The following is a 72089-nucleotide window of genomic DNA, read 5'->3' as shown; positions in this document are numbered from 1 at the left end:
GCCCTTCAAAGATTACAATAAATTCTCACTCCTTTGAAGCAAAATATAAAGAAGTTTGGTGTGACTTAAGACTTTTGTACACTACTGTAGAGTTCAAAGAAACAAAACTTAATGAACCAGCTGATCTTAATGCATGCCTAAGGCTTTAACCTGTCACCATACATCACTGATTTGACTTATCGCTTCATGTCTGTTGCAGTGGCTTTTTCAGACATATAATTTTCTTTTAATAAGGAACTAATGTTGAACTAATGATTTGTTCAGTCACATATGTCATTAAGTACAGTCAGTCCAGTTTGACTGATATGCTCCAAAAATCTTGACATTTACTTGGTAGAAAAATAGGAGCTCCCCTATACATTAGTCATTTTATTTTATTTTTCTTAAATAAAAATGTGAAAGCTAATCTTGCCGTCTGCATTTGAGTAAGGAATAAGAAACATGGGGAAAAGACAACGCAGATTAGCAGTTTTTGCTGTCAAAAAAAGACAAAATATTAAGAAATATTTCTACATATTATCTGTTTTTAACAAGTAAAAAAAATAAAATGTAAAAAACATAAAATAAAACTGCAAGTTCATAGCATCTGCTACTTTCACTGCAGACGTCATTATATTACCGTCAACTGGCTGGACAAACATTCTGTGTCCTCCTAGAGACACACAAGCATGGAGGGTTTTAAAACCTTAAGAAGAGGAGATATAAATAACCTTCTCCTTCAAAGGCAGCGTGATTACAGTTTCGCTCTTTAAACCCTCACCCCTTGGGGTCCTAATCAAGAGGATGAAATAGCCTTGAACCTATAGTGATGTATGGCTACAGTCCTCGGTCCAATCAATCGATTGAGATTCTGCAGTTTTGTACTTGTGATTGTGAACAATAACAACAATAAAATCTCTCACTCTCTCTTTATTTGTTTTTGTTTTTTTACTTTACCCACTTCAATCGATACCGCTTCTTCCCCCCCTTGATGCCGCTGCTCCATTTTCTGTTTTTTAGGAACCAAAATGGAACATTCCCCCAAAACAATTTTCTTCTTGCACTCTCTCAGCAAGTACTATAGTACTCTGTGCTTTTATCTTCTTTTTTTGTGTATGTTACCCTTCAAGTCTCATTGAAGTTAAACGTGTAATTGTTTCTCTTTTCAATTCAAATCTGCATTTACTCATTTGGTTTCTGCTCTAAAATAAGATCTGCTATTTGAATCAAGTGACATCCTCACATAGTCATTTATATGCCTAAAAATATATTTTAAATTATTCATGAACTCTAAATAAAGACATAAGAATGAGGGAGAAACTTTAAATTTATTTTGAGAAAGACAGGAGGCACAGGGCAGACAGTTTTTCAATATCAGAAATACCATCTTCCGCTCATTAAAAACTAACACCCAGCCTGAGTCATCAAGTTGAAGACTGAACTCGAAACTACACAGCCTTCAGATATCATTGGCAGGCAGTGAGTTTTTATATTCTTGCACGTTTTTTACCATTTGCCAGGTTTCATTTTAAATAAGAGAAATCAAACACATTTTAGTTTCAGGGCCACATACACAATTTGATCTTAAATAAGCCAAACCACTAAAACTGTAGCTACATTTGTAGATGAAGTACACTGGGAAAATGTTCACATTTAGTAAATTTTCCATTTAGAAAATTCATCTTCACAAAATTAGGTGCAACAACACATGACAGTTTTTTACAATGAAATACCAAATGTAGAAAAAACCCCACCAGAATTGATACTTACACAATTGATGCAGGCTTTGTTTTGCAATTAGAGATAATTTCTGTTGGTTAAAAACAGGACATTTTTCTATGAACTAAGGACACGCAGTAAAAATAGGAAAAATGGAAAGCCGTAAAATTAGAAAAATTACTGCCAGCTCATGACTACGACCTCTATAATTTTAAAAAGTTTTCTTTCATTAGAAAACAGAAAATGTTCTGTTAATTTACAGAAAGTGTCCTGCTTTCCACTAAAGACCAACAGTAGAAATAAAAAAAAAAAAAGACAAAACAACAAAAACAAACAAACAGCAATAACAAAACAAGCAGGAAATCTGTACAATGAAATATTGGAACCAAAGTTTCATAAAAGAAAGAATATATATTTTTAATAGAATATTTTTTCAGTAGAATACTAATAGTATAATGGGTAGTGTCTTTGTCAATGCAAAGGCCCTATAACTAATCTTGATTCATGAAATTAACAGTTTGGATTCTGATGATGCGGCCTGATTGTACCTTTTGGCGACCTGGTTCTGGCTCTCACACCGTGTGTTTAACACACCTTTTTTTAAAACACCACTGTTTACAGTGTGACAGGGATTGTTTCACGCACATTTCAATGAGAATAGCATAAGTGTCTGTGGTACAGTGCGGAGGAGGAGCGGCTGGCAGGAAGAAAAGAGAAAAAAAAGGGGACACCAGCATTAGCACCAGAGAGATGAGGGTATTGTTTTTCCCCCTAAATATACAGAATTCAGCTTCCTGTGCTGAACGCAGACACTCAGAAAGAGGAAAAAAGAGAGAGAATGACATAACCAGGCCTTAGAGAGGCTTTTTTTCCTCTGCTAGTGTTACAAGCATTTAATGCCCTCTTGCTGTCAGTGGGTAAACTACAGTGACTGCACACGTGACCACAGACATTATTGCTCTATTATATGGAGGAGTAATTTGGTGGCTACTCTAAACAGGTATTTAGTTGAGTATTTGAGAATAAATTACTTAATCTTGTGGATATGTTTGCTTTTTTGATGGTGATGCATCCTGAGACAGGATTAAGGATCTTCTTCATTTAGCAATTTCAATTTTTTGACATATCCCCTTTTATGGAGGGATACCTTGCCATGTCCTAGCCAATAAAATGTATTCACACACAGAGCTTCACAGTTTAAAATGCCTTTTTTAAATATATATTTTAATTGTGTTGTTTGAACATGTGATATAAAGGGTACCCCTTAATATATATTATTGTTACTTATTATAAAAGTCTATTGACCTAATTTTCCAGCAGAAATCCTTTCTGTGTGACTTCCTTATTCATTTAATCAAATTCCTTTTGACATATTCTGTTCAAGCTTTAAAAAGGTGAAACTGCAAAAAACAAACAAACAATAATGTAATTGCGAGTCACCCTGTGTCAAAAATCGCTTCACAGTTGCTTCCAGTGCACTTTATTTATAGTCATTTTTCTGCTTTAGTCCCTTAAATACTACATTTGCATAATGTAGTGCTCTCAAAAGTTGTTGCAACAGAATGAAATTAAATGTTGTCCTCATAGCATGCTCTCTGCTCCCATAATGCAATGCCTCAACTTTGACGTTGTGAAAATTACAAATGTGTTGCACAGCACCTGTCAGCGGCGTAAAGCAATGATAAATCATAATTGTAGTTTGGTTTATTACCCAGTTCGGAAATTCTCATTGTCAAAGACAGACAATAAAAGACATTCCAATGATAAAATTAATTTAGCAATGCTGTGGTCTGAATAGAGATTGAAAATATGACGTCATTTCCAGGGTAAAACCGCAAAGGATTGTAGGTATGAGTGGCAAGTGGTAGTAGCACACGCAGGCTTTCACATGAAAACAGTCACACAACAATAAAAAGAAACACAAAGAATGGCAAGAAGCTGTTGTATTATTAACTGCAATAGCCGGTCGCATGACAGCCACGGGAAGCTGACGGGTAAAGAGATCAGTTTTTATCGGATTACGTCGTGGAAGAAAAATTGTTCAAGTCATGTTTCCGAAGTAACAAAGAGCCGATGGATGGCCTGGATTGTAGCCATTCTAAGACCAAATATAACGTTCCAGAACACTCCAGCTCACATGTTAGTCTGCTCCAAGCATTCCCACAAAGGTAAGTCTTCTGTTGTAGTTATTACGTAATTTATCATAACATAATTGTTGATGTAGGTAACAAATAAGTCTTATATTGATTTGAATTGAATTCGTTGTGCTATGCTGCTTTGTTCACTGTGGCTTTGCGGGCTAATATTTGTTGTGTTTTGTAGGAAAACCAGCCTACAAAATGCTGGAATGCGATCCAGACTGGGCGCCCTCTATCAACCTGGGTCACACCGAGTTTAAAGCTGCTACCACAGCGAAATTTGATCGGTTAAGAGAGAGAGCGAGATCAAAACAGCCACGAAAAGTCCCGCATATATGTGCCCAAGTGTTGTACTGAAGCAATCAAGTGATGAATAACTGTTTTCCAGTATGATGTTTTGAAATGTTTTGGGGGGGTTTTGCATTGTTGATTTGTTTTTCACCGAAGCAGCTAATAAAGCATAATGGAATATAATTTTGCCTCTTTCTTGTAAGATTCTATAATAGAATGAAACAATAATGCCAGTTATAAATAAAGACAATAAATTGAGTGAATTATGAAACACTTATTTTATTTCTATTAGATCTGAAAATGTTGTGTAATACTACAACCTGAAAAGACAAATAGATTGTGTTGGCCTGTACATGAGATAAAGAAATAAAATGTAATAACAGCTGTGAAATGGAATCGTCCAAATCACCAAAGTAAACTGGACCTGGGCTTGTTGCAGGGATCTGAAGTTACTAAACATTTTGTGAGTGTATGCACTTACACTGATGCAGGGCTGGACTGGGACAAAAAATCGGCCCGGGCATTTTGACTAGAGACCAGCCCACCAGGTATTACAGGAAAAGCCATAAAGCCTTTGAATGAAAGCAGACACTGTTGTGACAATACACCTTATTGTTGGTATATGTATGATTTCTATACATTTACATCAGATAAAAACTTTGGTTGTAAGATTCAGATAATTATTTAATGAAAGCGAGACATTTTAAATGAGAATAAGAAAGAAAAGTATTTCTTTGTGCCCCCCTCTCCCAGTTAATGCCCCACCTGCCCCCTGGCAAAACTTTGCTAGACCCACCCCTGCACAGTTACCAGCTGTCAGATACTTAGAAAAGGATCCTGGTGTTATTTCTCAGAAACAGTTTATAACTTCCCTTCACCTGAAAAGTAAACTTGTTTCTTCATCACCTGTTCAGCCCTGATGATTCTCCTGGTTTCATCTCCATGTTTCCCTCTCCCCAGATAACCAAACCGACATCAGGACCAGCAGCTTTTACAGCTGTGGCTCCAGCAAACATCAGTTGATAATAGAAATTAATATTAAATAAATTCTAACAACAGCTGATCAAGCTTAAACGTGCTGCTGTTGTTTAGCGCGCACGGGTTTCCTCTTTCTGGCGCAAAGAGGGCGATAAACAAACAAAAGAGAAAAGCCGATCAGCTGATCATTGATCAGTTTCAGGATTGAAGTAGCAACAGGAGAGGGAGGGGGAGAGAATGAGAGAAGAAGAGGCAGCTGTGCAGCGTAAACACACACAATAAATCCAGCTTTGTGTCTTTTTCCATTGTAGCTGAAGTACGGGACAAACTGCGTTCCTTCTCAGCTCAATACGAAACGCATAGTTTTCTCTGAATGAGGGACCATTCCATTTTTTAAGGAGCGGTTGGCAACTCTACTAACTAACCTTATGAATAAAGTACAGTTCACTATCAGTAACATCATAGCACCCACCCAGCTGTATAGAAACTCCGTCATGCTAGCTAGTACACAGTACGAGTTATTGTAACTGACTGTGAAAAGTTAGCACAACAAAAATAAACTACACCTAAACTTGGTTTATATCTGACCCAGACAGACTGCAGGTCATAACTTCTTACCTGAAGTTCAGTTCACCTGACACTCGGACCGACAGCCGCCTCGGGTATCTCCTCCTCCTGCCTCTCCTACCCTCATCCACCCGCTGGCCTCTGTGGAAGCTTCGCCATAGCCACCACCAAACAACTGAGTTATTTTATACATTGGCCAGCATCTGGCCAATCCACCACCTCTCATTGTTCATGCCGTTACAAAAAAATAAAATAAAAAATCATCGGCCCATAAAAACAAAAAATCACCATCGGCGGGCCGATGGCCAGTCCAGCTGTGCACTGATGCCAAGTAAACATCAGCCGTGCTACACTGAGAAATTAGAGATGAAAGTGTAGCATGTCCAAACAATATCTACATATTTTATGTACAGTACATTCCTAACTTGCGTATCTGTAAAAGCTAATTTAATACAGGTGTTGGAGCAGTATATCTTGCAAATTAGTGTGGGGGTTTTTTGTTCCAGAGAAAGCCTTTTTTTTTTTTCCAATAACAAAATGCATGTATGTGGCCCTATAGAATGAAACAGTTTAAAAGAGCAACATTTTTTAATTTAACTAATAGTTACAGAGGTAAGATAACTTTTGTAAAAAAAATCATTTATTCTGAAGCCTGTTGTGGTTGTTGTTTTTTAATATCAACTGAAAAATAACACCATCAGCATTTAGATTGGTTACCTATAAATCTTTCCTTGAGTCCTGGCACAAGCTTGCCACCAGGTTGGAATTTTCCTGCTAAATCTGATTTTCTTTTTATGAAAACAGGAAGTATGTCAGCACACCATTAGGCAAATGGTTAGCCTTTTTATAAATTAATATGACAGCAGCTTTCTCTGCATAAAAGTTTTCTCTATATAAACATGTACACAAAACAGAGATGTGTCCATAGGATTTGCCTTACCAAATGCTGGCTGCAGTGCCCAATTAGCTATAGCCATATAGCTGCTTGCTGCTAATGGCTAGCCACCGTTAGTCACCAACAGTTAGCTGTTACAGATTTGTCTTCAGAGATACCAGTGGATATCTTTAGTTAGCTGGCATAATGGATAACAAACAGCTTTGGAAACGTGACTAGCCCAAAGAAAAGAACTGCTGTATCACAGGAATCAAGGAAAGCATTGAGAAAGGCAGAGAAGACAGGATAAAGCAGGAGTTAGCCTGAGAGAAGCATTTACACAATGGAGAGAGCTTCAGGATTTAAGGGGCTTCAAAGCAGACAGCCAGCTGGCGCTGAGTAACAAAACCTGTGTGCCTGTTATCCAACTTAGTATTTTCATATGATCCTAGCTTATTACCGACATGTCATTTTGTGTTGTTTTATAAGCCACCGGTGCCAATAAATAGCATCAAGAAACAAGAAACAGCCATACAGATAAACAGATAAACACTGACCTGTGATTTATGTTTCTCGGAAAAGAAGTAGTGGGCATCCAATTAATGTGAATATGTGTATTTGCAACCCCAATAGATACTACTTGGTATGCATACTTACTTAGGGATACTCCACCCTCATCTTTGTAAAACATCAGAATATAATATTCTCCTGAGAACCAGCCAATTCATTTATGTTCTCTGTATTTAACATTCATTTTTGGTCTATATCTTTTGACTTATTTGAGCTACTAAGTCCTGATGTACTAAATAGAGGACATCTTGGGCTTTCCACTGTTATATCTCATGTGTTTGGGTGGCCACTTATAGCTCCTAAGATGCAGGAAATCAGAAAAAAGGTTCAATGGGACGATTATTTTTTCCTCATTTCTATGTAAAATAAGTGCATATAGCACTTAACTTTTAAAAATACCTTTAGATTTTGAACATAGGTTTAAATTCAGTGTGCCTATATATAGGCTTTGAGCTTTAAATGCGAAACCAACCCAATTTTCTGCCTTACACCATTAAATGATGTATTATCCAGTACCTGGAAAACTAACGGCATTACTGCCATACTCATCTCTACTTTCCATTTAGTACCACTTAGTTAATTCCGGTGTGCTACATTTCCATCTAGGTCACATAAAAGTTAAAAGTTTGATAAAAGCATGCTGTGTATTGAGCCTTACAGTAATCTAATGTGGTTTAATTTTGCTATATTGGCATGATTGTACCAACATGGACTATCAAATTGAAGTCACAAGTCACTGTCTCAGTAATAATTTTATATGTGACTCATCTGCAAATCATATAAGAAGCCATGTAGACACAGAAAGTATCATGGAGGAAATTAAGTTAATAAAAATGGCATTTTGGTTTCCTCAAGGCCCTGTCTGTAATAAGTGACTCATAATGCTACATGGTCGGCTTTGTAAAGAATAGGATTCAGGAGCTTGATCGCACGCTGTCCCTGCTGATAAGGCTGTGAGATGCAGTGTGCAGCCTCTGTAAAGACTGGTGTCGTGTTCACTCTGTGACTGGCCACATGTGTTAGTTGTAGCTGATTTCGTGGGGGTGAACTCTGGTTGATAGTTATGGTGTAGTTTGTTTTTTTGTACTGTACTGTACTATGTGTGATCAGAGATTCTCAAATAACATCTGCATCCTAAACATAGTTTCCTTCGGGCAGAGGGATTGAATGACTCACCCAAGACAAGGTGTAACCAATCCCTCTTCCCCCGCTACTTCTCTCACCAAAGCTTAGGATCATTTGCTCCGTATCTCAGCACAGTGTCGATGATTTTTCAATTTTCATTTTCCCTCTGGGTTTGTCCTGAAATATACAGAGACTTCTGCCCTGAGTAATGGCTCTTTTTTTTTTCCGACTGTCGAGGTGGCTTCTAGATACAATTTACAACCTCTGCTATCTTCGGGAAGCACTATGGCATACACGGGTGTCAATAGCTGTATCAAAAATGGTGACAGGGAAGGCTCTAACAAAACACATAGTCGAGGTTTTGATGCTGAGAGACAGTGAGAAGAAAAAAAAGTGCTAGATCACACTGTGTGTGTTTTTTTTTTTCCTTTTGACTGCAAATGCTGTTTTGAAGCAAATGCATTAAGGAACAGACCTGAATTTGACATTTTTTAAATATTTAAACTAAGTTTTACACCATTCTCCAGTCTAAGCTTCTCTAGTTGTTGGTATCAATAATTTACTGTGTAATTTCTTACAAAAATGACCTGCGGGCCTCCAGGTGTCATTACAAACATTTCGTGGTATGTATTTTATCACCGCTGTTAATTTTATGAGGGCCGTTAAGTTAAGTGGAGGTGCATGCTGCCAGCAATCGTGCTGCTTGAATCAGCAGTTTACTAAAAATAACCTACACCCTCCCTAAAAAGAAACAGAAGTAAAAGTAGATCCAGTTAGGGTTTGAGAATGCCAGTCATGCCGGGAGTTTTTTTGGAATGACACATCCCGGGGCTGAATTGAAATGCAGCGATCATCGTCTGTATCGATGTTTCGCACTAAACTTCCTTCACTGACTCCATTTAAAAAGGCAATGAGTGAGATTTATACGGCCCCATAACACAAAATGACCATAACATATTAACGGTAGAGTTATTGATCAATGCCAGTGACCCAAAAAATACTTAAGCAGGTGTTTGGGGTTTCCTGGCTTTCCGGACTCACTGTCCTGGACAATTTCGAAACAGCTAAGCACTGGGAGACATTAGCAAAAAGTCAGCGTTAGTACAAAAGTTTGAATAAGTTTTGAGATATGGATTTTTGGTGGGTTTTATTTCAGTGTTACAGTCAATGTAGGCCACCTACCTCACACAATAGAGTCGGTAGTGCTAATTAACCTTTGATCATCTGGTGAAACTCTTGGAAAAAGGCAGACAATAGAGAACTCCAGAGCAAGACATGCACAGATGTGTTTTTTGTACGCTGTACTGCCTTATTAGTGCGAGTGGATGAACACGCAGGAAATAGGAAAAACTATTTTAATGGGCACTCAGAGTTTATTAGAACACATCTAAAAAAGCTGTAACAGTATGAAAAATGTGCCCCCCCCCCTTTCTTTTTTACCGAAAAATAATTTTATGCCAGCAGCACAAAATGTTTGTTTGGACTAATCACAATTCCTCGCTGACCTGTAAAAAATTTGGGACACCGGTGATAGTCTTAAAGTGTCCGACGAGTCAATCGTTGACGCAAGGTGGAGATAGAGAAGCAGTGGTAAGATAAAAGACACTTTTATCTAAAGTGAATTAAAAGAGACAAGCTGCACAAAAACAAAAAGAAATTCCACAAAACAAAATACAGAAGACCAGAGGGACATGACTTGACAGCCCAACAAAGAAAGAAGACAAACCAACTAAATACACACTAGAGAGAGAAGGGTAATAAGGTGCAGGCAAACTCAATCAGACACCAAAAGGGGCGGGAAGATAACAAAGGAGGGAATTAAAAATCGCAGAGATCCACAAGTGAAAACAGACTTCTAAATACAAGAGAAGAGGCATAAATTCACAATGACAAACAGAGGCAACACAGGGGATGACACAATTGAAAAAAAAAAACACATAACTCGAAACCAAGGATAGTGAAGTACTAAAAAAAATCTGAAAAAAGCGATACAACTTTTCTAAAATACTCCAAAAAAATGTCTTGGGGGGGGGGTTATTTTGCAGGGCAGGATATTTGCTTTGTGCAGAGGATGTGGTTCTTCTGGCTTCATCCACAGATTAGTGCTGGATCTATAGTAATGCAGATGTAAACCAGGAAGGCATTTACATCCCTACTCTTGCCTATAGCCAAGAGTTTGGGTATAAACCAGAAGAATCGCAGACACAAGTTCAGATATAAGCTCCTAACGAAGGCTATAGGAACTCTATAGATGGGTTTAGAAATTCAGTCATCAGGATGCTCAGAACAGAGCAGCTGTTACTTTGCAAGTTGAAATGGTTATCTTGCAGGTAAAGACACCAGAACAGACTGCAGAGACTGTGTCTTGGTTGGCTTTGGTGCATCTTACAGGTTCCAAAGGAGCTAGAGGGCCTGACCAGAGAGAGTCTGAAAATCCCCGCTCAGACTTCTGCCTTTAAAATGGATGGATAGGTGTAAAGACAATGGCTTTCTTGGAGATAGTCCCCCATCGCTAAAACCACTTCCTCTACCAGAAACTCCAGAAAACCTAATATGATTGTTTGTACACTCTGCCAGTCACTTTAGATTAAGGTGACATGCACCATTTAACCCCTTCCTCTAGATATAAGGATTAAACATGCCAATCCCTTGCCAGCAGTACTTTTTCACTGAATGAATTTGGCTGGCGTTTGCTTATAGCTCTCAGAAATGCTGAGCATTAACACATGCCTCTGGCACATGATCAATAAAGCTTCATGGGTAGACAGGAGTGAACACATAAACAGGAAGTCATATTTTCCATCACTGAAACTATTAGGTCAACGCCAAGATCTTGATTGATCTGTCACCCTTGCATCCCCACTTTGCCATGAAGGTTATGTGGCATCCATGTGCACGAAAGGAAATGCCAGACACACTTGTGTGATAATACATGCAAACTTGTTGAATACTTGTGCTTTACTGTACCACTGTACCTTCTGATTTCCCTTCACTTTATTTATCTCACTCGACAGCTGACATCGTTTTATATTAGAGAAAAATACCTACTGGGAGACTAAACCAAACAGTTGATAAAATGCATGATATGAATGATATGAAAAAAAAAATGCAAAGCAACCAGATTATGTATATATATATATATATATATATATATATATATATATATATATACATATATATATATATATATATATATATATATATATATATATATATAGATATAGATATAGATATATATGAAGAGTTGACCTTTTGCAGAGAGGAGATTTCTGCAGCACTCAGATGGCAAGAACTCAACTGCAGGTTCACAGTGTAGCGCTCAGCAGCCATCTCCTCCCCAGCGGTGCCATTAATAATGGGAGGCAATCTGCCTCACTGAGATGTGGGAAATGTAGTCATCTGTAGCACAGTGGTGTGACCGGCTAAATGCTGCTAATTGATATGGACAGCAGGAGCCTCTCAGTGTGTGGGATTAGAAGATGGCAGGGCGGAGAGAGCCCAACTTGTTTTCTGGCTGTGATGAGTCCCTCTGAATATGAACCAAAAAAAAAAAAAAAAGGCAGAGAGAGTTCCAAAATAAATCTCTTTTTCTACTTTTCTTTTACTGTCTTTTTCCCCTTTTCACAGACAAATGTATTCAGAGTTAAGAGACACATTTGTATTCGAGCAAGCCTATCTATTTTTACCCGCTGTCCAATGATTGATGTATCCTTTCAGCATGTACACCCTTGCTATCCACAGGGATGAATAAACCACAGATGAGCAGCAATCTGCAGGGAGTGTACACACACACACACACACACACACACTCGCAGCTAAAATACACATACAGATGTCCACATAGGCAGGGACACAAATGGGCTAAGAGCAACGCATACGCTCAATATAAAGACTCAAAATATGTAATGTGTTCAGTCTTTGAGTGCACTTCTTAGTCCTTCCCATCATTCACTCTGTTGCATCTGTCACAGATGCTGACTCTTTTGGCACTTTTTGTGCATGTGTCTGCACGTGAGCGAACGCTCCCGCTTTCATCTCGTCGCCCTGTGAATCGGCGCACGGCGGCACCACGTCTATTCATCAGACATGCTTTGCGGAACGCAACGGATACGAGACGGACAGCCGTGACCGACGAGATGCATGTCGCCTCAAAGAGAGGGGCCGTGCTCTGACAAGCTAATAGAGCCAAGTTTGTGAGTGATAGAGGGCCGCCGGCAGCAATAATGGTCACGAGTGAGTTATGGAGTTGATGTGCCCTCGTCTAAGTTGCTGAGTAAAAGATGCAAACAGGGGAAATAAATGCGCAGTTGCACAAAGATACGGGGTCATGCGCTGGATGCAGAGCATACGGACTGACATAAGGCCTCAGTCTGTTTCAGTCTCAATGACAGACCTAACTGTGATCCCTTTAACTCGCGGACAGGCAATTTATAAGATATTCACCTTGGGAGACTATTTATATATGAACAAGCACCAGAGAATAGGCTACTTACTCCAGGGGGCAATGCAGCATGATTGACTTGGCTTTTCCACTGAGTGTTTTGGAGATCTACCAGTGCCCTCTTGTGTCTGAAATCCAATCCCACAGCTTGAGGAGCTTCTACAGAAGAAAAAAAAGACTGATGTTTATTTGGGGTTTTACTCAAGAGAGGTGAGCAAATTAAGCGACTTCTTAAGAGCGAGCTTTTGAGCGAATCTATAAAGTCTCAGGTGATATTAGATAGATGAAGGGAAATCCGTTTCAAGTGGTACATTGACCCACGGGAGTCTGTAGCAACCGAACCAGCGGCGCACCCTTCAGATCCCCAGTGTGTGTGTGTGTGTCAGTATTGCATAGCGCTTCAACACAGGAGGAGGTGGATGGAGTTCAAGCTGGGTTAAAAAGGCAAAGGCGCGAGGGCTTCTGGTGACTCAGCAAAGTGACTCATGGTGGCTGCTCATAAATGAATAGGCACAAATTGGACCGCATCGACCTCGGTTTCATTTCCAGAAGCTTTAACGTTCTGATGTCTAATCTATCACAGGGTTAGAGTTAGATCTAACCCTAACCCTTTGTGTTGTTGCCAGTACGTGGAAGAACAAAGCATATCCTAACAGCATGTAGTTAGGAGTGAGGGGTTAGTGTTAAGGTACTCCTCCTCACTGATATTGACTTAGGGCCTTGCAGGGTTAACATATTTCTTCTTCTTCAAGAGTTCTTGACCATTAACTGTGATAATTGTACCTCGGTGTTTGCTTTAGTTTCCCTGCTTTTAGAAGTTTCTCGGAAAGGAAGCGTTGTGCTTGGAAAAAAAGCATTTATTTAAGACAGCTCTCTGGAAAAATATCAAGCAAATAATGTTAAGAGACACTTAATTATTTCATCCCAGACAGACAATTTTCAGATTGTTTGGCAGTTTGAAGGAAAGTGAGGCATTAAAGATGACTGCAAGGTCAATGGTTTGTTGAAATCATGTAAGTCTGTATAAACAGAGTTTGCTATGGTTTATGTTCAGGAATAAAAATGTTCCATTGTCATTCCCTGTGCCTGTCTACAGTATTAATTCAACAGTGTCTATCCTAGAGACTCACATTATTTTTGCCTTGTTATCCAAGTATAAAATAAAGTTATTTCATTGCTATTTAATGTTATTCAGTGAACTGTTTGAATGTGGTTCAGAATGTGAATTGTCTCATCTGTCATATCTGAACTGGACTCATATTTTGATTTCATACAAACAAGAGCATAAAATCCTGCAACACATTAGTAATTGCTTTCCAACATTTGCCCTTATCCTTCTCCGTCCAAACTAAAAGCATGTTATGGCATTTGTGTGCATAGAACGTCCCCTGTTTACAGTTATAGATACAGGATACACTGACTGTGGTGTGAAAAAGTATTTCCACATTTGTTTTTTTGTGTGCATTTCTCACACTCACATGTTTCAGATCGTCAAGGAAACTTTAATATTAGAGAAAAACAACTCGATTAAATACAAAACACACTTTTAAATTATGTTTACGTCAAAACAATCTCACACTGGCCTGCCCCTGGCAAAAGTACAGAAGTCCTTACTAAATCATTATAAATGATGCCAAACCTGTGGAATCAAGAAATCACTTTAACAGAGCCTGTTTGACACATTATTAACAGAGTGGAGAAAATTGACATCTATCAGTTTGGAAAGACTTGACAGTCATTATCCACAAATGCAGAAAACTTCAATGGCAGTAAATCTTCCATAATTACTGCCAAAAACTACTCCAAGAACATATCAAAGAGTCGTCCAGGAGGTCACAAAATAATGCAGAACAACATCTAAAGGACAACAGGGCTCACTTGTCTCAGTTGAAGTCAGAGTTCATGAGTCAACATTAAGAAAGAGACTGGGTAAAAATGGCATCCATTGGAGAGTTTGTGTGCTTTTTGGTCACCAGTGATTATGGCCTTCAAATACTCGTCTCGCATTTGCCAAAAAACGTCTTGATCATCCCCAAGACTTTTATAAAATATATTCTGTGGACTCATGAGAAAAAACCTGAACCTTTTGGAAGGTTTGACCCCCGTTACATCTGGTGTAAAACTAACACACCATTTGATAAACAGAAGATCATAGCAATAGACAAACATAGTGGTGGTACTGTGATGGTCTGGGGCTTCTTTGCTGCTTCAGGACGACTACCAGAAAATCCTGAAGGAGAACATTTGGCCATCAGTTCATAACCTGAAATGCTGTTGTGCAGCAGGGCAATGATCCAGAATTCCTCAGCAAGTCCACCTGCCTCATAAAACTTTTTCACAACACTGTAGATAAGACGGATGTAGCCACCTAGCATCAGCCAGTGGTTAGAAACCTGTTTTCATGCCCTGTTTTGGCTGTTGCCACCTATTTTAGCCAGAAGTATCCCTATTTTGGAAAAACAAGTGGAACTCTAACTGATCAGTTAAAGCTAGCTTGTTTGGTTCTAGCTAGTTTGGTTAGTAAGCTGCAAGCAAAAACTGTATAGGTAATTTGCTACCAATTAAATCAATGTCAGTTTTAACAGATATAGTATAAAATGGGTGCACAGATTTACAAAAGCCACCAACAGCAGAAACAAATCTGAAAGGTTCAGTTTACTGATATAAAACTTAGCTGAGGTTAGGCCTAGCTGATAGCTTTTGGATGTAGCTGACTGTGCTGGGATATAGCTTGACAATCGAAGGCCCTAATAATCGATAACTTGAAACCTAAAAGGCATTTAAACTCGTGACTTTTGAAAAAAAATGTTCTTGAAGCTCAATCACCCTGCCCTTCTTTTGATTAAATTTCTAGCTCACTACATATCGTTGGAATCTCAGCCCAACTATTTATTTATTTTTCTTGAGACTCCATTTGCTTGAATTACCTTAGTTTCTCTCTCCCATGTTTAAGAAAGTGTAGCCTACTCTAAATGACTCAATGTAAAATGCTTAAATAAGCAGAAGGATTGATGTTAGGCATTTTTCCCCAGTAAATAAGAATCAGAATAATAATAAAACCACAATACTGATGTTAACACCTCCTTAACAACAATATTTACCGTGTGCAGCAGCGTGTAACCAGAGTTCACTGTACTATAATTACTAGAAATATTTATTATGAAGCAGTATGAAGCCTATAATATAAAGCTGTTGACAGAAGAAATGCAAACAGCCACATCCCTGCCAATTATAACATATTTGTCTCACCCACTCTATATAATAATACCAAGAGTCAAATCACATCCAGCATAACTGTTGACAAACTAAGACTTCACCACAGCATAATTAGCTTTGAGGTGGTGGCAGAAAGTAAACAGATAAACTAATGGAAAGATACACAGCAGCTATAAAGCGTTCATTTCTGACTGATCAGGGTAAAATGGGTGACTCCAATGCTCCCCTCAAACAGAGGTTTCACATTATGTTTTGCTTGCTGGGTAATTAGGTGCCAGATTGTGTGTGTGTGTGTGTGTGTGTGTGTGTGTGTGTTTGAAGTATACAAAGCTTGTCTCCATGTGGATAGCCTTGTCTTCTGTGCATGGTTCTGCATGTGTTAAGCTCCATGCTCATCTGTCAGCTTATATGTACCTGTGTGTGTGTGCGTACTTTTGGGCAAATCACCTTCATTATAAATGTGTCTCATTACAGTAATGAGACGATTTCATTATCACTTAAACGACCTTGTCCCTGGTGCTAAACAAGGCCGGCTGTTACAAACCCAGTGGGCTTCTTGAGTTGAAACGCAGCAGGGCGCCAGGCAGGAGGGCGGCTAGGCAGGTGCTGCGAGCTTTAATTTGAACGGAGAGATCTAATTGAGGTGCATGAATGCATGCGCACGTAAGTATGGGTGCATTTAACTGTCATGTTAAAGTTTTTCTGAACACTAAAGAGCAATTGTGAAGCGCTGTGGTGGCCTTAATGTGCAAAACACAACAAAAAGAATAAGAAATCTTAAAAGCCGACAAATATTTTATTTACTTATTTTAATATGTTTTTAGACTGTTTTCTGAAATAGTGTTAAATACTTAAATATTTTAGGGGGTTTTTTTGTTTGTTTTTTTTTATCTTTGCACCAGTAAGATACCCTATAAATAAATCTCTTAAATAAATTAAATGATTAATTAGTGCTGATCAGAGAAAAAGGTTAACTTAAACTGTAGCCATGTTCTATATTTACATGTTTCTTAATGAGTAGAGCCAAAAAAAACTGGGAACGTAAGTGGTACCCATTGGCTATAGCACAGACAGCTAAATGTTATGCCGGGTTTGTTTACTGTTGTTTTTATGTTGCCATGGTCTTTTTAAATGGTTTTTGTGTTTGTTTGTTCTTTTGCTTAGTCAATGTGGTTTCTGAAATGTCATCATTTAGTGTTGTTTTTTTTTTAATTTTGTGTAATTTTTCTCTATTTGGCACCTCCAGGACACCATACTCTGATGTTCTTTAGGAATACTTAGATTAGCTCAGTAAGTTACAGTAGATGAAACTATTACATCTAGAAAAATTTCTTTCTCGTGTTTTCTATCATTTTTCCAAAGTTCTCATATTCCAAAGAGAATAGAAAGTAGGTGGTTGTTGGCGGTGGGGGTGGCTACAGTAACAACAACTGAAACATAATGTTTTATAAAATGTTGTAGGGCTTTTAATTGGGTTTTTTGTGTGTTTTGTTTTAGGTGTTGTCTGTGCGTTTTCAGTTATATTTTTTTGTTGTATTTTGTTTAAACTATTTTTTCAGCACCTTTGGGACACCATACATTTCTGTTGGCTAAGTTACATAAAACCTGAGAGAAAAAAAGTTAACATCCCTTCACTGACTTCTTTATTTTATTCCCTTTTCATTACTAATGCAATAAAATGAAGGAAAGTGCGTTTACCTTGACAGCTGTAGCACAGATAGCTAATTAATGTGTAAAGAGTCTGTCCAGGACTCGGAACACCATGGTTTAAAAAAATGTTAAACTCCTTAAACCAGTCATGACTTTGAGTTCTACAACTTTTATTATAAAATACTGCAGTCTTTGTAGTAGCCAGGTATAAAAAAAAAATCCCTATTTATAAAATCATATAAATACATGCACACCGTGGACATACACTTTCTCTTACCTAAGCTCTACCTGGCTCCCACTAAGATCTCCTCTCATCCTTGCTAAGCACTCAATCTGTTTGGTGAGTGACCTTTAGTTGTTGGAGAGCTTATCTCCTGCTTTTAAAGCACCCTGCACCCCTGAACTAATCCTTGGAGCCAAACACTGCCGCCCTAATCCCCACTCCCCGAGGTCCTCATTCACTATTTGCTTTCACTCTAATTGTCTTCAAAGCACTCCAAGACTCATTCAGGTTTGTTTCCCTATCTGTCCATGTGGGTGTGTTGTATATAAGTAAATTTACTTATCTATGGGTGTATCCTGGCATCATTACCTCATTTGTGTATATCTGTTTTCCAGGTACTAAAAGCTTGGTCCCAGTCATGCTATGTGTGGGTCTTGTCCATCCGTGTGTGTGTGTGTACATGTCTTTATGCATTTGACCGGTGACCACGAAGCCATCAGGGTGCATTTAGGAGGATTGTCACTGTGTAGGAAGGGATCAAGACCAGAGTCAGAACCAAAGCTGCACAGGCACAAGCCCAGAATCAGCATTCAGCAGGTTGTGTGTGTGTGTGTGTGTGTGTGTGTGTGTGTGTGTGTGTGTGTGTGCGTGCCTCAAACCCAAGGGTAACAGTTCCTGGTCACAGTCTGTGGATGAAAGTAATTGCCAGTGGAGGGCAACCTGCAGCTGAGGCCCAGAGATGGTGTGTTGGTGTATGTGTGAATGGAATAGAGCTTTTGTGGTAGCAGAAATGCACAAATATGCAGTGCTTGAAGTAGACCACGAACCTGTGTATAGTTCATCCTTACTGCACAGCCAATAATGAACTCAAATATATTTCTGTTTTTAGCATCGAGTTTGATTGCTCACCTTTCAGAAATGCAACACGCCTTTGCTGCTGCTACAGTTTCTACTCTTGGTAAATGGTAAATGCCATCACAGTGCAGTACTGACAGTTAGACTGACAAGGTCAAAGTGGGCGTGGTTGGTGGTGGTTTCACGGCTGACTTCATCTCTTCCATGGACGCCCTGAACATTCCACTTGAAGTCTCTTTTGGTCTTATATTTTAGGGCAAAAATAAAAGGAGTGAGAAAGATATAAGCTAATATTTTTACAGTAAAAAAAACATAGGAATAGGAAAAATAAATATAATATAATGAAAATGAGCAAAATTACATACAAAATAACTGGTTTTCTTACACATATCATTACATTTGTTGTTGTTTTCCGAGCTCAGTAAGCTATAATTAGCAGTGAAATGCAGGCTCCATGCACTTTTTTTATTTCTTTATTTTTTATGCTCCTGAACACAAAGCAAACAATTCTATTATATTTACTGCAAACATCTGAAAAGTAATTTTAACAGTCCAGACCAGGTTTGTCCTCATGCAGAAAAGTATAATAAAACATAGATATATTTATCACAGTATATTGTGATATCAAGAGGAATGAGTGAATACACGTTACATGACGCTCTAAGTTCAAACTAACTTTCATAAACTCTCTCCTGTGTCAGGTCTCTAGTGCACAAATATAATATTTTTTCTTATCTACAAGCAGCTCAGCTCCTTGAGGCTTATCGAAGAACCAAAATACCAGGCACCAGCCAGCAGATAGAAGTTATATGGAAGCTAGTAAATAGTGATACTGTGCTAAATTGAGGGGCTAAACCTAAGAAATTCCATTACAGGTGTACAATATAAGTGATTGATCATTTTTGATTTTTGTAATCAGGTTTTGGTTTATTTAGGGAATATACGGTTTTCTATTGGCAAATTGGATCCCATTTATGCCTAGATGACAAAACTGTGTTACTTTTGTCACGATACTCATCACACCTAAATGACAGAATTGGTCAATTGCCAGTAATTCCCTACACGTAAGATTTTAGCTGTGTAGCGCTAGTGCTAATAATTTAGTTCAGTTTTATTTATATAGCACCAACTCACAACAGCAGTTGCCTCAAGGTGCTTTATATTACAATCATACAAAGAAGACACCAACAATCACATGACACCCTACAAGCAAGGTCTTGGCAACCATGGGAAGGAAAAACTCCCTGTTAATAGGAAGAAACCAGGCTCAGGGAAGGGCAGCCATCTGCCATGACTGTTTGGGTGTGAGAGGAAGAGATAATTCACCTTTATAAATGTTCTCTGTGTCTGTCATGTAAAATAATTAACAATAGTTCTAAAAACCCTTAAATGAGGACATAATCAATACAAACTGGAACTTTACACTACACTACAACCTTCCCTTTATTTGGACCATTTTGATATATAAACAAATATCTTTCTATACAGTGTGTGTATATAAACTCAGATTACAGAGTGTTACAGTCAGGGCAGCAACTTTATAACATAAGTTATGTGAGTTATGTTACTGATGTCAATTCCTACTGCATTAGCATGTTTATTATTATTATTGTATGATAAAGACCCTACAATAATACAAAGAAACCCAGAAAATCAAAAGTGGGAAGCAAAAACTCCCTTTTAAGAGGAAGAAACATCCGACAGAACCAGTTTCAGGGAGGAGCGGCCATCTGCTGCGACCAGCAGGGTGTGAGGGAGATGAGATGAAAAGAGGGTTGACTTTCAACCAGGAGATTTGAGCTTGTCTGCTGTGCAGACCGCTGAAGCAACCCAGTGTGATATAGACACACCGGTCCACCGTGTCCATGTCACACTTGTATTGCTAGCGGGTGGGGGGTGGTTGGTAGTGAACAAACGTACGACGTACATGTTTGTTGATGTGTAAGTGTAAATGTGTTGATAATGTCTGTTTAAACACTTTCCCGTGATTTTTTTCATGTTGGCTTGAATAAAATATTTCCTTCTGCTGTTACTGGAACTTACTCCACTTTGACACAATCAAAATATTTAATTTCAGCTTTTAATAAATTGCTTTACTAAAGTCTTAGTATTCAGGGAACAAAGACAATAGTCATTCCAACTTACACATAGAAACATGTTGTCGACTTAGCAACGAGTTTCTCTTCTAACGTCATGGTTACAACAGTGTTCAGACTATACATATATATATATATATATATATATATATATATATATATATATAGTTTTTTTAGCAGCCATAATAAAATTGTAAAACAGTATAAAATATTTAATAAAAAAAATTTAAGTTATAATAATCAATAAATCAATCAGTAATAATAAATCAATTATAAGTATAAAGAATTATATTAATGTTTTGCTTAGGCAAAACAATAATATGCTTTATGTAGACAATACTACAATTCCAGAAAAATTCTTACATCTAATGTAGTTCAGATTTTTTCTCTCCCACTCAGCCCTCTCGACTATGTACCTTATTATCAGTCCTCAATTCATGTTCCAGTGTCTATGGAACTGGCAGCTGCCACATCTGGAAAGGCTCTATTAGTGCTGATAGGTTTTAGAATAACATACGTTTTAGCTCCCATTCAGATTTATTCCAGACAGACAATGATGAAACTGCTAAGATTTTATAGTCAAGTAGTCAAAAGTTCCCACATGTTAAAAGCAAAGATGATGCTGTACAGTATCGTAAACATGGCCTTATTATAATTTTTTTAAGATACGGTGCTTCCAGAAAATTTAAAACGACCTGTTTTTCTGTGCTCTATTGTGAATAAAATATTGCTTTATGAGATTTGAAAATCAATACATTCTGTTTTTATTTACCTTGTATAGTTTGTGCACTTCTAGTTATCACAGTAAAGTCCACAAACATGCTGAATATAACACTCTAAGTTGGTGGTTCAGGACCCTAAAGGCTGGATAAATGTCAGTTTCGTTAGCATACACAGTCACTGAATGCACCATGAATGCTGTTAGCAGTAACACCAAAGGAAAGGTTTAAACAAAACTGCAATTGTCTGAACCCTAAAGCCAAGAAGTAACAGCAGTGCCAGTAGAGTGACTGTGCATGCAAAAAAAAAAAAAAAGAAAAGGCCTGCAGTAAAATGACTGAGCTTGTATTCAAGAGGCCATTACAGGCATCAGCAAAGGTCAGGGGTGCTTGTGGAATTTAATTATTTACATTTTGTCATAATTATAGTTTTTCCAGGTTCTGCGAGAGAGACACACAGGACGGTCATAAAAATGTTTTGGGGTGAAAAATGAGCTGCTGCTTTTAATCCACAAAGCAGCGGTGCAAAGCACTGCAGGGTTTGCATAATGCACAGTATCCACATGAAAAACTGAAATGCATGCACACACATAGCATCGCTACTAAAATATATTGCTTCTGCCAGGACCCACTGCGCTCCTTTTATGTGTTCTTTTTAGTATGTCATCTTTTATATTAAGGTATGCATGCTCTCTATATCAAACTCCATTTCTCAATAAATATTTCTCTTTTTCTGAGGGGACTGCTTAATGCAATCCATTTAACTTAGCAGTAAGAATGCTGTGCTTTAGAAATGACATGATTTCATAACGTGGCAGGACCTCTTTGAGTCAAGTGCTGTTATGTGAAATGACCAGCAGAGGGCCACAAAACCCAATAATTGGCAACTCTCATCTCCCATCCCTCCCAGCCTGCAATGGTCTACTGAAGTTTAATTTGGGCTTTTGGGAAACACTGAAAATGAAATTTCTTCCCTCTGAAATGTTCCAGAATCTCAAGACAAAAACACATACCAGCTCATTTTGTCAACAAATTGCATTCCCCTCATTTTATACCGTCTGAGGTTTGAATTCAGCCATGGGTATCCCAATATATTTCCAATTCTAACCATGTTATACTTTGTGCATCCATGTTCCAGCAATTAATAAAAACACTGCCGCTCACTTTCACCGTCTGCTGCTGAGACCCCTGAACTAAAATGGCCACCAATTACACGTTGACCCAAACTGTCTCTGTGTTGCTTCAGCAGAACATGGGCAGGAATTCAGGACAAGAGCAGACACACACACACACACATGCAGAAAGAGACCGAGAGAGCGAGTGTAGAGGGGCAGACATGCAGAGCGACAGGCACCGCAAGCGAAATAAAACAGAAAATCAGAGAGCAATAGACCGAGGGACCATGTGGCAGAAGGCAAGCGCCCCGAGGCTCTTCCAATCTCTCCCAGAGCTACTTCATCAGCAAAACAAGCTGTCCTCTTTCACCAGAACTTACGTCAGCCGCACTCACAGGTCACGACGGGTTCACAGTTTGCTGTGTTACCTGAAAGTGTCTCACAGATCACCAGTCAATAAACGCGAGATGAAGAGTTCTGGACACAAAAAGCGGAGGTGCACCCCGACCCGATCACAAGAGTGCAGTCCCTTTGTTGAAAACACAAAAGCAGTGTTAGGTTTTAATTAAAAGTTGTCCCAGGTGAACAATAGGCAGGATATTGCCCAGGTAGTCATCTTTTGTTGCAGTTTGTTTGGGGGAGGAGCTGGAGAGGAGGGGGGTGCACATGAGGATGACTAAAGTAGTGTCAAATGAACATCTCTGAGAGCAAAACAGGTGTTAAAAGGATGGAAAATTATGAGACCAATGTTATCAGGATCTTTCATATTGCACTCATGACTCAGGCAGGACAGGTAAGAGAGGCATGATGCTAAGGGGAAGGGCACTGGATGACAAATGAGATTGGATTGCTAATAAGATTTTTCTTTTTTTCTTTTTTTGGCTCAATAATAGATCAATGGGATTCAGGCAGCATGAGTAATGCATGTGGGAGACGAGTTTGCTTGTCTTCCACTCAAGGACAGAAGGTTTCCATGCACAGTGTATTTTATGATGAGGGTGTAGTTGATGTCATTTAAAATGGTTAAACAGATCTAATGGTGGAATGTCAGAGTATGTTGGCTTCATTTAAATTAATCAAATTGTTAGTGCGTGAAGGTTAAAGGGATGTCAAAAACACATCTTATTTGTACCCTGCTGCTGTTTTCAGAAGCTCCACTCACTCCTCCTTCAAATAGATTATGATTTGCTATCATAGCAGGATAGCAAGGACCCCATTAGGCCCCACTGTTGCATTCCCATGTAAATACCATTTTCCTTGTTAAAAAAGAAAACAGCTTGGAAGGGATCAAACTGCACAATTGATATGTATCACACAGATCCTTGTAAATAGTCCTAAATAGCTTACAATCACCTGTTAGCTAGCTAACCAAATGTCACAGAAATGCTAGCTTCCTTTGTGATATACGCCTGCTATACATTTTAGACTGCAGCAAAGTGCAAACACAAAACTGGAGCAGAGACCTCTTAGAACAGCTGTTAATATAGTTACCTAATAGCAAGCCCTGTTATTTGTCAGATAAATTGCACCTTAGACTGCGTATATACAGAGTTGTGTTCTCAAAATTGAGATACGTCTTTGCAACAGTATAGATATAAACACCGCTGTCTTTCTTTGTCTGATTTTTAACAGCAGCAAAGAACTAAACAGTAATTATGACTGTTAGCCTAGCTGCCGTATATGTTAACATTAGCTGTGTAACTTTTAGCAAGTACCTAACCACCACATCAGCCATCTAGTAAGTTATCACTAAGTAGCAGCTAGTAGCTTTGGCTAATTAATGAAATAATAATGTTATTGAAGGAGCTAGGCAGCAAATATTTTCAGTCCTGCTCTTCTTTAATGTTAATAGACAGTATTAATTTAACTGTATAACACTATTACTTATGTCTCAAAAGTGCCATGTTTCTTGTAAAATAATACATTCTTAATTTTTTCATTTCCCCTGTGGTATCAAAAATGGCATTGGGTACCAATGTTGGGTACTTGTATCACAATGCTAGTATCGTGACCTTGTCAGCACCCTACTTAAACTGGTTGTTCCAAAACTAAGCAACGCTAACAGAAAGTATATGACTCTATGTCAAAATGTCTCTGCAATGTAAAGATATCTACTAAAGTTGATCCAGGGTCACGCTGTTTATTTGTGTAATAAGCCTTTTGAAGACTTGAGGGCAGGGTTTAAAAGATAAGCAGCATACATCCAAAAATATCCCAACACATTTATCAGTGAAAAGCAGTCCCCAGGTGTTCAAAGTTGTTGACTAATTATATTAAAAAATATATTGTTTAAGGCTTATTAAAGTTTAAACTTGTGAGTCATTAGAAAATTTAAATCTGTGCAGCTATATTGAATGGGTAATTAAGCTATATCGTGCAAAACCTCAGTGACAAACCAGTGGATGATGTAATGTGATTTAGCTACATCCATGTTTTATACCATATATAGTGATCAATATAGAAACTGTAGGTTTTGAACTATAGTGTTGATTTTTTTTAAGGCAAATAAGAAGAATGTTGTGGCAAAAAAAAAAAAAAAGCTTCACATGACGTTCGTAGAGGAAATGATGCAACGTGGGTTTCTGTCCTTTCCTGTCAGATCTTTATATTCACCAAGGTAGCAATTGGAACCTGTTTTCTTACACTCTGTCATACATTTGAAGTGTGTCGCCCAAAGGGGAATGGGACCAAATCCAACACCTGCCATGTTTCCTGTCCTGGTATGCCTTTGCATCTGGCTGCCATGCATTCACCTTTGCTCTCTTGTCACAAATGGTGTAAAACTAAGAACTGAAAACAGAGCACCACACATATTCTGAACATATCAAAGTCCTGTCAGAATTAATGATTAAAACTGTCTGAAAGTATATGCTAAAATGAAAGGTTTACACTTGAGCCATGACTTGTAAATCCACCATGCTAGGCTTCCAAACCATCTGTGACATTTAGCATAAGAGGATACAGCGGGAGCTATGATAAAAGTACGAACAACAAAGAGGCTTGAAAATTAACCAAGTGGTTAATTCCCGTTGTGCTCAAAGCAGTTGAGGTTCAATGGCCTGCAGCGCTGCTCTATTATGTCTTTGAATTTCTTTTCTTTTGGACGTGACTCAAGCAAACAATTACAGTATGCAGCAAAGTGTCTCGTTATAGACTGTAAGTCATGCTAAACACTTGAAGAGGTAGAAAACAAACTCGTCAGCAACGGTTTAACAATCGCATGCTGAAGGATGAGGCATGCTTTTTTCAAAAATACATGCTGTGGAACGTAGCATCGGATGTGGTGAGCATAGTAAAATACTTAGGTCATATCTTAATTAGTGATCTTTGTGATGATGATGATGATGTGAAACAAAAGTGCTATAAGCTTTCAAACTTTTTATGCTAATGCAAATTTATGTGCCGTTTGAATGAGTCGAAAATTTCAATTGCCTTATCGTGTCAATAAAGCTGATTCACCATCAGTGTTAACATACCTTTAATGACTCAACTCAATTAAATGTTAGCCAACACAAACCCTTGAACTATTGAGATGCTGCAGGGCAAAAACTGACTTTTTTATTTTTAGCTTTCATTCACAACATTCTAGTCCATCATTGCATAACACCACAAAGACAGGTTGGACTGCAAGAGTATAGCAATCAAACATCCTACAAGCCTGGACCTGAGACACATTAGCATGCTCTCCTCTACACGGCACAACCTCGTACTTGTTTTTCAAAAAGGCAGGGTTTGGAACTCGGCAGTATTAGTTTTCGTGACACTGCTAAGTCATTATGCTAACATAAGGCAAAAGTAGCTGAACGGGCACTCAGGTGATGAAAGGGCCTGTCATCAGACAGCTTAAACGCCAGCCTGTGTAAATATAAACCAAGTTTCACAACTTGGCCTCAACTCCATTCTGTTTTCATTTTGATTGATGACCTGTTTATTATGTAATTCGTGTAAATATCACTCCAGTTGTTTATGTCCAAACGAAGTCACATTGATTCTTGATTTATCTTCCCTTCTGTCTCTACCATAAGTTTCCATCATCCAACAAGTCTAACCACTAATGGAAAAGTACACGACTTGCTTTGGTTAGAGGACCATGAACATGAAAGGATACTTTTTAAGGGGATAAGAGCAAAACTCTCAATGTGTTTGTGGGTTCATTGGGCACTCCACGCTCTAATGCTTCAAGCGAACAACAGCTGAGTGATAAGAGACAACCAGCAATATCCAAAGTATAAAGAATGACTTCTTGTCTGGACTGAGGCACCTCATTTCTATAGCACATTTTCCCCCAGGAATCACAGTACAGGATCTTTAACAGCAGGACAAGACCATAATAGCATTTGAGATTATCAAAAGGACTCTTGGCTTTGGGAAGATTCCGGTCGAGTAGTTCTGACAAAGTAGCAATCAGGCTGATAACAAGGACACTTTCGTCGGACTAGCGGCTCTGCAAGTACTCTTCTGGTTAGTCAGAGGGGCACTCTGGGGCACTCAGTTGCCTCACTGATTAAATATGCAACTGTCACCTTAGGTCCTAGGTAACAGTTCAGACTGTGTAATGAAAATAGGATTGCTTCTGCATCCACAATAAATTATATTTAGCCTCTGTTCTCTCCATGAGGAGAGCAGTCGCAAGACCTGTTGAAGGAACAGAGCAGGCTTTATCAATAATAGACATGACCCAACATCACATCAGTTAAGTTAGAAATAGCATGAATGGAACAAAGCATTACATGTTCGGATGACGGTAGGGTTGCAAAGTGACAAAAACAGGAAGTAGCACTGGTCGTTTCACTCAACAGGATTACTGGCTGACCTGGATTTAGTGGCCTACCTAGAGTAACGTTATGCTTATGAAAGGCATACAAGTGGACTTATGAGGCTTTTTTGGACATTTCTACTTGAACTATACAACTCATGCTTGTATTCCAGCAAAGCGTTAACAATCCAAGTTCAATCTGTTTGCAATCAAGTTACATTGTGCAGCAACGAAGGAGCAACTAAAACAACACAAGGAGAATGTAAAACTCTAGCTCGTTAGCTAACTCGCTGCAAGTGTTTTCAATATTGACTTCCTGTTGCCAGTGAAGATTGGCAGTAATGACAACATTATGCAAGCTAAATAAAGACTAACTTATCTTCTGCTTTGCATTACATGCAGCTAGCAAAGCTATTTCCAGTGGATCTTCTGTGAACTACAAACTTTTTGTGACCATGTGCAAGTCAGTCATCACATTGTTTAATCACACAGAACTTATACTTCAAAAACTACAAACTTCTGTTTGACTACAGGGTGTAGGCCAAACCTGAAGATTATTTTACTGAGTGTAAATATCACCAGGATAATTAAGAAGTGGAAGTGTGGATCAAGATAATGCACAATAGGTAATACTGTCAGAGAAGCTGGAATATGATTATTTCTGTACAAATTTTCTTGGGAAAAAGTATCTGTTTTAATCAAAGGAGAGTGCTCATGACTCTCGAACATAAAAAAGTCCCATTTGTATTTTCTGAAACTTTTAAAATGGATGTTTTGAGCTCCAACAGCATGCAATGTTTACTGACCCTAATCCCACACAGCTCTCGCCTGCAGACTTTTGCTTACATGACCAGTTTTTCACGATTGAAAGCTTGAGGTGAACTACGAAAAAGACTCGATGGGATTCTGAAGTTTTGGGTTGGAAGGCCTGTTTCTGATGGGTCTCCTTTTTGACAGGAGAAATGGCAAGGAGCAAGACTAAATTTACCCAGTCTGGGCCTGGCAAGACTTTTTTTTCCCTCCTCCTTTTCCTGATGCAGAGCATGTGAGACATCTCAGACTGCAGCACACAATTTGTGCAGGAGAGGACTGTGGGTGGGCCAGCTCCTTGGGCCAAAGCAAAAACACACACAGATGCAAGAGGATCTTCATTATTTGTGGAGAGATTCTCATTGCAGATAAGCAAAAGCCACTCTGTCTTTGGAATCTCGTCACGCGGCGGGTTTTTTTTTTTACTCTTGGCTTCTTGGGTACTGTGGGCCTTCTCTGAGGATGACTAACAGTGACATCAGAAGTACTAAAAGGTATATCCTGCTACAAAATAGATATGCCTTTAGGTCCAAACAAAGCCACGAATTCATCAACCGTATAATATGAGTTTTCTACATTGCAGCAGAAAATATGACCTTGATAGGAAAGAGGTGGGTGGGGGGTAGAGAAAACAAACAGCTGCAGATTACATTGATGATAATTTTGCATTTTGTTACAGAGCTATTATGAAAAAATTATGTAAATTACAAAAAGTGCTGCTCAGCAAAGGAAGGTTTTTCATAAGACACTCAAGTTTTAGAAAATAGCTCAAGAAAGCTGTGAATTGAGAGCTCTTAAATTATGCACAAGGACAGTTGTAGCTAAGAAGTGAACACAGCCAAATATTCACTAAATAACTGAATCCCCTTAAAAAAATAAAAATAAAAAAAAAACCCGCCACACGTTTATTTAGTTTTCAGCCACATTTTCAACCCACGTCCGATGTGAGGAGAGTCAGATGAAGTCTTGCTTTGCCTTTGGCTAGTGCCGCCATGCCCTCAAATATCTCCGGGCTGTCTTTCGGCTCACATTCTCTGCTGCTCCATCAGACTAGTGGGAGGTATGTAATTGCATTGATACTATGTTGGATGTGTCCCCCGTGAGGACAAAGGAGCCCGCTGTGGATGACAACTATGATGAAGATAGGACAGATGTTTTGCCAGCAGACGCTTCCTTTGCCAGTGCCATCCCACTTTTCTGTTTGTAAGTTTTTAAAGGATTGTTTCCAGTACACAAGCTGAAACACCAGGATGCATACACTAGAGTCTGGAGCTCCTTCTACAGCGGGGAAATCTTGGGCAACCCGTGGTAAAAACAAACTTTAAAGAAAACCAGTGTTTGGAGAGGGAGAGAAGAAACCCTGAAATGGAATTAATTCAGCTGGTGCAACAGTGTTTACAGACAGAAAACACTACTGTACTACTGACTAATTGCCTTCTGTACACTGCTACACACAGATACTGCAGTTATATAATCCAGCAGAAGAAAGTGACGACAGAGACCTGGTATTAACGAAGCCATCAGAGAGTGACATTTTTCCGCTGGGACTTATTTGGCTGAAAAAAAAAATCCATTAAAAAAACCCCTAAATTGATAATATATTTATTAAGTAATTAAGTAACGTAGTACTTTGAAGAAAAGTAAGAGTGATGTATAATGCTTCGTATTTTATTGTGTAATGACCCCAACACTAGTAACATTTTGAAAATATATAGAAATAATGTATAGCTAGCTATAAACTTGTTTTCCTCGATGAAGGTAGAAATTTTGCATATAGAACCATAAATATAGATTGTATTTAAATGATTAGCATAGCTTCAGCATCTTAGGATAGAAGGCAATAACCAGGATTCTTAATTTATGTTAGAGGTTTACCCCTCTGTTTGCCCAAGGAAGTCTGATTGTATAGACGTCTATGTGAAGACAGCCCTCTGCTTCTTTTACTGTGTAACCTTCCTAATGGGCTTATGGGCTTGATCACCAGATCTAAGTTTTGTTCCAAGTCTTACTGAATAAAGCAGGACATTCGTTTTGGCATTAAGTTATGGTGCAGAAGGACAATAAAGCAGAGTATGCTACCTTGTGACTGACAAGTCAGTACCTTAAGAAGATGCAGTGTCCCTCAGTCATATCTACATCACACTCACGACATCTTGTTTTGAAAATTCTAAGATGGCAACAATGAGTCAATTGATGACATCATGGTGGCTGCATCCATCTTTTTTATACAGTCTATGAGCTGCTTGGCAGATTTCAGCAGCAGAAAGGAACTGAAGTATTTTCAGCACCATACTGAAGTGCTATTTACTTTAATTATATTCAAGAGAAGACAGACATCACAGCCAGACTGGCCAACTCGCATCCAAACTAACTATCACTATCACTACAGTTAAAGTGTTTCACTTATTTTGAGCACTTATTGTTTATAACCTCAAACAAACCCCAACAGCAACACACACAAACTAATGAAATAAGAATTACACCACTGAGTTCAAATGGGAAATTTGTAACACAAGCACGAGGTGTTGTTTGCATTGTAAACTTAGCTTAGTGAATAGTACAGTTGAATAAACGTATTCATGTAGGCACTGACACGCACATGTTCTCTCACTCAGCCTTCTCACATTTCAGTGGAAGTTAGGTGGAAGTTTCGTAAAGAGCATTAATTTTACTCAATGGGCTTTTACATAAAGCGTGCCACCGACTGATGCCCCATCTGCTTGATGGGGCTCGTATTTAATTTAATTATGAACAAAAAGTACCTCATTCTGTGATCAAACAACAGATCAGTGAAACAGAAGTAAATAATTCAACACACAGTGCCCTTGTTTAAATGACAGCTCTGTCAGCACCTAGTCTGGTGTTCCAGTCTCAGTCCACTAATACAAATAAAGATACGCATCTTATCGCGTTTTTTGTTGGATATTATTGCCCATATAATACAGCAGGAACTACTTAGGAAGAGTAAAAAGGAGGTTCTTGGTACAGGCACATAGTGGCTTTGTGGCTTGAATTAAAGGTACAGTATTATGATTTACTTGTTTTTTCTGTCACGTATGCTATTACAATGATGGATCCTCATATTAAATGCAGTCAGTGTTTTAATTAGAAATAGATATAGAAGAAATCCATGCGAGCCATAAACTCAGGTTTTAGACTGCTCTAATTTGTTGTGTTTTTTTCATTTTTGGTTCTGTATGACATCACTTTCTGTTCAAGGGATTTTATTTTCTATTTTTAAAGAGAGTTGGGCTTTAAAAGAAAACATAAATGGTTTATATTAGGGCTGTCAACATTAACACGTCATCATGATTAACGCGATTAAATTTTTTTAACACATTTAATCCATCTGGAGCACAGAGTGGACAAACTTTGGACAAACTGCCCAAAATGCATTGACAGAGACATTTCAGGGATTTAGAGTCATTCTGCGCTCCAGATGGGTTAGTTGCATTAAAAATTTTAATAGTGTTAATCGCGATGACAGATTAATCTGTGTTAACTCATTAACATTGACAGCCCTGTTTATATCAGACTGAGGGCAGAATAAGAGGCTGTACAACTGAAAATCATACAAAGGTGCACCAACAGATTCCAGCAATAAAAAAATGGAGATGAAAACATAATCAGTTAGTAAAAGATGGATGCAGCCACCATGACATCACCTCTTGGTGCTGGACATTTTGAAGCCTCAAATTTAGTCTTCTGGACTCCAGTGCCAACCGCTGGTTGGAGTGCTAAGTTATCAGCTAATGCTAGGCTGATTTCCTAAAATATAGGAGTCCAGTCCATAGACACATATGTCTGCTAATCAGCTCTAAATAATGTGCTTATTTATTTTTTAAAGTACTTATGTGCTTGAAATAGGACCATGCACAATATTAACATTAGTGTTGACATTTGATAGAATTCTGAAAAGGTAGGATTTCACTCATCAAAACTGGAGCACAGACCTTTTGAAATGGGCTGCACGTAAAGCAGTTCTAATGAAAAAAATAGAAAACAGATTTTCATTGGTTCTGTGTTATAATTTCCACAATATTAATCTCTTGACTGTAATGCTGTAATATGTATTATTGGTTCTTACAGCCAGTTTATTAACCATATAATGTCCTCTCAGAGCTGTTTTTGTCTCACTTGAGATAAATTCTGAATATTTGGGGGGAATGTATGTTGTCATTAAATTTAAGGTCATTAAATTGAAATGTTTACTATATATTTGCTACTATATATTTATTATGAAGTGGGTGGTGGGGGCACTGTCCAAAATGTCAAGAAAAGGTTTTGTATCAGGTTCTAAACAAGCTTTTTAATGCTCTAAATTTAAGAATTTGATTTTAAGTGAGCGTAAATGATTTTTGTTTTGTTTTTTGCAGCAGGGCTCTGTGAACAGGACACAGAATATTTACTCTACTAGAATGAAATATTAGGCTGGGGAATTATTTGGAGAGTGACTTTGCATTTTAAAATACACCGTACTCTCTTGTTGTCACTGCCATTAGCGCACTGTTTAATGTTAATTTTGTTTTTGTCTAAATGTGTGAATGTGCTTGCAAGGTATCATTAAGTTGTGTAAATGAATCACACTTTTTTTCTTCCTGTTTTACATCTCATGACCAAACTCTACATTACAAGTTCTTGGGTAATTTTTTTAAAGGTTGTAATTTGTCACTCCTGCATCTTTAATTCTCTGACCAGGTCCTTTGAGATGATATGTCTGGGATGGGTCACCGATGAGGTCAAGCAATAGACGACTGCTCCAGTCTGTGATGTTCCAGATGGGAGTAACATTTTCTCTAATTCCGTGACAAACCCAATTGGCTTTATGCAGCAGATAGACACAACCGATTGCATCGGGGTGGGGGGCAGCCCATCTGAAAGTGATCAGCGAGTAAGCTGCAGAGAATCACAACCCTGGGTTTGATGCAGATGATCAGTTGGCATTCCAAGGTTATTTTCAGCAGTTTTGATCTGTCTGATTCTTTTTTCATCACACAGGAGCATGATCTGGAATAATAATGATCTTACACCCTATTAGTTCTTGCACCACAGGGAGGTTAAAGGTCAAGCTCAGCCACAACTCATCTGGAAGTGGTAGCACTTCAGCGTCGTGTTCAAGGGCACACACACACACACACACACACACACACAAAGACCAGCTTGCAGTTTTCTGTGTGATGGAAGGTGTGTAAGTTTGCCACTGTGCAGATCCCCTCTAACACACACACACACACACAGGAAATTATTTTCTTCTCTCACACATGAGAATCAAAACTATTATGTCAAAAATGCTATACTTGACTTATGTGAATACAAGACCTTTGCATATTTTTATGCTACTATTTTAGTTGCCTTATATGGCTGATATAGGCATTCTTTGGTCTTGGTGCTGCAGCCAGGCTATTTAAAGCCTATCAGTGTAAGAGTTTTTTTCTCTGTGTATTGTGAGAATCTCCAAGAGGAGGAGTTCTGTATAACCGCTTCAGTGCTTTCCCAGTTGCATAAAACTGCCCGATATAGAGACACTGAAGTACCGGAAGTTGCATGATATCCCTTCGTGAATAAACGTTTTTTTTTTGTTTGTTTGTTTGTTTGTTTTTTTGGTTGGCTGGCAGTTGTTGGAAAGAAATGAAAAATATTTGTATGGTCATTTTTAGAGTGATTAAATATAATTTAAATTGTGTTTTCTGATAGATAAAAGTCGTAAAATTGATCAAAATATTAAAGAGGCTTAAATAAAAATAAATAAATGCATTTGATCTACTCCAGGCTTTTATTCTGAAAGTCTGAAAGTCTCCGGGAGAGCCGCGTGCTGCGGTCGCCTTGACGCCGCCTTGCCTCCTTGTAGTCCACCTCTATAGCATGCAAATTACCGAGCAACTCCAATATATCGCAGATTGGTTAACTACACAGAGCGCGCGGCGCAGCGCGAGAGCAGGGCACGGCACGCGCTGGCATTGTATTTTTATTTTATTTTAAGTTGACCGTAGAAGCATAATTAGAAAAAAGAGAGATGAAAGAATAGCCCCGCTTTAATGGCAACAATGTTTTAACACTGTCGCCTCGAACCTGCAACTTAATCCTAATTGACTGTGGAGAGACTGGAAGGAGGAAGGCTGCGGGCTGCTCATCATCCCGGGACCGGAGTGAAACCTCACCGCAAAGCGTCCTGGTGTATCGGAATAATTAAGTGAGTGTGTGTGAGGAACCGCAAAGGAAAAGGGAGAGGACTGACGGAACCTGTGAAGTTTTGTAGTGTGTCCGCCTGTTTTATAAGGAGCTTCGTGGACTGTAGAGAAACTGTTAGCCTGCGCGTCCCCCCTCTCCTGTTTTTAAAGGTGGTGGGTTACCCGCATTAACTGATGGACCAAGTACAGTGAAATTTGGACTTAAATATCGTCTTTCTTCAACAGTTTTATCCGGTAAGTGTCACTTTACGGTGAATGTAAATATTTTTCTGTCAGTGTTCTGTCAGTTATGAATCAGATGTGATTTATGGTAAGTTTATTTCTGTTTCATTGCAATTAAATAACTGTCCCCCCCCCCCCCCTTTTTTTAAATTTATTTATTTATTTTTCTGTTTATTGGGGTTAGCTTAAATGATAAGGAATCCGCGTCCATTACGGGCACGTTCTAACTAGCTAAAGAATGTTGCAGTGCAGTAACCATCCAGTTTTATCCCCCCTTAAAAAACTGCTATAAAACAGAGGGTGTAGATTGTCAGAAAGCACAGGCAGAAAACAGCTTTAAAGAAAAAAATAAATAAAAAATAGTGCCTGGACTTGACAGGAACAGAGAAGGAGCTGTGAGTTTTCCTGAGGGGGCTCCATTACCTCGAGCACACCTGGCTGTCTGCCACACACAGTTACTGTATCCTACGGCGCTGTTCTCCCCTATGGAAATTCGGACTGGTGTGCCTATGCTCTGCTTCGTATTACATACAAGGAAAAATATATTTTAAAAAAAGACAAAACTTTGGAGTGAGTGGCTCATTTTTAAAAGATAACAGTAACAGATTGAAGCTGCCTCACACTTCGCTCTTCCCTCCTGGCGTTCGACCATCACTAATTATATCTGTGGCGTATGAATATTTATTAGTGTTAGTGGTCACAGGTGTCTTTTAATGGGCGCTGCGTCATAAATTCTGACAGAACCGAGCCAATCAGGAAGCAGAGCCAGCCAATTAATCTCGTTACGTTTTACACGGCGCTGTTATAGCGTGCATGTTCACACTCTGTAATCACAGGCATTTCAATAGATCTGCACTGCATTTGTGCCTTACTTCTAATCAGCTTTCCCCCTTCAATTAGAGGAAGTGCCAGTTAATGGGGAAAGCACTGTCTGATTATCTTTAAGTTTGCTTAATTGAGTCTGGACCCCAATTTTTTGCTTGGATGAATAATGGTTAATAAGGTAATGCCCCAGTTATAGGCCCTGGATGGCATAACATTTGATTATTATTTTTTTTTAATCACAACTTTCCTGTCTGGCTCTCTAGTGTTAAGAATTTTCTTTTGTTTTTCCCCCTCCAGCTTTGTAGCTCCATTGCTATAATACCTAAAAAAAAAAAAGTCACCCAGGCACAGGAAATTATAGAGAGAGGGGAAACAAGAGCTGATGTTTACTTGTGGATATCAGGTGGTGCAGTGGTGGTTAGTCCCCTACAACTGAACAAACTGTTTGCAGTGAAGGGGAAACACAAATATGTTTGAATAGGGTAGGTGTTGTCTGTAATGAGTTGAGTAGCCAAAAGGAAATTGGCCTGACAGGTGTGAGTGGTCTGCGGATTTCAGAGCCAGCTCAGGGTCGAGGGTAGAGCTTCGGGCCATGGTGAAACTTTATTAGTGTGCTGTTTGTCAGATTGAGAAATCCTGCAGTTATGTATCAGAGAGCGGAGATGAAGTAGGCAGCGTGAGCCCACGTAATATTGAATCAGTCAAAAAAAAAAGGAAAAAAAAGGCTGGAACAAGGGGCAAGGGAGTTGAACTATCTCATGCCTGTTGCGTGGGTGGATGTCATAATTATCATTTCTCCAGGATTGTGGTGAAGGAGGGCCGCGGGCGCTGGCAGAATCTCTCACTGATATGTGGGTGTAGTGGTGGTGTCGACCCTGTAGGGGCAAGGCGCATCACTTCCAATCCAGAGGAGGAAAGGGACAAGTCCTGGCGTAATTGGTGCCTGGGAACACTGCAGGGGCGCTCGGGGAAAGTTGATAGACGGTCAGAGCGAGCGCATAAACAAGGCAGCGCAGAAACACATACGCACTCTGAAGTCATGGACTGCTAGGGTGGGTGGGGCTCTAATCTGCTATCCCATGTCGGGCTGAAATGAAACAACCTCTAGCCTGACGCAACAAGTCAACTGTCTCGCATTCTCCGGCCCAAACTCCACCTCATTCTGTTTCAGCCTCCCAGGCTAAAAGCCGCCTGACTTTTAAGTAGTAGACGCACGCAACTGTTGGTGGGAGACCTTCAAGGGAAGTGGGGAGAAAAGACTGGGAGTAAACAAGGCTCTCTTTTCCTTCTGTGGAGAAAGGTTGCTGGCTTTTCGTGGTCGTGTGTCGCAGCAGGAAGGTGTAAATTAGCAGGCAGGACTTGTCATAACACGATAAAAAGTTCTTAAAATACTTTGTAATTGTAAGAGAAAGCAATCAGGAGCAGTTAAAGTGCATGCTTATGGTAGCACATTCCTGAGTAACCACAACATAACAAAGGAGTGACTGAGCACAAACACCTGTAAAATTCACTTCAGTTCAGTTTTATTTATATAGCTCCAAATCAAAGCAATAGTCACCTTTAAGACGCTTTATATTGTAAGTTATTGTCACAGTCTGGCTGAGGCAGACTGTATGTGTTTGCAAGAGAGGACTCAAACGCAGACCAAAAACTGAACGTGACGTGGATTTAACAAAAAACAAGCCATTTATTGAGGCTAGGAAACAAGGTACAAACAAAGGGCATAGGTGAAGTTAAACAATAACCTAAACTGGGTGAACTAAAACTAAACATGAAAAAACCTTAAACATGGAGAACTGACATGGATACCTGAAGTTGTGACGTGCATGAGCAGACGACCTGACAAGGAATGACTGAAGACACACGGACTAAATACACACAGGAGGATGATGAGGGAAACGGAAACACATGGGGAAACAGCTGACACACATGAACATAACGACATCACAAGAGGAGAGTAAAACTAAAAACATTGAACATAGGAACACAGGACCCCTTCAAAATAAAACAGGAACCATAATGAGACGCAGACATGACAACATGAACTTGACAACATGAGACTGTCAGACATGAAACACATGAAGGGCAGGGGGGACTTCACAGGGGTTGAAAACACAAGGGGGAGCTAATAAGCAAATGAACATAGGAAACCTAATGAGCTTAAACATACTATAAACATCAAAATGAACTAAAACTCAAAACACTGGGTCATAAGACCCAGGATCGTGACAGTTATAAACTGTGCCATAATACATAGAAAACTCCAACAATCAGACGACCCCCTATAAGGAAGCAGTTGGCGACAGTAGGAAGGAAAAACTCCCTTTTCATAGGTGGAAATCTCCAGCAGAACCAGGCTCAGGAAGGAGCAGCCATCTGTTGCTGGGGCTGAGGGAAGGAAGAGAGGGATTTTCTTTTTTTTTAAGTGCTTCTTGCTACACATAGTAAACACATCTGGGTCTTATCTGTGATCTTTTTGGCACTGACAGCTCACATGTTTGGGCCAGACATGGTATTAATGTGGGTTATAAGAAGTGTAGTGTAGACCAGATGTGCCCAAATGTTGTAACACATTTAATATAAGAATTGTTTAAGGTGGACCAGTACAGTCAGTCAGTGCCAGATATGGGCAATACAAAAGTGCATACTTTGGCCACATTTTGGGGAAAATGTTAATGTCTAGCAGGGATTAAATTATATTAGAGCATATTTTATGCTTTAAAATATGTTTATATATATATGAGAACGGAGCTTGGTCCCCATAGATCTCTCGTAGTCTGGCTGTTGGCTACTGCACATTTTCAACACACCTCAAAAACCTTTACAAGTTCAGCATTGTTCATTGTCTTGACACCAAACATTATTGCCAGCTGTTGAGCCTTTACCTATCCATCTTTCTATCTTGCCAAGCACTTTATGAATATTGTAAAACCTTCTGCTGGAAAACTAGCACATAGAATTTGATGGGCTGCGGCTAGCATTCTGATGAAATGCTCAGCGAGCAGATTATTTAGGACAATAACCCCCCCCCCCCCCCCCACCACCACCACCACCTTTGTTTGAAACGCAACACTCCCTTCTGTTGCAGCAGCGTCACGTGTGATGTGTACACATTTCTTGTGGCAGACGTGCAGCGTGTGCTGTGCTGCCTGTATATGCATTTAATCTGCAGTTTCTGTTGTGATTCCAGGAATTTCATATGGCTCGGAGTAATCCATCTCAAAAACAAACAGGGAATTATGGGTGGCGTTGAGTCTTATATTTGACTTTGAAGCTTTTGTTCTGATAACAGGTTTTAGCAGGAGCTTAGAATGCTGTCCAGCTTCTTTAACTTCCCGCTGTGGCTCTCCCACTTAATTGGTCTTGAAAGGTCTTGTTTAGCTGGACGGCGCAGGTCAGCCCGAGTCTCTGCAGTTAAGTTGTCACACACTCAATTAACTGACAAAAAAAAAATGCACAGGCTGAAAGCAAGACACCTTGAACTTAATCTGCATTGAATTTGCTGTCTTATGTGTCCAGACAAGGATTATGTAAAAATATACCAGCTTTATCTTCCTTTTAAAAAGACATTACACCTTGGTGTTACTGATGCAGTCAAACAGACATAACATCTATCAATCTTCTCATCTAACCATCCACTCTTGCTCAATGGAGCCAGTCTGAAAATGTTTTTGACTATCGGTCCGTAAGCTCTGCCTCTGTCTGTGTGTCCTGCTTAAGTCTGCTGTTGCATCTGATACTGGCAGCTCCAATGAGTCTTCTTATTTCCCTTGACCATAGACTGGATTTCCTTCAGGCAAATTTGCATCAGCCAAAGTGTCAGATAGGGTGGAGTTTTAGCTCTACTGGCTCTGCATCATAAAGCAAGTTATACTGATTCTAGTATGACACAGTAATGAATTATGGAGGCGCCTGGTGAATAAACAGGGAAAGGGCAGAGCAGAGGGAGAATCAGGATTGGTGGTGGGGGTGTGTGTGTGTATGATCCATCTCCATGTTTCCCAAACAGTAAAAGATAAATCTGTGACTTTGTGCTAATCCTATTACCTTTAACGTAGCTAAAGAAGCTGCGCCGCCATCTTTCCATTTCTCCCATGAACACACATGGGCTCAAAGTGTGCACCCATATGTGAAAATGTGCAGTCGCTTATGACAATCATAGTCTAGATCCTGTCAGGTAAATATAAAACACATACAGGCAACGTTTACATATGGCATGTAGATTTTTTTTTCCTCTTTCTTTGCTTTTAGTGGGCGTCTTGATGAATTGTCACTTGATCACATACCATTCAGCTGTTACTAATGAACAAAGCCACTAACAGATGTGGTCATAAAAAACAGCTTATGACTTTATAGTAATTTGTTCAGTTAGTAAACTCGTCATGGTTTTGCTGAAGAACAGTAAGCTAGAGTGTAGTACATAAGACTGAATATCAAACTGATAAATCAGACTGATTACATCCTACCAAGTGTTGGATAATGTCTTGTTATTTGATACTAAATTTTAGTATATTTGAAGTATATCTCATCAGTGTTAAAGAGCCAATCAGCAGACAGTATACTAGTGCGAAGATCTGATGATCTCAGTGACTGGCTGTCTAACGTGTAGTAGAGTTATACAGAGAAAATCTAAGTTACAAATACTTATTTTTACGCTCTGTTTTAAAAAAATAGTTTCATATCTTCTCCGAGTAACTAAAGTCTAATTACCAAATGTGAAGAAACAACTGCTTTGATTCTACATCCAAAAGATGTTTGTTTTGTCCTGATAGGATATCAACTGAAGTTGAACTTGGGCCAGTCTGCACTGTTGTGCAATAAACATTTGCACAATATTTTAACCCCGCATGTTATTATGAATACATTCATATTTACGGTTGCGGGCAAAAACTGGGAGGTAGCTAAAAAAGTTATATAAAGGTTAAGAACCAAGAGACATCTGAAAACACCTACTGATAAACCACTACCCCCTGGTGCTTTAGGTTGGTTCTACAGAGGGTATTTACAACAAAGTACCTTTAACTTGGGAACTTAGCCGCACATGCATCGATTGTTTTTTTTGAAAGGCTTACATCAGATAGCAGGTGTAGAAATTTGTACAAAAAATATTAGATTTGATGCCAATATCATCAAAGCTGTTAAAACTGCAATGCATGCATTAAAAAAAAGGCAACTACCAAAGCCGACTGTATGACAGATTTGATGAAACTCTTGAAATAATGGAGCAAAATAAGAGAGCAGGAAGCTGCTCTGTGTTTGACTGTAAGAAGAATTAATCAGCCAGGACTGGATTTTCAAAAATCATTTCACATTTCCCAGAAATAGCCACATGCCCAATTTGAGGACGACTGTGAACTAATTGTAACATTACTGCAATGCGTGTGGTGACCCCCTTTAATTCCTGGCTTTTGTGCATTTTTAAATATTTGCATGAATATGTTGTAAAACAGCTCTGAGTTGGATCTCAAACATAAATACGTAAATGGGTATGTTTTTATGTTCTGAAACTGCTTCTATGTGTAAAATGGTAAAATAACTTTCTTAATGGAGCTTTTCTATCCTAACGATCAATTTTATGAAACTGGTAACAGTGAGGAAAACATATTGTTTAATCCTTGCTTTAAAAATAATCGAAGACTCTAGTTTTTGAATGATACCAGTCATAATTGTACAGTTAGGATATCCAGATATCCAGCGTGATCACAGTACATGACAGTCCATCGTGTGATATGAAAAATGTACTTACAGCTCGATTGTGTTTGACAATCACTTTATGTATTTGTAGTTTTTTTGGAAGGAAGTTTCTATAAATTCAAATCGAAAGTTTCAAAATAGACCAGCATTGGTATATTTCAGATATCTAACTAGAATGCATATGAAAATATAAAAATCGTTTTTTGTTGCGAGTTAGTATTTTTACAGATTTAATATAATTTAAGTTTCTATTTTCAGATTTTCAGGTTGCCTATAAACTTGCCTGCATTTATGTAGACCACAGAAACCAAGCTGTGATTAACTGACATGACAGAATGTTCTAGGTGGTGCCCTTTCTTTTGTTTATTCTCAGTAGCCAGGCCTGTCTACCTATAATATGTGACTCCTTTGAGAATGAAGTTTTTGTTTTTTTCCAAGTGGCGGATCTACACCTATTTATGGAGTGAATCATAAGACCGTCATTACCATTACCCTGTGGCCCTGTTTTTATGGAGGGCATGCTTTAAAATCGACATTAGAAACAACTGAAAGGCTGAAAAGACTAAGGATGGTTACACTGGAGATAGAAAGATATGAAACACTCACTGAATATTCTCAAAGAGCTATCTCATAATGATATAACACAACAATCTCTATTAAAACTGTGTTCTACTTTATTTAGAGTATTGGCTTTGCTTTTCAGTTGCCTGACTTTCCAGGTAGCACTGAAACTAGATTGAGTATAGTGAACAAATGTATCTACACTTTGCCAGTCCTGCTGGTGAGTCACTCCTGAATAGAAAGTGTCCTTCTTTTTTTTCTTTTAAAGCGACAGTAAGGTATACAGAAAGATACATCTGTTTGGTGCAGATGGGTCTTCTTACAAAACATACCTTGATTCTACTATACAGTGGCGTAACTTGCCTGCTCATTTCAGGAGAACTAATTACTGCGCATTAGTTAAACAGACCATTTGAAATGCAGGCCTTCTAAATCAAGCTTGCCAGGGGAGCTGAGCCACCCCCTCTTCCCTCCCTATCCCACACTGCCTTTGTGTTTCTATTATTAGTTCTATCATGCATATGTTCTCTATCAGAAATTAAGGCCCACCAGCAGAGAGCAGAAAGTGAGGAAGCTATGCAGTTACACAAGGTAGTGAGTAAGCAAAACTGTGGCGTTGTGTCAGTTAATGGTCATAAAGATTTATTAGGTTTCTATGCATGATGTAGTTCAGTATCTGCTTATGACTTACCATGGGGATGAGCTCCCAGCTGTTAGAACTACTGAACAACATGAGAAAAGCAGAGAGCCAATCGAATTTCTTTCTTTTCATTTTTTTTCATCGGGACACTGATGATGTTTCTAAAGATGCAATCCTTGTAGCAGCCAGCAGAGCGTGTGCTATCAGCCTCGCTCCCCTGATCACCAAGGCTGTGTGCTTCCAACACAGCTAAAAGGATCTTTGTTGGCCTGTTTGAAAGCACAGTACTTCCACTAAAACCTCCACCATGCTGAAACAAAGGGCCAGAAAGTTCAGTCAGTGTTAATATATATATTTTATAAAATAGATGTATACAGACCCTTAACAGGTGGACGTACTTTAGTTAACTAAAACTAGGAGCTAAAAAAACGTTTTAAACTTTTATTTTTTTAAATTAAAATCTAAATCTAAATCAGTCATACGTACTGCACTTACAAAACTAAAATCCAACTAAATATATACAGCTGAAATGTCTTTAACATTGGTTTACTGGATTTGTTTTCATGCATGTTTGATTCAAATTTGAATAAATGCAATTCAGTCACTTTGACTTGCGCTGGCACACGGAAAGTTTTGATAAACGTTTCAGCACAAGCACCGCAAGCAAAATGAAGCAACAGATCAACAATTCCGTTGGGAAACACGTGATATCGCTCCATTCACAGGGACTTGACAGGCAAGAGCTCTGAAACCTGATCCTTGTACATGTGAATCCTCATTAACCATATGCAGAACAATACAATACATGTCAGATGTTGGCTCATATGTCTGAATAAAAGTTGTTTTGTAGAATCCTGATCCTAAACCTGCTTGGATTTCAGTCTCACGGTGCTGGTACAGATTATATTTACATTATTGCTGCGGGGGGTGAACAGGTGGATTAAACTGTCAGAGAACTTCAGACTTCAGTGAATTAAACTCTACTCTTTCAACCACCCTGTTGTCAGGATCCATTAATCATTGCAGCTGCAGGTAGCCTAGCAATGAGGAGGACTAAGGTCATAAAATGCTAAGAACCGAGGTGACTAATGCTTTTAAGAGCAAGTGAAAAGCCAATAATATTGTGAGATATCCACAAGACATCTCCATGATATGTCCAAAACACTAATTTGGAGTGACTTTTATCACTCTTGAACGAGCTAAGAGAATGGCTCTATCCATCGGGGTGCCACTAGGGATAACAAGTCTTTCATGCTACATCAGGTTGCCTCCTGCAACAGAAGAAGGAATTATGCCTTATGGGCTATTTGTGGCTCTAGCGTGCTTTACTTTGACAGTGACGAGGACAGAACACGACTATGACTGTGTTCATATTATCTAAAAATAATGTTCGGAACTGTCAACCGGATGGTGTGCATTCATACTTAGTACAGTGCAAATCCAGGTCCTTGTTTTGTTGTCATATACTGTATCTACAGTGTGTGTGTGTGTGTCTTTGTCAGTCCACTAGAAACTATGACAAATGTACAGATGGTAAATAAGTGGTGCTGCAGTGCGCTGTCAGGGGCGTAAAGAGTGCAAAAATCAATGGCAAGCAAGGGCACACGAGCTGTTCAGTAAGGATGGCGTGCTTAGTATGAACCCTGGCTTTGCAAATGAATACCCAATACAGTTGTCATTTTAAAGTTTGTCACAGTCAAGCTGTGATAAAGCCACATTTGGTCCATTCATACTGAAATGCTGTCAGCAGTGAGATGTCTTTGTCAGAATTTTTAGTGACTTTTGCAAGGGACATGCTCCAAGTTTATCAGGTCTGCTCAGCTCCATCGCTTTCTCACACTACTTATGTGATACATTAGATTACCAAGTAATGAATTCTGGACTCATCTGCCTGCTCGAAAGTGACTTGACCTACAGAAATGTTGATAAGAATAAAACTTGATTGCGTTGTTTCTAGGGCTGCGTGATTATGGCAACCATATCATTTAGCTCAATTATTGAAATCTTGATGATTTAACACATTACTGGTCACCTGATCAAACATGCTGCATGTATTAAACTTTAAAGTTGGAGCAAATTTCATATAAGGAGAGGAATCTTTTAATTTTTTAGGTTCAGTGAGAGTGACGCATGGTCGTCCTCTATGGAGTTAGGCGTACACTAGCGGGTGTTATTGACCATAAACCCAGTTTCGCAAGGGCAGCCAGACGTCCATGGCTCACAGCCTCAATTGGAGGATGTCTATGGGGGAAACAAGGGGCTGTTGTGTGCTTCAGGGGACCTGTATAGTAGCTATGGGGAAACAATGGAGAACTAAGACCAACAAATAACTGGCACCTCTGCCGAGCACCACTGAAAGTGGACTGAGAGACCAGCAAAGTGTTTGAGGCAAAGGCAGCTGCAGGCAGACATCAGTGATCATTCCACAGGCTTTTTAAAACTTCCTTTACACTGATTAGAAAGATTACTTAGGGTCAAGATGAAAATGCTCCTGTGTAAAATTAAGGGATACGCTTCATTTATAACACACACAAAAGTGAGTTTCATATTAAAAAAGCATGCAAAAAGTTTTTGCATACACTTATCTTTGGTTATTTAAAGTCATTTGGCTGCTTACATCATCTCAGATATCATGCGTGCACTTGTCTGAATGGACACACTAATGAACATATAAAAAGACAACATTTATTTACAGCAGTGCTGTAAAAGTCTGCGTGGAAGATGAGCATTTGTGTATTCATGGCTTTCTGTGTGAGAGTGCTCGCACAGTCACATAGAAGAGGCCTTGTCACTCTGACATATTATACCCACGGCGGGCAGTGGACTCACTGTGGGTGTTCCGTGATATTATGGAGTGTTTCGCTGCACTGGAACAATACAATTTATAACCGGTCCAGCAGAAGCATTAACAGGGTGTTTATTGGTTTTATAAATGGACAAAGCCTCCTGTGTATGTTCCAGCGATGGTAAAAAACCCGGCCTATGATTAATATTCCATCAACAGACTTTTTCCTCACTTTCTCTCTGATGTCTTACTCTCCTCCGCTCCATGCTGCTTTTCCTTTTTTCTTTTTTTTTTTTCACTCATCTGATTCGATTTTGGTTGATGAGTTGGCTTCGCTCACATGCATGAGGAGCGATCTCATAGGGCTTCAGTAGATCTCTAATTGAATTGTCTGAACAGCACGAGATGAACATTTGAATGTGTAAAAAAAAAGAGAGTGCAGCAGAAGACTGGCACTGGAAGAATGTTTCATCTCCTGCGCCCATCACACCGACTTCCATGCAACATTGATTGCTTGAAAAATGGATCAGTTAAGAGGAGTCTGTTTGAAATCCAGTAGGAAGAGAGCATCAAACTACTGCCGTTCTCTATCTGCTCTCTGCAGTGTTATCATGCAGTACGCGATAACATCTGTTAATAGTCTTTTTTTTCCATTTCATATTATCCTGCAAGCCATTAGGGTCACAAAGGTGAGCACCTTGGGTCCCATGACTTCCACCAGACTCCTGAGCAATCAAATGTATATAAATAATAAAAAGGGAAATGCTGCAGTTATTATTCAGCACCAGATTTGGGAGATGTTGTCTGAATATTATCGCTGTCTAAACAATGTAAATTTAATAGGTTTGACAAATGAGATTTTTGTGTCTCATTTTGGTTTGTCGCATTATCTTTAATTGCTAAACACGAGTACATAGTCACATTTCTCAATGTTCTGCATAGAAATGCTTGAAAATGATTATTGCTTAACTCCCAGTGATGTCTAACTGTATAAATGTGGAAGTTGTTCACAGCTTAGAAGTTTTGCCAATGTTTGATTTTACATTAATATATTCTTTTCGTATATGGAATCTGTGAGTATGTCTTTTCAAATACAGACTTTAAAACGTTGATTCAAATGTTTTCTTTTATTCTTGTTGCTTTTTGCAATAAGAATTCAGAAGCGAAAGACTGATTTCTAAAATAAATGGCATGCCTTTCCACATGGACGGGGGGGGAAAACAAGCAGCTGGAAAGGTCTAAGGGCAATTCCACCACTCAGAGAAAATTTTGGCTTAGAAAGCTTAAATTTGGTGGCCTCTAGCCAATTCTGATACCTCTCTTCCATCACCTCCTCTTTTAATGAGTTTGCTTAGCCATCTGTAAAGATAAATTATTGCAGAGACCATTAAATGATAAATGTCTATTGATTCTTAATCTACGTTTTTATTTATTTAGTGACCGCTTGACTACAGTGTTTTGAAGACATGCCAAAGTGATGTTAATTAGAAACATAAACAGATATATCCATGATTAATCCTTAGCAGGAAATTACATTGACCTGGCAGGTTCAACACAGATATAACACCACATATCCCAAATAGCAAAACAATAACTATTCCTAATAAAGTTCTCCTGTATAAATACATAAAACAGCCAATAAAGGGTGCAGTCCCTTTGACTGATTTCAGCTTCAAGAGCAGTCTTCTGTCCACCACCTGCTGGACTCTCTCAAATTCACGCCAATCCATAAAGTCCTTAATTCTTCCTCAGTTTCCCTCCTCCTCACCTCATTTGATCAAGAATCATAAGAGGTGAAATCATAGAAACCTAGACAAAGATTATTAAGATCACACTAAGTAAAACTTAGACTGCAGAACACCAGAATGATGTGTTATATTTGGGATTTTATAAACTGCATTCAACTATTACAAAGTTTAAAACTACAACACATTGTTTACATCTGTTTGCTTTGTGGATTGTTGGTTGGACAAAAGGGAAGTAATAATCTGACATTTTCAATTCTGTACGACATACCGGATAGATGACAGGAACATAAATGCAGAATAGTCAACCGTTTAAAAGACATCATCACTGTTTGAGAGACATTTTCATTCTTTGTGTATCTAAACAGTAGCTCAGTGAGTGATCTATAATGAGCAACTTGTCTTTCTCAAAGAGTGGTTGGTCTCCTTATTGTTGTACTCCTGTCCAGGCAGATTCAGAGCGCCAGATTTCCCTCGAGGCAAGAACATTCAACTAATTATTCTTGTGCATTCTGCCTGATGTTGTGGTGATTCCCTGTAGAAATGAGTAAGGGAGGGGATCACGAGATTATTAGTGCATTCAGGACCAGATTTACTAAGCAGGTCAAATTAACAGGAGACTGTAATCTAAGAACAACAGGAGTTTAAAGGTCTGCTGTTGATCTGCTAACACAGAAACAGACAGTGTATTTCAGTAGAATCCAATTCAGAAACTTGTGTAGGGTCACGGACGAGCAGAACAGATGAGGGTGTGAGGAATTGGCTAACGATGCAGGTACGGTTTGTTATCTGCAATCTGACAAATATGTTATTAGCATGGGTTTGAAAGCATCTGTTTCTCTCAGTAATCAGCATGGCAGGGAAGAAGTGAAGAAGAAGCTGTTTTCTGTGGTAGAATCAGAGGTGTTATTGGAGGAATGTAATATCCATCCAGCCATCTTTTTTCCCCCCTTCAGCATCTCCCACGTGCAACCTGCTCACTAAAGGGACACTTGTAACAGCATTGTGGGTGAGGTGCATACATTAGCAAGAAAGCTTGCTCCATGGAGGAAATTTTTAAAATGACCTGAGGAGAAACGTTTGCGGACTACTACGGTTGTCTCACCTGTATGCCGCTTGGGTTTGGTGATATATCAAAAATTTCCACTTGTGGCTAACCACTATTGAGCAGTTGCACTTTTACTATAATTAAAACAACAGTAATCACTGAGTCGCAAAAAAATACCATCAGTTAAAAACTTGACACCCAATATCTGTGTTCGTTAGACTACGTTTTTCTGCTTGGTGGGTTGATGGGGTTTTTTTCACCACCCTCTCCCAAACGTTGTAAACTTGTCTTTATTAAGCACTGCAGGAATTATAGGTGTTGCAAATTTTCTGTGCCTTTTATTGAATTGTTTTTCTTTTTCAAAAGCAATGTAAGAATACCATTCCTTGGCAGTCAGTATATCGCTTTTCCTTTTATTCCCCTCAAAAAATGAACACATCTGAAGAAACTTCACCGGCACACTTTGTGTTCTGGCCTGCTCACGGTTGCAAGTGTTACAGTAAAGTGTAAAATGCTGCAGCTGAGGACATGCTCAACTACTGTAATAACATTACATTATGTGCTTTAATTTAAATACTTCCCAGGCCAGATTTTGCAGAAACTTGTCTAAATAGATATGCTGTAAAGCTAGCCAAAGAAAAAACTGTCCACACAATTCCTTTTACTACAGCTTCCTTTTTGGCTCTTTGTGCACTTATGGGAGTTGAAGCTGGTGCCGTCTGAGTTACGTAAGAGTTCAGTGAAATTACCAGTGATGTATTACTTTGGTAATGTAACGAGTTTCTTGGGGTTTTTATATTTCTTAGAGTTCTCGCTATTCAGTGTTTCCTGGTTCCATGGAGTGAGGAGTGTAAAGTCTCTATCGGTTATTGCAGGTATGTGGAGAATGACCTTGGGGTATATGCCTGAACCTCAAAGATGTTGAAGATGGAGTTGTCTTGGTTTTCATCAATACTGTTGACTTTACCCTGTGGCACCAAAAATGCATGGAGGCATGGTGAGGGAGGCAAAAAGTTGAAAGAAGGAAAGAAGAGGCACGGAGAGGGTTGGGGAATAACTTCAGAGATGTTTTAGCTTCATGGAGCTGATATCTTCTCTCTGTTGTCTCTCTGGGTTAGGTGTGTGTTGTGTGAGGATTGCTTGACTTGGTAAACAGAATAATTGTTATATTTATAGTCAGACTGTAGTAAGCATTTAAAATCTGAATGTCCGATGTGTTTCAGAACAGTAATTAAGCTAATTGGTACATGAATGCCTTCTGGTCCCTTGGTCTGTATCTCTAGGCTATATAGAAAATGTAATTTTCTAAAACTTTACAAACTGTTCTCCAATTAGAGGACAAAAAAAAAACGAGCATCCAAACTGACACATCAAAAACGTCACTTTTTTTTTAAGTCTTTTTGTTGTTTTCCCCAAAACAGTAGAGTGGTTTTTGATGACGACTTCACAGGGTGTATCTCTAGTCTGCACACCAAAAAAGATATTTTTTTCTATTGCTGCTTTAGGGCACAGGCAACTGCAAACACCCCCAGAAATATGCCCCACATCTCTCTGACTTTGAGTGAAGGGGAGATATTTCCTCAGCTTTGTAAAGAGAGACAGTTGAGTATTATTTCGATAGATATCTTGAGTCATAGCTTTCAGTCTCTGACAAACACAGGCTGGATTGGCTTGCCCCGTCTTACCAGAATGAAGCTTTCCAGTTACTAATCGCATTCGTTAACAAGAACGGCTGTCATCTCTCACGTCTTTCCTCTTTGAAGAATCCCATTCGTTAACAGTGAATATCTAGATGATTCTTGATCTAGGGAAGATGTCTACACTTCTGCACCAGTCCCCCAAGAGTGATTTAGCCTTTGATCCATCAGGATTTTAGTCAACTTAATGTAATGGATTTCAATGTGGTGCACAGGCTGCTCATCATTAAAATCAGATTTCAGCTTTTCTCTTGTCACTCAACATAAATCCTACTCACAGTTTGATTTTGTTTTCAGTGGACCGGGCTGCCCCTCCACACGCTTCGGTTTATTGCTTTGATATAGTTTGTAAAATAATACAGTCAAGAGTATTTGAAAGAATTCAGATGTATGTATACAGGGTTGGCTCAGATTTAATTCCCTTTGAGTCCAGCCTCATGTGAGTTAGCTGGTTTTGCAATAAAACGGGGTCATTTATTTCACGTTCTAAATGTAGAATGCTTGTTCTAAATGTTGCTTTGACATGGATTGAGGTGACTTCTGCATTTGCATGACTCACACTACGTCTTTGTTCAGACAAGCCTGCATATAAAGGGCAGAGAAATCAGTCAAATGAGTCTCTCTCTCTCTCTCTCTCCCTCTTTTTTTAAAATAATGTACCACTATCCCACTGAGTCACTGGGAATGCAGTGCCCGGGGAGGAAGTCTTAATTCTGAAGTTTTTTATTGGATGAATAGGCGTGCCATTAGCTAGGGATGATGCTACATATACTGAGTAAAGGCAACATAAACATTCAGAAAGAAGAGAATACTTTGTAGAGTTTTTCAGAGTTGCTAAGACATTTCCACCCCTTTTTGTAAAACTGTTAACAACACCTTACTAAACCTCTGACAATGCTGGCGAAACCAGTCGCCTCAAAACAGCTTTGTCAGAGCTCAAAAACCACACAGTGTTTTCGGATCACACACACACACACACACATACACTCACAGCCTGCAAAAAATAAGACCACTGCTGTGCATTCATTACACACTAAAGTGAAAGAAAAAATGATGAGAACATGAAGCTCCAAGATTTTTTTTTCCAGTAAAAATAAAGTGTGTGTAGCTGCTTCCAGTTCCACTAAAATAACAAAATATGTACATTTGCTGTACAGTAGATGTTGGATTTTGTGATGGCCACGGATGATCAACAGAGAACTGGTTGTGCTCTTTGTCCTGTTTGCCTCACAAGTTTGCATGAAATTCATTCATGTATTGTATATCTCATAAGAAATTAATACGATATAATTTACTCACAAAGATGGTCTCTTTCGTACTGCAGCATAGTCATACGTTAAAAAGTCAATAAATCGAGAATATTCGTAGATAAATCAGAGTGTGCAAGTATAAATCTAAATATAGGTAAAGCATGTTGACTATAAGAGGGAGTGGGAAATTCTATTAAAACTAATGAGAGTTTCATATAAATTGAACACAATGTGTAGAGAATACTGGACACTGTTAGCATTGTTTTCTAGTCTTATATATTTTTCATGCATTTAAGGCTGTGCAAGGACAGTTCTACACTACATAAAGGCTTTGATCCAAGAACTGTGTTACTCTTCATGCATATGATGCACTCATAAATATAATTTTACACTTTTACACATACATAACATAAACTTGCTGTTGTAACATATGAAACTTAAATGACATTTGGATCACTGACAATGAGACTGAATATAATTTTAATGCTACGCGGAAGTGGCAAAGTTATTTAGGACAGCGTGTTTGAGTTTGACCTTCTGCAACATAGTTGCTTAACACTTTTCTTTTTCCCTCCCCACCCCTTCTGCCCATCCTTTCTTCACAGATTTCTCAGGCCGAAATGCCGCCCTGTGTCATTTTCATCGGCTTGTTTCTCGCTGCGGTCCAATCCCAAGATATCCATCCCTCAGAGGCATCATCCTCCATTAGTGAGTCTTGTGACTCCTTGTGCTCCTGCGAGAGAAAAGACGGCATCTTTCATCTTAACTGCGAGCAGAGAAACATCAGCAAAATCTCCCAAATCAAAGTCCCAGCAGGTGTGCCCTTCCACCTGAACCTTTACAAGAATGACTTGGTTGAGCTCCGTGCTGAGGAAATGGAAGGGCTTAAGAGTGCCCTTTCACTGCACATCGGGGGTAATAGTATACAAGAGCTGGAGCCAGGGGTCTTTAGCACTTTCGGATCGCTGAAAAAACTCCATATAAATAGCAATTTCCTCGTCACACTGAAAGAGGACACTTTTCAAGGCCTGGTGAATTTAGAATTTCTCCAAGCTGACACAAATTTCATACGGGTCATCGAGCCAGGGGCCTTCAACAAACTGATCCGCCTCAAGGTCCTCATCCTCAATGACAATTCCATCGAGTTTTTACCCAGCAACATTTTCCGATTTGTACCACTCACCCACCTGGACCTGCGTGGCAACAAGCTCCAGACACTGCCCTATGTCGGCTTTTTGGAGCATATTGGGCGCATAATGGAACTCCTCCTGGAAGACAATGACTGGGTCTGTAACTGTGACATTTTACATTTAAAAATCTGGATGGAGAACATGAGAGCCCAATCATCAATCAGCGATGTGATCTGCACCACACCACATGACCTCAAGGGGTCCATTCTGGCAAAGGTGAAGCGGGACATCCTCTGTCCATCCCACGCCAATATTCCCTTAGAGGAGCCGTCAAAGTCACTGGATATGGTTGTTACTCCCTCATCCAAAGTAGCTCAGATTCCCAAGTTGGTCAATGCCAAGGATGACGGCAGAATCCCGACACCATCTCACATTCCCAGCAGTCCTTGTGTGGAGCATTGTTCTTGTCACAATCACCCCGTGGCTGGGTTTTTGATGCATTGTCAAGACCGAGGAATTCAAAAGGTGTCAGATATCGGAATACTTAAGGAAAGCCCAACTAAACTCGTTATGACGGGAAATATGATTCAGAAACTTCTGAAGTACGACTTTGTAACATATGATAGTTTAGAATTGCTCAACTTGGCAAACAACAGAATCGATTACATTGATAATGAAACTTTCCTCAGCTTGAGTAGCTTGAAAAAGCTCTACTTAAACGGCAACAGAATCGAAAAGCTGTTCTCTACCATGTTTGTAGGACTGCACAACCTTGAATACCTATATCTGGAATACAACCTCATCAAAGAGATTGCACCAGGCACATTTAATCCCCTGCCAAACCTGAAGCTGCTGTCATTAAATAACAACCTGCTCAGCTCTCTTCCAGCGCAGATATTTCGCAACGTGCCTCTCGCCAAATTAAACCTGAGAAAAAACTTGCTTATGCACCTGCCAGTGAGCAACGTGCTCGATCAACTCGACTCGCTGGAGCAGATTTATTTAGAGGACAACCCCTGGGACTGCAGCTGTGACTTGCTCAGCCTCAAACAATGGGTAGAGAAACTGAGAAAGGACACAGTGGTGGGCTCCATTTTGTGTCACATGCCAAAGAAAGTGATGCAGACCGACCTGAGAAGCCTTCATCATGAGGTACTTTGTCCCGGTTTAGGGACCTACCACCCATTGCCCTCAAATGAAGAGAGTGTGACAGCCACCCTGGGGCCCAACAGCGATGAGAGGAGTCTTCTCATCTCACTCACAGACACTATCCCACTGTCTGTACTCATTTTAAGCCTTCTTGTTTTTGTCCTCATGGTCATATTCTGCTCAGCTGGGCTGGTGGTGTTCGTCGTGCATCGGCGGCGGCGGAGGGCGAAGAAAAAAGCAGCGGAGGAGCAGCCGCGAGAAAACACCAGCAGTAGCTCCCCCATTCACTTGCATTACAGCATGTATGGGCAGAAAACCACTCACCACACTCTGACACAGAGGACGGGGTCCACCACTCTGTACGAGGACAGGTCGCACAGCCCCATCGTGCAGATCTGCCGCAACCCCACCTACTGCTCTCAGCACAAGGAGCACGACGCCGATATGGATTATAACCTCGACGAGCCCAGCTCCAAGCATCACCTCTGCCGGAGCATCATGGAGAAGGAGAACACGTCGCCCCTCACGGGAAACCCCAGCTCAAAGTTCAGATCCATGCCCGGAGAGTGCCCCGCGGAGTTTGTCACTCTCAGTAACCCCAACTCCTTGTACAGGAACATTCTGGAGAGGGAGAAGGAGCTGCAGCAGCTCGGAATAACAGAATACCTGAGAAAAAATATGCCTCAGCTTCAGCCCGCTGTAGACATGCAGGTCCCTGGGCACCAGGAGGAGGTGAAACTAATGGAGACGATTATGTACTCAAGACCGCACAAGGTCATGCTTGAGCAAACAAAAAACGAGTACTTTGAACTCAAAGCTAACCTGCATACTGAACCAGACTATTTGGAAGTTCTGGAGCATCAAACTGCATTTAACTGAGCTTATGAAGTTATAATAAATATATATACATAAAATGTTTGATCTAAGTGCCTTGTCCTTTTTGCCCTCTTGTACTTGCCACAGTGTAAAATATAAATATAGATATATGATGGGCACATCTCTTAAATTGTAGCACAGAATGTAATTGGTTGACTCTTTTGTTACGTTTCATCTGTTGACAGCCATGTTATGTAGCTGGTAAAAGGTGTCATTATTTATGGCCAAATATAACTTAACCGCTTAATCTCCACAGGACCACTGAGACGTCATTTGAAATGTAACATCATCTTCAAAGATTCAGTTTGCTGTGGCCAAAACAAAACCCGAACCTAACCCTAGACGAGCGTGTGCTGTCTAGGGTTAGGTTCAGGATTAGGGTTAAGGGGAACACACCATTCACACACAGACTGTTAGATGAAAACTACAGAGCATCAGTTAAACAGCATCAGCTTCTGCTTTGTGAAAATACCCTAAACCCCAACCCTAATACGAACCCTGTTGGATGTTTAAGAGGTTAAAACTCACAGTCTGTTGAACAGTCCTGTGTTGAAACCAACTTTTTTTTTGTTTTTTTTAAATGATTGATTACATCTCTGCTGTGTTACTGCAGCCAAATGAATCGATCCACATAGCACCCTCCCCATCCCCCTCACGCTCCAACATCCTGACGGAATAAAGCAGATGTTTGGGAAGAAGTGAGTGAATTTCAATCATCACTTGACCCAGAAATGCTGTTTAATCAGTTTACCCTGACTCTGGGTATGACCTGATTACATCCTCTGTCAACATAAGCCAGCTGGATTGCCGCAACCAGAATGCTCATTGTGCCGAAGAGTCAGCAAATTGCCAACATGTACATAAAAAAAAATATATATATTAAAAAAAAATACAGGGATAGGAGTGCAGTTTGAAAGCTATCCTTCTGTCAGTTAATTGACACGACATAGGAACTTTATTTATTTTTGTACAAGCTACTTCTTTATTTCTTGAGTCAGTAAGTAGAGCACTTCAAGTAAAGTATATACACCACTGTAATGTTGTAAAAATGCATTGCACTAATCAAATGCCATAAGATGGTGCATGACAATCAGAGTCCTGCTGAATTTTTTTTTTTTTGTTTTAAGCTTTTGATGAAAAAAAAAACACTAATGTGGAATATCATTGATCTGTGTGTGTCTGAGTGTCTGTATGTGAGACGTGTGCCACTATTTTCTGTCTGACAACAGCATTTGGGAACATTGTTCGTTCCTCGTGCTCACATTTATTAACTTCCTGGAACATAACATTGCCCGAAAGCGAGTGAAGGTCCAGTTTTCCACAGACAGCCTGATAGAAAACAGACTCCAGCCGACTTCTCTCTGTTTCCCAGCTCACATTATAAACAGCTGACGAGTTGGCGAGTGACATGTGCAATGTAGACATTGTCGTTATTCTGCATTTATACTATTTGCTCTTCATACTCTTGGAAACTCAACATTTGGAACGGTTCATGTAAGCACACACTCTGTAGCTTTTCTACTTAACTAGAGTTAATTATTTATTCTGTATATTTTGTATATACTTATGTTCCATTATATCTATTGTTTTTTTGTGTGCCTTCAGTGCTGTACAGACTATAAACAGAACTTGTAATTGAAAGAGGAAATAAAGAATTGCAGTATACATATGGTTTGTAAGTAATTTATGGCTAACTCATGTATACATCCAGCCTGTTTTACCTTCAAGATAAAAGAATTCAAAGCTGCTGCTTCTCAACACCGCACACTATCTGCACTAATTGCCACACCAGGCACTCAAAAAAGACATTTTCTATCATTGTGCTATCAGTCCTGCACAGCATACATGTGCGAAGATGTACTTGTGTAAACAACATTTGGGGTTTTTTTCCAGCTATGTGAATAATTTACCCCCCCGCAATGGCTCAGACGTTGTCCTTAATCACACAACAGTGGCGGCAGGCTTTTTCTCCAGCCATGCTCTACTGCATTACTTTTTTTTTTTTCTTTCCACTTGGGGAAACAGCGGATCCTCTTTAATTCCTCTATTTTCTATCATAACTGATATATCTGACACTGCTTTCCAAGAATACACCCGTAACACAGACTGCCACTGACATCTAAATACATAAACTCTGCATGCACGGACATCATTTAAGGTATGAAAACTCTCAGAGGCACACACAGACATGCACACAGCAGGGAAGACAAATGATCTTATGCTGCTTGATCCTATGAGACTCATAAGCAATATGCTCCTCTAAAGGTGAGACATTAGCAAAGTGCAAAACTGTGTGCAGGATGCTTTATTTCAGGGGACGACTTCAAATAAGTGAATCCAGTTGTGTGAGTCAAGTTCACCAAGGAACCAGTAACACAATGGAATAGCTAGTAGGCGAGGTAAACAAAACAAAATCTCAAACACATTTTACATTGTAAAATGATCAGCGAAATTCTTCTTTGTGTCAGTGTAAAGAACTTTAAAAACACATTTAATCCCTGAGATTATTTTAAGAAACAGAAGCGCAATGTCAACAATACAGTTTTTCTATGGGGTAAAGAAATGCTGTTGAAGTATATCTGTATGATTCTTTGGGCTTAAATTGTAAAAAGTAAATGTGTACAATGACAGAAAAAGTTCTAGTATCTCATTGCCCAGATTGTAAAGCTGCAAAACTTATGACAAAGCAGTTAAAAGCCCAAAATTTATGCCCATCTTCACATTTTCCAAAGCTGCCCAGTGGGCTAGAATGGAGCAGGCTGATCCTGGCCCCCAGGCCTTATGTTTAACACCCCTGTTTTACACTCTACAGGCAGAGTAAAATTAAAGTATTCAAAGTCTTCTGTAATTTACCCAGGTGCCGGGATATTGCAGTATATCCAAAAAAAAAAAAAAAAAAAATGGAGTATTTTAAAGAGAACACTAAGCATAACAATGACTCAGTTCCAAACATTTGTTTCAATAAATGTTTTACGTATCCTGTATAACATAACATCTTCCTCTGAGACTCTGTGCATTCAAGAACAACAATATGTGAGAAACCTTACAATCAGGTTCCTCCCAGTGTAGGTGATGAGAGGACTTTTTGCTGCACTTAGCTGCATAAATTTGCACAATAATGATGAAAATGGTGGTACATTAGGGCTAAGTACCTCTTGCATCAGTATAAGCTAACCTAGCTCTAATGACTGTGGATGTTCATGTTTAGATGGAACGCCTGCGAAGTAACACTGCTGTTCACACACCAAGTGTAATCACATGTAACGCAATTATGTGGAAGCGCAAACAATGAAGCCAGCTGTCGGACTCGGAATAAGGCTGGAAAATGGAACGGGAAGCAGTGGTAAAAGTTAAACATGAAATGCATTATTTACAGGCTTACACACATAAAGCACACATAGGCTAGACTCGTGGAGGCAAATAAACACAGACCTGAACTTGAATAATACACCAGTAACCAGCTGTGACTATTTGCAATTCATTTTGAACAGTGCATATGTTTGTTTTGCATCACAGCCGGAAAAGAATAACATCTTGTGACCTCAGATGCAACCGGCAGTAAGGTTTTTTTTACAGCCAAAACATAGGCTAAAATGTGAAAATACTGCTTTTAATACCCCAAATATCACTGTGTGAGTGCAATATTAGTATTTGTGTTCATCCATTAACACAGCTCAGTTAGGTGGTCTTACCGGAGTGTCCAACGTCTCATTTGTAGCGCAGATGATGTATTAGTTTTATTAGCAAAATGTTTCTAAGAGAGGCTTGAAAAATCCATATCATCTCACCCAGTTATTATTTATAAAACGGTCGATCTGTTACTTCGTGCCTCCAACCACAAGTCATTAATATTCATATCTGAGAGCACAACAACAGAACATCTCTTCTGGGCAACAATATCGATCGCTCTTCTGCATCCAAGAGATTCACCAGGTTCTTTGTAGTGAACACCAGTCAATTAATGCCTCACATATTACATTATTCATCCTGCAGGGCTTTCTTGCCTTTAATTCCTACTGACATTTAATGAACAGTAAGTGGCAGATATACGGAACTATCACACAGTTGGATATAATTGCTGGAGGACCAAAATGGTTTTAAAAAGCGAGAGGTGAAAGGATATAGGATATAGGAGAAATTAGCTCCTGTTCCTCAGGGGTGGAAAATGTACTGAGAAACTATGCAATAATTCAATGAAGGCACATGCATTTAAATGTTAAATATCAAAACTCAGCATAAATTGTTTTAGGTGCAAAACAACTTATGAATCTGGTTATCATTTGAAGGTAAATGTGAAGATGTTAAGTACTGTATAAAAAAGATTAAAAAAGCAATACAGTGTACAAGACGTGCTTTCTTTTAAACAATATAATAGTTTACTGTTCTTTTTTAAATAGAACTTAATACCATAAATAGCAATGCCATTGAGGAAAAAAAATTAAAAGCATGCTAATGTGGGAATGTAAATTTATTCGTGAAGGTTATTTCAGTTGATTTGCGATTTGTCTTTGTTGGGGAAAGGCAATTTATTTTGCAGCGCTTGCATGTCTAAGAATTATGTTAAGGTTTAGTTATCAATGGAGCACCATGACTGAGCCTTCTGTAATAAATGAATCACTTTGAGGCAGCATTTATCTTGGGGGTATTTGTTAAAATGTTGAACAAAGCAGATGTCTCATAATAGTGCAAGGAGTAGAGCACTGAGACAAAAGCTGGTAGCCTGACATAGTTCATCTGTGCACTCTCACATCATTGACACATACACCTTTTCAGTATGGCAAATGTCTTTATACTGTATGTGTAAACAATGCCCTTATCTAATTTAAATTACCACATTTAAGTTATTTTCTGTTGTTATGATCACTTTCGTTAACTTCTATGCACTTTTTTCATAGATTTCTAAAATATCAAGTGGGAAAGTCATTCATTTACTAGTATTGTGATTTTTGTATAATTATTTATTGAGACTTTAGCCAGGAACAATGTTTTCACATGCCACTGTGTTGTAGCGATGAGTGACTTTTAGCCACTAATCATTTTTAAGGTTGTTTATAGTGTTTCTATAATTGTGCGGTGTATAGGGCACAAGAACTAACATCTGTCTGTTAACACAAAACTTAACCTCATCCGCCAAGTTACTGTTGAGTTATTATTGCCAAAACACTTCACATTCCCCACGAGGATTGCTGGAGCAGCCCCTGCACTGAAATGCTGTACTTTCCTACATACCTCCGCTGGGACTGCAGGTCTTGGTCGGACATTAGGACAATCAATTTTCCTGATGAAGTAACTATGTACTGAGAGAAGTAATCTTGATATTGTTTGCCATATATAGTAACAATTTCTGTGTATATTTATTGAAAATGTTAATGATTTATTGTTAAAATTATTTATCAAAGAAGTTGTGTTACAGCAGCCAAAACAACTTAAATGAAAAAAATAAATACAATATCACAGAATATAACTAGGTCAAAAAATATACTAAAGAAAGGGTTCATATAAAATCAAAATTATAAATGAAAAAAGAAGAGCTCAATAAAGTAAAATCTAAATATGATGAATGTAATAAGAGTGTGTGTATTGTGTTAGAAAAGATTTTCTGTAACAAGCATCAGGAATCCGAACAGTGTGCTGATTTTTACTGGATTCTAACATCAACAGCAATGGCAGAGCCCCTCAGTAAGTAATGTTTAGGCAACAAAAATGTTGTTTCACAGTATTGTCTGGAACTACACCACTTTTCAGTCATAGCTATTTACATTCCTCTACATTTTATCTTACCACTAAAGTTAACATCCCTGTCCACTCACACAGTCCTGAAGCTAGGCACACTCAAACTGTGGTCCAGGAAGTGCGAGTATGGCAACGTCTTGCTGTGATACTCTATGATGCACTAGACTGTGTTCCCTCTGAGTTTTAATCTGCCTACTCAGTTATTATTGGCCAAATACTTCACATTCCCTGTGATGATTGCTGGAACAGCTCCTGCACTGAAACCCTGTCCTTTCCTCAATAGGTCCACTGGGATTGCAGGCCTTGCTCTGGGCAGTAGAACTGTCAGCACAGTCAGCTGGTGAGGATTCTCCACCAAGAATATAATGAGAAAAACACCCACTAGTAAATACTATACATGTAAGCAATACATGTAAACAATCCAGCAGGGATAAAGTTATTTTTATGATTTTTTTATGTTTAAGAAGTTCATGCAATGTGTTACATACTCAAAGTAAATTAGTTAAACTCAAGTATTATTTTTATTATTATTTGCTCTTGCCTCTTGAAGGGACCTTTTTTTTTTTTTTAAATCAACTGGGAAACAGTCTTTCATGAAGTACAGTACATTCAAAGTACAGCCATTATTATTGTGGAAAATCAAGAAAGTTTGTATGGAAATTTAGCTGCCAGTACTTTGCTGTGATTTATTGGTGAATTGTTTGAATAGTAAATACACTTGACTTTAGGTGCATTAAAATTCTCCTCATAACGTCTCTATCATTTGGTTTGAGTCCACATGTGGTCTTTTTAATTAATGGCCCAAGATTTAGAATGAAGCCCATGTCTATCGATCCACACAACCATCCATTTTCTGTACCCACTTTTTGCTTGTCAGGGATGTGACAGGGGGCCGGAGTCTATCCCAGCATGCACTAGGGTAATGGAAGGCAGACGTGCATGAAATGCACTTGTTTATGTAAAGTGATAGAGACTGAGAATGTTGGAGCAGAAAGATTTGTCTATTAATATGTCAATTGATGCTGTAATTACTGCCAGGTGATGCATTCAATATTCAATAAACATTTCTGGCACAGCTGAAATACATATTCAGAAATCAAAAACTCTAAAATTGAAAAAGCAGATATAAAAGGGAATGCGTTAAATGCACTGCGGTGACATTAATACCAATCAAGTGTCCACATGCTGTATTTCAGTAGCCCCAATCATGAATGAAACCCCATAATAAGGGATGACTTTGTCTTTGCAATTCCTGACTGTTCTGTACTCTGTTGCAGAGCTTTTCCCTGGGGGTGATCTTATGATGCTGCCTGCCAAGCAGAGCAGCTTGCTATGAAGCTATGGACATTGAACCACTATCCTGTTGTTCACTTGGCACACAGTTTAAACACTCCGGTGACCCAATTTTGCATGAAGTATTGAGTCATGGGATGCATTGTATTAAATCTTTTGTTGTGGGCAGCCTCTCAGGTAAAGAGGATAAAAATGTATATGAAAAGAGAACTCGCTCAAACCAAATACCAAAACAATCCACTGACAATATATTTTCGAATTAACTGGGTCTGTTTTGCTGTTTGTTTGTTGCAGAGGACTGTTTCTTGTTGTGTGGAAACAATGGTTTCCCTACCACCCATAACCTCAATAGAAAGCAATGCAGTGCAGCACTGAAAGACAATAACTTTCAAGGGCCTCATTTCTTCCAAACATGGGGGGGGGGGGAAGTCTTATAACCTTGTTTCACATTTAGTGCTAGTATTTTTCTCGTAATGCAAATGCCACAACTGTATATTTTAGCATTTTCTCCAGTATTTTGGGAAATGTGGTCACCATGTCAACTAGTAACCAACAAATCTGAGAGAAAGTAGGGGCCTGAAAAAAGTAAATTGCGACACTTCATCACCTAATAGCTCCTGGAATGTGCTGCACATCCCAGATTGATGATATGTAAGAGTAAACGTATCTAAGGGTGTATTTCTACTTTTAATGGATTGTGTGCAGGATTTTATTAGGCATCACATAACGCAGCAAAGCAAAATAAAAAATTTTTTAAAAAAAAACGAGAGAGAGATGGAAAGTAGTAATGGAAGAAAATGTACCGTGTGACCAATTGATGGATTAAATGGTGGGTGACGTTGGGACAAGAACAGAAATATATAGTGTTTTATGAGCATTGATTTGTTCTCTTCTCTTGAAAGGACCTTTTTCATTTTAAATCAATTGGGAAACGGTCTTTCATGAAGTACAGTACATTCAAAGTACAGCCATTATCTCTTATTGATTAGGCTCTGTAAATTCTTACAGATCTTTAAAGAGGTGGTGTAGATTGATTGGACTGCACTGTGTTAGATTCTTAGGCTACAAAAATATCCTTTACTTCATAAATATTTTTTTTATTATCATGCTTCTTTTTTATGATAGAACTTAAAAGTAGCAGTGAATAAATCAAATACACACTTATTTTTTTTACTTATTAAAAATGTGCAAATGAATGCAAATTGCATTGACTTTTTAATTTGTTTGGGAATGTATAATATATGTGTGGGTGAATGTAAAGAAAGTGTTTTTTTAAATATAATATTAAATATATTTACCTGATAAGTCCCCATTTTTTTCTTTAAGTGTATCCTTTTTGTAACACATTTTAACCTTTTTTGAGGACTTTTGTGCTTTGTGTTGTTTATATAAAAAAAGCTCAGATAGCAACATTGCAAGCACTATGCCAATATCAAGGATTTTGTAAGGGAATAGAACAGAACAGAATAGAAATATTCTTCATTTTCCCTCATTGGGAAAATTCAGGTGTTCAAGGAGCAAAGTGACAGGCAGATGGAGCATGCAAATTCACACAAAAGTAAAGAATATAAAATAAAAACAAGAAATAAGAGACTGTACAGGGCAAATTTACAACAAAAGAAAAAAATACAGTTATTAAGAAATGTATTCAAGAAATGTGTAATTGAGTAGGATACACTTTTTTTAAGTTGTATAAATTTTTAAAAATTGCTTAAAAAACACAACAACCGACTATTTACAGAAAATGGAAAAACTGTGCAAATAACAGCAGGGATGTAAACAACTTATTGTGTTTGTTGGGAGTAATGATGGTTATACAGTCTAACACCTGCTGGGAGGAAGGACCTGCAATAACGCTCCTTTGTGCACCTAGGATGCAGCAGTCTGTCACTGAAGGAGCTCTCCAGTTCTGCAACGGCTTCATGCATTTGGTGGGAGACACTCTCCAAGAGCGATAATATTTGTGCTAGAGTTGTTCTTTCTCTTACCATGTGCACTGGTTCGAGGGGACATCCTAGAACAGAGCTGACCTTCCTGATAAGTTTATCTAACTGCTCCCTCTCAGCTGTAGATAAGCTGCTGTTCCAACAGACAACACCATAGAAGATGGTTGACGCCACCACAGACTCAAGAAAGGTCTTCGAGAGCCCCCCTTGCACTCCAAAAGATTTCTTAGAAGTGGTGGGTCTTTGCGCCTGCAAAAATCCACCACCAGTTCTTTGGTTTTCCCTGCATTTATCAGAATAAGGTTCAGCTGACAGAAGTCCACAAAGTCCTGAATCTACTGTCTGCACTCCAAGTTGCCCTTACCTTTGATGAGGCTAACTATGGCAGAGACATCAGAGAACTTTTGTAGATGGCATCCTGGGTAGTTGATGGAGAAATCTGCAGTTTTACACTGCATTGGGACAGGTGGTGGTCCACTCCTGACGGCTACAGCTTGTCCCTCCGAAGTCCGGGCTGGATGATATTAAAAGCACTGGAGAAATCAAAGATCACAATCCTCACAGTGCTTTCAGGTTTCTCCAGATGGATCAGAGCTTGGTGCAGGACGTAGATGATGGCATCATCATCTACCTGATGCCAACCTGCCTGATGCCAGGCTGGTAGGTAAACAGCAGCAGATTTAATGAAGACCTCACCAGGGAGCGGGGATGTTTGAGGAACAAGCCTCTTGAGGTCTTCGTCAGAAGCGAGGTCAGTGGTACCGGCCTGTAGCTGCTATAGTCCTTTGAATGTGTGGTCTTCAGTACTGGTACCACACAGGAGGTCTTCCACAGCTGTGGTACTTTTCCCAGCTTCACGCTTATGTTGAACATGTATTCCATGATGCTAAACAGTCGGTTTGTGTAGCATTGCAGCAGCCTAAAGCTGATGTCATCCGGACCTGCAGCCTTTCACACCTTGATCTTTTGCAGCTCGTTACTCACCTGAAGTGCTGAGAGACGGGATGATGGTGGAGGAAGAAGGCTTTGGGATGGAGTCTTTTGAAGCAGAGGGGGTGGGTGATTGCTGAGGGCTGAGAGATTTGAAATTGTGGGGAAAAAAAACAGGCACTGGTCAAAGGTAGGGGGGTTGCAGCAGAGGTGATTAGGCTGGGGGAGGGGTGAGTGTCTAGTCAAACCTGTTGAACAACTGGTTCAGATCATTTACCCACTGTAAATCCCCTACAGCCTGGGATTTATCCACTTTGTTGTGAAGGGAGTTCACATTCCCAATGATGATGGACGTGATCACGGGTCTGTACCCTGTTCTCCTCCAGTTTCGACCTCCAGTGGTGGCACGGATGCCAAGTCTCTTCCTCTTCAGCTCATGGGAAACATCAGGCCACTCTGTGGGATGCAGCACCGCAGAGCTATAGAGAGCTAACAGCTGATCCCTAATAAATAATGGGAGCATGGCTGCTCACACAGCCTCCGAGCACAAGAACCATTAAAAAAAGAAAATAAAAACAAAGTTGTCAAAAAAAAGCTCCACTCCATTGTGTGTACAAGCAAACCAGAATAAAGAGAAACACACAAATTAAAAAGAAAAAAACTCAGTACTGAGTAGGTGCTGCCGAAACAGGCTGCCTGCTGACGCGATGCTGTAATTTGTATATTTGGTTTCAAATTATGTTTTCAGTGGCTTTAACCATGATCTCTCACTTTAACCGATAGACGTCCATCAATATGTTTATAATCTTTGGTTCTAAAGCCTTGCGTTTAGCACTACACCCACTGCCATCAGGGTTTTTGAACAAGTTGTCTAACACTATGTATGTATCTTTCTAACCAGGCTTACTAGCCTGTATGCATAGACACTAGCTAGTTAATGCTAAGTGGTGAACAAATACTAGATTTTTACTTATCAAAACCAATGCACGAGTGGTACAGTTAAATTTATCCCAGATGGTACTTACATCAAAAACACAGCTGAGAGTTTGGTAACTAACTACCCAATGTGACACCTAGCAGCTAGTAGGCTAAAAAAGATTATAAAGAGTATGACTTTTTTTTTTTCTTCTTGCAATGCTGCAAAGATATTTCCAAGAGAGACCTGGAAATAAATGAGATTTTTAATCTCAATGATATTTTTACCTGGATAAATAAAGGACTAATAAAAAAATAAAAAATAATTTTAACATGGGAGTCTATGGGCATTGACTCACTTTTGGAGCCAGCCTCAAGTGGCCACTAGAAGAACTGAAGTTTCTGGCACTTCTGCACTGGCTTCACTTTTACGCTATGTAGCTGGCAATTGCTTCAAACATTAAGAACTAAAGTAAATCAGTAAAAATTAAAAGTTGCTAATGATTCTGGTTGTATTAGAGGAATTGCTGAAGAATTATGAATGCTTATGAGTAAAAAGCACTGATTGTACAGTTAAAAGCTTAATATATAATCCAGTGCATAGATGCAAGTGTGGCATCTCTCTCTCTCTCTTTGCCCTTTCTTTCCTGGTTCTTGCCATTTTAAGGTACTGAAATTTAGTTTGGTGTCTCAGATCTAAAATCCTCTGAGCTGTGGCAAATTTCATGTTTATGTAGGACCCTGAGGCATTCCAGTATGACTTACGCCTGAATATCTGAGGTCATCAGAGGCAGATGTTAAAACAGATCCACATACTGTGACTGCTTCTATTCATAGCGATATATCAAGTTTACTACTGCACACCATCAGTGCAAATTCAAGTTTTTATGCACAAGAATACATAAATTCAACGTTTCTTTCCTCTTTGCTCTTACATGCTATATGTTCATTCTGCCCAGTTGGCAAGTTGCCACAAGCCGAAAATGAACTGAGACACAGATGTAACACATGTGAGAGTCCACATATGACCCTGTCTATGCAGCACCATGAGGAAAAAAAAACTCTAAAAAGAAAAGGTCAGTGAACCTTATCCCTGGTGTGGGTTGTTCCCTCTGTATGGATTCAATAAAGTCGACTTCACAGGCTGAGGAAAACCCCATTCATGCAAATGTAATATGTATGCTGCGTGTTTGCATGTCCCATAAGAGAATGCTGCCGGGTTTGTCTTGGAAACACGGCTCGAGCTCGTTGAGCATGAAGCGAAGAAAGGCCTGATAGGACTGACTGCGACACAGCAGACAGAGAGAGAGAGAGCAATACCCTCAGAGACAGAGAGAGAGTCACAAGTCACACTTGTGCTCGCCGCATTAGAACAAATTTCCTCATGTGATCACACTGCAGAAATATGAGATGGTGGCCCAAAGTGTTTCTAATAATATTACAAGCTAATGATCCATTTCAGAAAAAAAAAAAAGGGCCTTGCCCGGCCCACTTGGAACATCGAACATGATCACTGATGGGCTTTCACGGCTTGAGAAGACGTGCAGTCAGAGCAGCAAAAGCCATCGTTTCCTTCCTCCACTGAATGATGGTGCAATTAAATGTTTCATAGTGTGCCAACGTCAGTGCTACCACTGCAGTGGCTTCCAGCTATCTTGTTCTTTTTCCTCAAAGAGCTGTCATGCAAAGCACAAAGAGATGAGATGTAAGCCTATTTCCTATTTCTCCCTATTCTGTTTTCTTCTGTTTGCCTAGTTTTAACTTTGTCTAACTTTCTCTCCTTTGTGTCTAACCTGGAAAAAGCACAATTAAGTTAAACAGAGGAGGAGACTTTAAACCTTGGTCCATGGAATTATCCCAATCTCAGTTTGCCGAAATCTTTCCCCTCTTTGCTTCTTTTTGTCTCGTGCGCTCCATAAGGTGTGGATGTAAAGACCAGTCTAGTGAAAACCTGTTGTGAAACAAATGCATTATCAATCAGGATGCTTTTTTCCCCCATCACAACATAATGAATTCAAGAGTGCTGCAAAACACCAGCACTTGAAATAACAGTGCTGAAAAGATCCCAGTTTTTCGCCTTTGTTCCTTTGAAGAATTCCGAGAGAAGAAGGTATGCAGTCAGAGAGTCTGTGATCAAAAGCGGACAGTTAGATAACGTGGCAAGACAAAAAAAGGAGGTAAAAATACATCTTGAAATGTACAAATTTGTTGGGATAAACAAGACGAATGCAATTACAGAAGACAATGTATGAAAAGATCTGGACCTCTACTACAAGTGTGATTAAGCATGTAGTGTTTAACTATAAATTTATGCTCATTATATCTGCATGAACATCAATCTTAGGCCTTAAACACTCACTGCTCAAACGCGCCAAAGGGCAAAGCAAGTGCTTGTTGACCTTCGTTAAACATATGCTACATATACTTAAAGACAAGGTGCGTGAAGGGCCATGAGCTTTAACCATGTTGCTATTGCACACATATGTAAAGTCAAGAGTAACACGCTAGTGCTTTTGGGACTCAAAACGACCAAATATACATATTTACCCTTTGACTGTACATTAAGAAAGCGTTTATTTAGGAGTTATCACAATACTAACATTAACTTGGTTTTAAAAATCGACAGTGCTTCAACATAAGCAAAAGTTGTTGTTTTTAACAGAAAGAAGACAATGTAGATAAAAATATCTTAAAAGGGTTTGGACAGGACACACAGATGGGCAATTAAGAGACTGCTAAGGCTTTGCAGCTGAATGACAACTTGCAGCTGCACAGCTGGATAACTACATTATCACTTCAAGGGAAATCCAAGTTGTTCCCAAATTTAAATGTAAAAAAAAGGTGTTTGTGTTTGTTGGTTTCTCTGTTCCACTATTTCCACTACTATGTGACCATAAAGACCAGGGACTTAGGTGGATTCACTTCCAAAGCTGTTTAATTGAAAACATTTTCTTATGTACTAACCTGCCAAATATAACCATGATTCTATCATTTACATCAAAACCATTGTTGCATCCATTTTTTAACTTTCATCATGTTAATAGTCAATGTTGCCAAGGCTCATCGTACCAAGTGGTAAGCAAAGCTAGGCCTAAAAAACAAAACTACGTGTGAAATGCAAAAAAAATTAAATGCAGTTCCCTCAACCACCACTTGAGGTTATCTCCCAAAGTCAGTCAATCCTGAGCCCAAATAAACATGTTTATAAGCTGTTACAAATAAATGTTTTTTAACTCAGATTTTACAGTCGTGCTATCACTAACCATGCGATGTTAACTTGTCCAACATGTTGGACATGTGATAAAATTAAGTGAATAAGGCTCCAGTCACAAAGACCTAGAGATTGGTAGTGGAGTCTTCGATTAACTGACAGCCAATGGTCTCTGGGGAGAAACGAACATTCCCCAACTAGTTGGGGAAAACCTCCATTGGATAGCTTTGGTCACTAGCACATTGCAGCAGTTGCCCATAGTAGCATGGGAGACCCCAAATGACTGGTAAACACTGCTCCCTGAACTGTAAAGGAATGATCTAAAGCAGGGGTGTCAAACTCAAATACACAGTGGGCCAAAATTCAAAACTGGAACAAAGTCGCAGGCTAACGTTAATATTTATTGAAATATATTTATTCCTCCAGATATAAGAATGAATCTTTTCTTATGGACTCAAACACGTTTTGCTGAAAACCTGAATATGGAACAAGCATAGCTTAATACTAAACAATATATATATTAGCTGTATAATACCAGTAGGCCAGCTCCAATAGTAATTTGGTATGGCTTCGCGGGCCAAATGTAATTAGGCTGCGGGCCAAATTTGGCCCGCGGGCCAGAGTTTTATGATCTAAAGTGTGACAGTAACTGGAAATTGAGACAATTAACTTTCAAACTAAAAGTTATGCCTTTTGAATCATGTTAGCTGCAGTGTGGAGGCACGACTTGTGGTTAACTGCACCATCAACCCATACAAGAAATTTATGCTCCACTTTTGGTAACAATTTTAGCAATTTAGATAGATATCTGCTATTAGTGCTAACTGAAAACAATGATTGATGCAATAGTTTGTCACTGGCAGGGATAGTGTTAAAAAAAATCATGGCACCCTTATGGAGATGACCATGATCTACGCTTAAAGTCTTTAAAACAGAAGTTCAGACTAATGTTGTTTTGTTGACTGATGTTGTGGTTGCTACATCCATCTTTTATATACAGCCTATTACACCCAGTACTTTGGTATGACAGTAACATTCATAAAGCCTGACCTGGTGATGATGCCAAAAGAAAAACTGAAGAAAACATCATTAACAATTTGCCCTCTGGGAAACATGAATTTAATGGTTATCAATCAAGTTGGCTTGTTAGCCTCAAAATCCCAAATGCTGTGTTGCTAAAAGAGAATGAGTGAAACATTGGGGTATGGTATTTTTTTGTGTGCCAACATCACTGTCTTGGGTTCCCAAGTCTTGGGTAAACCCTGGTTTATATTTGAAAAAATGCGAAAATAATTTAAATCTAATATAGCACCAGAAACACGGTAACTAGATCTGTTAAAACAGCCATAAAACAATCAACAATGTACCAAATAAGCAATGAAAAAGCCTGACCCAAAGCTCCATCCACCAACATGAATCAGATGTGACTCACTGACTACACCCCCCATACGTCTGGAGTTCCCTACTGTCTCAGCGTTAGAGACCCACTTCTACTGAGTGTTTGGGGCTTAAGGCCACCCCCCGGTGAAATCATTAATTCCCTGAAGACTTTTATGTGGATTTCTGAAGCCTCTTATTTGGAATTATAGCCTGTCCTTAATCTTATGGATTTAAGACAAGCAGATTGCTCTCGAAGAAAAGGAAAATACTGCACATTGTAAGGAAAATGCATTTCAGGATGATTCCTTTTATGAAGCATCTAAAAAACATCGCCCTATTTTAAGTTATTTTGACTCTTTTTTTCATGAAAAAGGAAGCAGTGCTCATACATGAAATCTGCTAGACCAACCTATTCCAGCTTTCACCTACCATCTTTGAACTTGAATCACTTTCATCTCTTAACTTAAGGAGTGCAAATTTAGCATGCCTCTCCCATGAACTGCAGGATTTCTTTCTTTCTTGCAAGGTTTTAAATCCATACAAGAACATTTGAGCATCCTTGGCTTTGGGCTGCATGTGTTCCTGCTGTTGTATTCTTGACGCTAGAAGTCAAAACAATTAAGTCACCCTTCACCCATAGGCTTGCGCAATATAGGGGCTGCAAGAGCTGAGAGAGGAGGCAAATTTAAACGCACGCATGCATTTTTTCACACGCATAAGGCACAAAGGCACATTTTGTAGCCTTTTTGGTTTTTTCATGAAGATCTGGGACATATTAAATATTTATTCCAGCTGTGGTTTTAGAATCCATGTTGGGGTTGGTTTAAAACAAACCCTCATTAGCGATTGTTTTAAGCGTATGTAAGTATATATATATATTTTTTAAACAGAGCACACTCATGTTCCTTTCTTTTACTTCTTCTTTATTTCTCAGGCCTCCAGGGGGTTTCAACATGTAATCAACTACAGTGATTGTTGTTCCTACATCTGCAATAAATGTCAGTGTCCTCAGGAGAGCAAAGTAAATAGTGAGATGTTGACATGCCTTTAGACTTTGTTTGACAATTAGAGGAGGATACTAGGGAGGTGGGTAGGCTGGGACAGTAAATTCTGAGCATCAGACACTGAGTTTTTGATCCACTGCAATGCATTTTTTTCTTTAGTTTTTATGTAAAGTAACCACAAAAGCACAAGACAGTTGAACATATGGTGGACTATAATGCAGTGGGGATGTCAGACTTTTTATATAAACCTAAATTATTCTCAGCTTTTCTCATTTAATATTATACCTAACACTCATGTCTGGGTTCTTTTGTGTTTCAATAGTTCCAGGTGTGAGTGTCACATTGTTCTGACTGATATTAGGCAGCTTTTGTTTCTTTTGTTTGAAGAACTAAGCTTCTTATGTCCACTTTGGAAATAAAAACCATGTAATACATGAAAATATTCCTAATGTCTAAATATACTATGACATAACATGAAAAATGAGGCCATCACTGACCATGCAGGCCTGGCTGAATGGTTAACTTTTACCGTTAGCTGCAATGGAGAGTAGCACTAGCTAACAGTGACATAGAAAAGGAGTTTGCTAAAAAAATAAAAACAGAACAAACATCAGATGGCTTCCAGCACAGCACTTATTCCTAACACACATTCCACATAATAACAAAAAACTAGGATAGCATTTTGCTAGCGAAAATTTTAGAAGGCAAGCTAGAACACTGTTGTGTTGGCTAGGCTATCCAGCAATTTGCTAAACACATTATAAAACACAGATGTAGCATATTTAAAAATCTGTATTCTATCTGATGTTCATAGATGGTGATAGCTGTGGTTACAAAAAGATTCCCCGTCCAATAGAAGTCTACGGTAAAACAACTTACTGCTTTGGGCTCAGTCACTTATTTTGAGTCATACTTACATACTTAAAATAATTAATTAATTAAATAAAGCGTTTTATTAAGCCATTTACTAAATCTTGGTCATACCATGTCTCAAAATGTAGCTTTACTTACGCTATGACACTTTATGCTATTAGCTAACAACTTCTCACTTCAAGTCATTAGCCAATAAGCATGTCGGCTTTTTGTTTATTTTGGGGGGGGGGGGGGTTGGGGTGACATCATGGTAGCTACATCCACCGTTTATACTGTTTATGCAATTTGCAATAGCGTTAGCATTAGTTAACATTAGCCAAAAGGAAGCTAGTTTCATCTAATGATGCTCATCTTGCAGAACACTTTGGTCTACATATATTAGGGCATTCATTTTTACATAAGTCACAATTTATTTTTGTGCTTTTTTTTAAAGATCATTTTGAAAAATATCTGTATATTTAAAAGGCACTGCACATATCTGTGGTGATCCTAAGGAAAGGTTGCTTCACTTTAGTAAAAGTGATGACAATTTAATGTAATAAAAGCGATTTTAGGAAACTTGTGAGTCAAACTGCCTCGTCCTTTTTCCTACTGGTTCCTCCTTGGCTATCACCAGTAAAAAATATAGAGGTCGCTACTTTGACTCACCCATTAGTCTCTGATGTCTTGTTTTGAAGCCAAAAGTGAAGCACTTCCGCTATCGCCATCTTGGTTAAAAAGATCAAGTCAAGTGATTGGCCAATGACCAAGCAGTTTTAAACCACAGACCATCATTTTGAAACATGATGTGACGTAGACTGAAGAAATATACCTGTAATGTGTAACTGGACCCATAAACTCAGCAGGAAAGTGTTTACAGAGGTGAAGACAGA

At 39.0% G+C, this 72089-nt stretch overlaps 1 protein-coding gene across 2 annotated transcripts; it reads left to right on the top strand.

Moving 5' to 3' along the window:
* Window positions 1-33991: 33991 nt before the first annotated feature.
* Window positions 33992-55597, top strand: slitrk6 (SLIT and NTRK-like family, member 6). Of its 2 annotated transcripts, none has more exons than XM_006795687.2 (2): window positions 33992-34544; window positions 51383-55597. In XM_006795687.2, exon 2 carries the CDS (start codon window positions 51398-51400, stop codon window positions 53933-53935), a length of 2538 nt encoding a protein of 845 aa, XP_006795750.1. In that variant the 5' UTR covers window positions 33992-34544; window positions 51383-51397; the 3' UTR covers window positions 53936-55597. The 2 variants fall into 2 exon arrangements, with proteins under 2 accessions (XP_006795750.1, XP_006795751.1); XM_006795688.2 differs by having other exon boundaries at window positions 34290-34312.
* The last annotated feature ends 16492 nt before the right edge of the window (window positions 55598-72089 follow it).

This window comes from Neolamprologus brichardi, chromosome 23 (assembly GCF_056152115.1).
Source record: "Neolamprologus brichardi isolate AB-2024 chromosome 23, ASM5615211v1, whole genome shotgun sequence".
NCBI lineage: Eukaryota > Metazoa > Chordata > Actinopteri > Cichliformes > Cichlidae > Neolamprologus > Neolamprologus brichardi.
This window is presented reverse-complemented; position numbering and strand designations above follow the sequence as displayed.

What these genes read in the sequence shown, in the direction of transcription:
- slitrk6 (XM_006795687.2), top strand. Translation starts at nt 51,398, where the DNA reads ATGCCGCCCTGTGTCATTTTCATCGGCTTGTTTCTCGCTGCGGTCCAA.